The sequence below is a fragment of the Emydura macquarii genome, unplaced genomic scaffold (genome assembly GCF_026122565.2).
Source record: "Emydura macquarii macquarii isolate MOO-44397 ecotype Brisbane River unplaced genomic scaffold, CSIRO-AGI_Emac_v2 contig_1790, whole genome shotgun sequence".
Taxonomy (NCBI): Eukaryota; Metazoa; Chordata; order Testudines; family Chelidae; genus Emydura; species Emydura macquarii.
Genome location: NW_027131927.1, coordinates 1704221 through 1771288, shown reverse-complemented (window position 1 = coordinate 1771288; position 67068 = coordinate 1704221). Strand labels below are relative to the sequence as shown.

The 67068-nt window shown below is 60.2% G+C and overlaps 6 protein-coding genes across 9 annotated transcripts; all 6 read left to right on the top strand.

Annotated features, from left to right (window-relative positions):
• The first annotated feature begins 9658 nt into the window (after nt 1-9658).
• Nucleotides 9659-19136, top strand: CCDC9 (coiled-coil domain containing 9). 4 transcript variants are annotated; one of them, XM_067556565.1, is made up of 14 exons: nt 9659-9896; nt 10101-10205; nt 10961-11107; nt 11416-11691; nt 12844-12927; nt 13179-13313; nt 13634-13821; nt 14098-14150; nt 14438-14549; nt 15060-15138; nt 15376-15802; nt 16061-16270; nt 16622-16686; nt 18252-19136. In XM_067556565.1, exons 1-14 carry the CDS (start codon nt 9894-9896, stop codon nt 18267-18269), a joined length of 1902 nt encoding a protein of 633 aa, XP_067412666.1. In that variant the 5' UTR covers nt 9659-9893; the 3' UTR covers nt 18270-19136. The 4 variants fall into 4 exon arrangements, with proteins under 4 accessions (XP_067412666.1, XP_067412665.1, XP_067412663.1 ...); XM_067556564.1 differs by having other exon boundaries at nt 9661-9896; nt 13179-13355; nt 16622-16696; XM_067556562.1 differs by having other exon boundaries at nt 9663-9896; nt 13179-13355.
• Nucleotides 19137-24133: 4997 nt separating this feature from the next.
• On the top strand, nt 24134-26500 carry LOC137158725 (C5a anaphylatoxin chemotactic receptor 1-like). The gene has a single exon (XM_067556566.1). The coding sequence runs from the start codon at nt 24148-24150 to the stop codon at nt 25216-25218; it is 1071 nt and encodes a 356-aa protein (XP_067412667.1). The 5' UTR covers nt 24134-24147; the 3' UTR covers nt 25219-26500.
• A 1675-nt stretch (nt 26501-28175) lies between these two features.
• On the top strand, nt 28176-28688 carry INAFM1 (InaF motif containing 1). The gene has a single exon (XM_067557242.1). It carries the CDS (start codon nt 28176-28178, stop codon nt 28686-28688), a length of 513 nt encoding a protein of 170 aa, XP_067413343.1.
• A 6513-nt stretch (nt 28689-35201) lies between these two features.
• C5AR1 (complement C5a receptor 1) lies at nt 35202-36936 on the top strand. Its single transcript, XM_067556567.1, has one exon. It carries the CDS (start codon nt 35202-35204, stop codon nt 36261-36263), a length of 1062 nt encoding a protein of 353 aa, XP_067412668.1. The 3' UTR covers nt 36264-36936.
• A 5001-nt stretch (nt 36937-41937) lies between these two features.
• LOC137158727 (C5a anaphylatoxin chemotactic receptor 1-like) lies at nt 41938-43519 on the top strand. The gene has a single exon (XM_067556569.1). The coding sequence runs from the start codon at nt 42013-42015 to the stop codon at nt 43063-43065; it is 1053 nt and encodes a 350-aa protein (XP_067412670.1). The 5' UTR covers nt 41938-42012; the 3' UTR covers nt 43066-43519.
• A 1026-nt stretch (nt 43520-44545) lies between these two features.
• Nucleotides 44546-54438, top strand: DHX34 (DExH-box helicase 34). The gene is given in 17 exon segments (XM_067556561.1): nt 44546-45714; nt 45914-46225; nt 46687-46947; nt 47244-47255; nt 47257-47347; nt 47512-47729; nt 49033-49207; nt 49541-49734; nt 49973-50074; nt 50214-50444; nt 51047-51214; nt 51505-51619; nt 51896-52002; nt 52303-52560; nt 53095-53271; nt 53429-53558; nt 53740-54438. Coding segments are annotated over 17 exon segments (3420 nt in total). The 5' UTR covers nt 44546-44979; the 3' UTR covers nt 53874-54438.
• Nucleotides 54439-67068: the final 12630 nt, after the last annotated feature.

Genomic DNA, 67068 nt, shown 5'->3' with positions numbered 1-67068 from the left:
GACATATGCACCAATGCACAGACACGCAGACAGGTGTGCACATGAACACACCAGTGCTCACACACATGTACACATGCACACTAATGCACATACAGAGAGGCGTGCACATGAACACACACACATTAATGCACATACAGGCATACAGGTGAACACACTAGTGGTCACACATGCGCACACAGGCAGTTGTACACGTGAACACACACTAGTGCTCACACATACTAATGCACACACAGACAGGTGTACACATGAACATGTGAACACATAGACTAATGCGCACATACAGGCATATGGGTGAACACATGCTAGTGCTCACACATGCACACAAGCATATACGCCAACACACACACACACTAGTGCTCACACACACACACACACACACACACACACACACAGGCTCTCCCAAGGCAAGGCAAACGTGGCCCAGCCGGGTCCCAGACTCCCAGCACCCCCTGGCAGCGCGTGAGCTGTCACCCGCATGGTGCACACATGACACCCACCCCCTGGCTCCGGCACAGCCACTCACAGGCTCTGGAACAGAGGAGGATTGTCAGGGCCTGAATCCCTCACCCAGCTGGGCTCCCTGAGCTGCCCCCCTCCCTCCCGGCATGGAGCTGCCTCCAGGAGCCGCCTTGATCTGCCCATGAGGCCCTGGCTTGGCCCAGCTCACATGCCCCGGCACAGTTTCCCTCCTCCCCGCCGCAGTCCTGGGCTCCCTCAGTTCTGCCAGGGCCTGTCAGTCCTGACCCGCAGCCCCCTGCTATCCCTGCCCTGGGCTTTCCCTCCCTTCCCAGCTCTGCCCTGCCCCTCAGTCCCGACTTTGTCCAGGGCTGCAGCCTGGAGAATGTCTGGGGCTGGGGATTTCCCACCCTGGGGCTAATGGAGGGGAATTCCCGATTTGGGGGAGGAGGGGCTGCCTCGCAGCTGCCAGAGGCCAAATCCCTTCGCCATGTGCCTAGAAAAGGGTCTGAGGCAGGGAGCGCTCCCCGGTGTGCCCCCCTGCTCTGCAGGACCCTGCTGAACGGGTTTGCTTTGGCTCCATCCGCGGCCCGTTCACTCCGTGGCCCCAGGTCTGCAGCTGTGACAAAGGGGCGGGTTGGTATCGTTGGGAACTGAGACCCAGCCAACTCATGGCACGTTCACTGCTTTGCATGCTCATTGCGCTGCACACGCCCGGCATTCACTTGCTGCAGTGCGCACACGTGTTCCCGTCAGGCAGCGTGACCAGCTGTCCCCTGCAGGGCAGGGAGGGGTAGGCGCTTCCAATCCTCTGCCTGATGCCCCTAGGGCAGCCTGCTGGTTGCATCAGCTCTGGGGCCTGTGGGGAGGGCCCCTGCGTGGGGCTCCTCTGGAGAGTTCGCTTGTTGCACATGGGGGCAGGACATGTGGGATGGGGACGCCCCTGGAAATGCAGCTGAACTCCCCCATCCCAGGTCATCTGAGGTTGCCTTGCTCGGTCCTTTGCACCACAGGAGGGGAACCCCAGATGGACCCGCTTGTGGCCGGCGCCTCCCCTAGGAGCTAGTGCTGTGAATGGCCCGGCTTGTCCCGGAGCAAAACAGCCGCTGGCGCCCCAGGCACAGTTCTGCCAGCGCCCCTCAGTCGTGCCCCGCACCTGCACCTGTGCCCCCACGTCCCCGGTATTTTCGTGGCTAATCAGCCCAGCGAGGGGAAGCCACGAATCTGCTGAGCCCCAGCCGAATCACTCTGACCGTGACCTAGATACGGGGTGTGAACTCCGGCTGGCGGGCGGGCGGGAGAGGTCACCATGCTCTCCTAGCCCCGGCGGGGGGCAGGGGTGGGTGTGATTAATTGCTCTCCTTATGCGACCTGAGAGGCGGGACACGGAGCCGAGCCGGGGTTTGCATGGTGTTGCCCGGACCAGCTGGCCCGAACCTGCACCCCCGGGGGGCAGTGGGATCCCGCGCCGCAGAGGGGAGGCCCCGGCACCAGCGCCCGAGCCAACGGGAGGCCAGTTGCGAAGCTCAAGCGGGCAGGACGCCCCCCGTGCGCCTGGCCTGGCCAATTACAGCCTCCCGTGCGGCGTGTGCCAGCCGGGCCCCCGGGGAGCCGGCGTTTGTCACTCGCTCGAACGAGGATGCTGACATCATGGCCTGTTTCTGCCTCCCCATGAGCCGGTTCCCCGGTGGTTGCACATGCGCCAGGCACCCCCCCCCCAATGAGTCATGCGTGCGGCTGCCAAGGTGAGTTTACCCAGCGACAGCACCGGCCATTCAGCAACTTGCCGGCTCGCATGATGCAATGCAGACAGGCAGACAGGCCCGCACGTTCATTCAGACAGGGGCTGGGCACGGATGCGCCGGGGAGGGGAGAGGGGTCAGGGTGAGCTGGAGGGAGGGGCACTGGTGTTCCCAGACGGACTGGCTATTTGGATGGACACGGTGCCCACTGGGCTGAACCAGAACAGTTTTGGGGGGGGGGGGGAGGAAGAGGGGACGTAACCCAGCTGCAGGAGCTTGAGTTCCTTTCTGCAGATGAAGCTTCCCCCAAGCAGCAAGGATGGGGGGGGGGGGGAGATCTCAAATACTGGGGCCTGGTTTGCCCCCATCACTGTCTCCTAAATGCTGCCCCTGCCTCTCCCTACCTGCTGGCACAGATGCTGCCAGGATTGGGCCCTCCCCCAGCCTTTCCTCCCCCCTCAAATCATCCCGGATGGCTTCTTCCCCTATGAAGGGACATTTTAAAATGCACGTGGCTCCGGCTGGTGTCAGGGTAGTGGGGACCCCCGGGTGGGTCTGACTCGTACTTTCAGCGCTTTACAGCAGCAGACATTGTGGCCCCGGGCCTGATTCGACACTGCCCTGCACCTCGTGTTGCCGTCGGAGTGGGAGCGTTTTACAGGTTGTGCTGGGTGCAGGGTAAACCCCAGACCCGGGCAGAGTGGGTATGAAATACTCTGGGCCAGCAGAGAATGCTGCTCTGGCAGCACTTAGCACAGGGGTCAGTGACACACGAAGGGCCAGGCAGAGAGGAGCCAGAGTCGGGGAGCTTGTGAGAAGGAACATTTCCCAGCTCCACCTGGGAGCCTCCAACAAAGACCAGGGCCCTGTTGTGCCGGATGCTGCCCAGACCCTGACTGAGACCAGGGCCCCGTTGGGCCAGGTGCTGCCCAGACACAGAGCAAGAGACAGTTCCCATCCCAAAGAACTTTCAGTCTAAAGAGAAAAAGGGTGGGAGGGGAAACTGAGGCACAGAGCAGTGATGTGACTTGCACAAGGTCACCCAGCTGGTCAGGGGCAGAATCCCAGCCCCCTGCCCTATCCACTACACCACCTTCTCGGCTCACTGCTCTGGATCCTGTAACCGTCCCCTTGGCTGGGTCCTTTAGCACCAGCCTGGCGGCGTTCACCCCCGCTGCAGAGCGGGGGCCATGATGTCATCGCGGTAGAAGTGAGCCCTCCCCTTCAATCGCTGTCACCTGAACCGCCCACAGCCCTTCAAAAAGTCCCTGAAAATGAGATCATTGGGTGCGTGAGATCATCACACCGGAAACCACCAGCTGATTCAACTTCCACCCAGGTGGCCGCCGTGGAAGGGGGGAGGAGGGCAGGCGCTGGCTTGCGAGGGGAGGACGCCCCGTTTGCAGGGCGTGTCTGAAAGCAGAACGTAGCAACGACCTTGTGTGAACGTGTCTGGCATCGGACCCGGGGTTTGGGGGCACCAGCCCCCTGGGGCAGAGCCCCTGGTGGGGAGGGAACAGGAGATGCAGTTTATAGCTGGGACAGCCTGAAATCTACAGAGGGGCCCCTAGCCCCAGCCCTGAAGAGAGTCCAAGGGCCTTGCACCCTGCTCCCACAATGACAGCGGGACCCCTTATCTACCCACTAGCTCCCACTCCCGTCCCAGAGCTGTGGATAGAACCCAGGAGTCCTGGCTCCTTGCCCCCTACTCTAACCACTCCCATCCCAGAGCTGGGGATAGAACCCAGGAGTCCTGGCTCCTGAGCTGGGGATAGAACCCAGGAGTCCTGGCTCCTTGCCCCCTACTCTAACCACTCAACCCCACTCCCCTCCCAGAGCTGGGGATAGAACCCAGGAGTCCTGGCTCCAGGCCCCCTGCTCTCACCACTCTTCCCTCCTTTCATACCCACTTTGCACTAGTGCAAACAGCTGCACGATGGGCAAGGCGGCTGGGAATCAAGCCACGGTAGCCAGGAGAGGCCAGGGATGCCATGCATCCCGATGACGGTGAGCTGGAGAGAAGGGTCAGGGGAGGTGCTGGGGGGCCAGGGCTGCAGAGGAGAAGGGCCTCACACCAAGGGCTGGCAGCAGCGAGTGGGATACTGGACTGGACGGTCCCCTTGATCTGATCCAGGGCGGGGGGCAGTGCAGATACTGGGCCAGATAGGCCTGTTGCTCCCGGCCCTGGCCCATCCCTCCTGCAGAGTGTCTCAGAGTCTGGGCTTGAGGATTCACTCTGGGACCTTTGGCTGCCGTCTCCTCTCCCCACATCCCTTGGCCCCAGCCCCCCGCCGCACCCCGAGCCCCTGCTCGGACTCCCCCCAGCCCCTATCCTGCAGGGCACCCTGGCTCCATCTCCCTCGCTGACCCCACACTGACCCCTGTCCCCAGCTCTCCTCTCCCAGCTCTATCCCCATCCCTGCGACCCTGCTCTGATGTTAACCCTTTCTGCTCCCCTGACCCTCTCCCCCTCCCCCACTCTGACCTCTGACCCTGCTCTGACCCTCTACCCCCTCCCCTGCCGCTCTCTGATTAAGGCTGCTGGTTCCACTTGGCTGCGCCCCCCCCCACCAGCTGGAGCCTGCTCCCCCCCTCCCCATCAGACAGGCTCTCATTGGTGCAAGCTGGGCCTGGTGCAGCCAATCAGCTGGCAGCAGGGAGCCTGTAACCAAAGGAACAAGGGCCACGTGCGACCATGGGACCAAGGCATCCCCTACCCTTTGCACCCGCTGCCCTACTGCCCCCCATTGCATCCCCAGTGTCCCCCACTCCATGCATCCCTGGGGAGCTGCATTTCACCCGCTGCCCTACTGCCCCCCATTGCATCCCCCCTGCCCTCCACTCCATGCATCCCTAGAGGGGGGCTGCATCTCACCCTCCTGTCCCCCACTGTCCCCCATTGCACCCCCACCCCATGCATCCTCTGAGCAAGAGGGGCAGGGAAGGGGGCTGCCTATCGCCCCCCAATACCCTGCCCCATCTGTCTCCCATACATACACCAGCTCTCCTGACTGTCCCCCCACCCCTGCCTCCCACATGCTGGCTCCCCTCCAGGACACCCCCACCCCATCCACCCTTAGATGGATAAGGGCAGGGAGTGGCTGCGTCTCATGCCCAGCATACACACTGCTCCCCATGGTCCCCCCCCCAGCCCTGTCACACTCCCCCCAAGCTGCCCCCCATTACTCTCCAACACATCCACACCCATCTGCCCCAGCCTTAGCGCAACAGGACTTAAAGAGCAGCAGCAGCTCACCCCACAACACGCACTGCCCCCTCTGTCCACCCTTTCACTGCCCCCCCTTTGACCTCCCCATCAGTCCTGGGGATTCTTAGCCCTGAAGCAGGAGTTCCCCGAAATCCCCAGCCCCTTCACTCACCCCATTCAGTGGAGGAGGCTGCCCCAGAGACCAACTGAGCTAGGAAGATTAGGGAGCCAGGACTCGGGGTGGGGGTGAGGACTAGTGGTTAGAGCAGAGGGGTTGCAAGCCAGGACTCCTGGTTCTATCCCAATCTCGGGGAAAGGAGTGGTGTCTAGTGGGTTGGAGCAGGGGGGCCTGGGAGCCAGGACACTGGAGTTCTATCCCTGGCTCTGGGAGGGGACTGGGGTCTAGTGGTTTGGAACAGTGGAGGCTGAGAGCCAGGACTCCTGGGTTCTATCCCCAACTCTGCCTCCTACTTCCTGTGTGACCTGGGGGACAAGCCCCCCTTTTCCTCTGTACAATGGGACTGCAGAGCCTGATGCCCCTCATGAAGTGGGTCATCTTTGTCAAGCACTCTTGGCCCCTCCGGGGGCAGAGGGCAGTTTTGAACAGTAGCCCATGCTGGGTGGGTGGGGAAAATCTGGACTGGCCTCAGGGGCTCCCAGGGCCACAGCTGGCTTCTGGCTCCACTGTCTGGTGTAGAAGGGGGCTGGACCGGTGCCCAGCCCTGGCATGGGCAGGGCTGGAGAGGTGGGAAGGACTGGATCAGGCCGGAATAATCCTGGTATCCCAGGTTATCCCCTTCTCCTTCCAGACCCAGGTCCAGCTGGGGCAGCAACTGTTTGTCCCACACATCTGGTTGCCCTGGTGTCCGGGAGCCGATCCCATCTGGTGTCAGGACAAGCCTGGTTCATGGGTGGCTCTGGCTCATCCCCTGGCTGCATCACACCTGGCTGGGGCAGGAGTGGGGGAGTTAGGTTATCAGGAAAGGCCCCTGCTCCTTTCTGTCCCATCTCTCACCCACTGCTGAGATGCAGCCACCTCTGGAGTAGGGTGTAGGGGGCTGTTTATACAGGGATACCTCACCTGGTGCTGAGATGCAGCCACCTCTGACCTTGTCCCGGCCCACTCCCCCCTCTGATTTCCCAGTTTGGAAGTCAGCCAAGTCCCCATCAACAGCTGCCAAAGGGGATGACATCTGGGTTCCCACAGAGCTGGCTGTGAACAGGTCACCTGGCAGAGATGGTAGCTGGGAGGCGGGGCTTGTGTTTGCAGGACACCTGGGTTCCGTTCCCGGTTCTGCCACTCGCCCTGTGAGCTCGTCGCACTGGGCCTCAGGCGCATGGGGCTGGTGAGCCTCCCCCATCAGTTCGGACTGTGAGCCTTTGGGGCAGGGACCGCTTCTCACGCTGGGTCAGTGCAGCACCTGGCGCCACTGGGGCAAGGAGAAAGCAGCAGATGGAAAGGAGAGGAAAGGCAGCTCCTGGTGCCTGGGGTGAGCCAAGGTCTCCGAGATACCTTGGCCTGGATGTGCCGCGCAGCCCCACGCTCTTTGCCGGGTGTGGGGGGGGGGGAGGCTCAGATAGGACGTGACAGGAGTGGGGGGTTCAAGCCGGACACTGGCCCCCTCTCTGCCCAGGCGACTCCTGTGCTCGCTGCAATGGGGCCGAGGGGGAAGGGGGTGTGGGTGCCTGGGACAGGATGCAGAGGCACAGGTGCTGCTGGCCTTGATGCCTCTTCCCCAGCTCCCCATTCCAGCCTCCGAATCTGGGCGATGGCTCCGGGGCCACTGGGAGGGTGGGGGGGCTCTCCTTCTTGGGTGGGGTGCACCCCGTCCTCCCTTTGGAGGCCTGCTGCAGTGGGGAACCTGGCTCCACTCGCCCTCCATGGGGGACCCTGCTGCCCCCCAACAGGGGGACGCTCATCTGGGACCACGTTTCTGCCCCTCCACGCTGGCTGTCTCCCCCCTATAAATAAGTGACTACTCCCGCCGCCCCGCGCTGCTCCAGCCCCGTCCCGAAGCGGTCCAGTCCTCGCCTCCATCTGTGCCGCTCGGGCGCGGCGGCGGCCAATCAGCGCCTGCGAGCCCAGCAGGAAGAGCAGCTGCCATGGAAACAAGGGATGAATAATTCGGGCGAAGCCAGCGGGACCCAGCGGCAGCGGGACCCAGGGGGTGGCTGGGTGGGTGGAAGCATCTCGCAGGGCAGCCGCTGGCCTCTGCACGACTGGAAGAGATGGAAAGGTCCCCAATAAACAGGGGGGACCCGAGCCCCTCACACAGGGATCCATAGGCCGAGGGACTCCGTGGAAGGGCTGCAGGGGAGCTGCGGGTCAGGAGTGAGGGGCACCGATGGGGGGAGGGAAGGGGGGGCGCTGCGGCTTCTCCCCTGGGGCAGAAATTGCAGCGAGGGCAGTTTAGGTTGAAGCTTTGGGCAAAACTTCCTCACTGCCAGGGTGGTGAAGCCCTGGAATAAGTTGCCTCCGGGGAGGTGGTGGGAGCGCCGTCCTTGGAGGCTTTTTCAGAACAGGTCAGACAAACACCTGTCCGGGATGGTGTAGAGAATATTTAGGGATTGCAGGGGGCTGTGGGTCGGGATTAAGGGGCACTGGAAGAGCTGGGGAGAAGCCCAGGCTTGGGATAGGCAGGGCTGTGGGTCAGGAGTAAGGGGCACCGTCAGAGCTGGGGGGAACCCTGGGCTGTGAGAGGAGGGGGCTGTGAGTTGGGATTAAGGGGCATGGGCAGAAACGTGGGGGGAGTGCAGGGCTGGGATAGCAGGGGGCTGTGGGTCGGGAGTGAGGGGTACCGGCAGAGCTGGGGGGAGCGCAGGGCTCTGGGATAGCAGGGGTCGGGATTGAGGGGCACTGGAAGAGCTGCTGGTGGGGGGTAAAGCCCAACACTTGTTCCTTCTGGGGGCCCCTTTCAATATTTAAGCCTAGATGCCCCAACTTGGGTAAAACAGGCAGCACCCAGGCTGCCACCCCAAGCACCGAACAGGGCTGCCACTCCCAGGGGATGCTGCTCAGGGGTCCCCCCAGCTCAAACCCACGCCCAGCTGGAGCCTTCCACATGGCTGATCCCACCCAGGTGCCTCCCTCTCTGCTCCCTGTCCAGCGCCCAGCTGCAAAGCGTCCCCTGCTGCTCTCTGGCACCGGGGCGGGCAGCCGCAGCTCGCTCTCAGCGCCGGCCCAAGGGCTCCATCTAGTGGGGCTCAGCAGGGCAGTTCTGGGGTGTCCGGGCAGGAGTGTTGTAAGCAAGACACCAGAAGTGATTCTGCTCTACCCTGCGCCGCTCCGCCCGCAGCTGGCGTCTGGTGGCCAGCTCCGGGCGCCGCATTTCAGGAAAGATGGGACAAAGTGGAGAGAGTCCAGAGGAGAGCAACAAAAATGAGGAAAGGGCTAGAAAACGGGCCCTGCGGCGAGGGAAGACGGAGGGTCAGTTTAGTCTGGAGAAGGGAAGGCTGAGGAGGGGCCCTGAGAACAGTTTCCAAGTACATCGAAGGTTGTTAGAAGGAGGGAGAAAAATGGTTCGTCTTCACCTCTGAGGCCAGGACAAGATGCAAGGCCGGGGCTGAAATTGCAGCATGGGTGGTTTAGGTTGGACCTTAGGAGAAACTTCCCCACTGCCAGGGCAGTCCCAGAAGCTCTGGAGTGCATTGCCTGGGGCGATGGTGGGGTCTCTCTCCTTAGAGACTTTGAAGAGCTGGGGAGACAAACACCTGCCAGGGCTGGTCTAGGTCATATGGCGCCATCCTGCTTGGGGACCAGATGAGACGACCTCGCAGGGTCCCTTCCGGTCCTATGGTTCTATGGAGGGACAGACAGGTGGATGGACGCACGGCTGGCTGGAGAGGGACGGACAGACGGGTGAAAGGATGGGTGGACGGCGGGCGGCCGGACGGATGGACAGCTGGATGGAGGGACAGAGGCGGACGGATGGATGGACAGATGGAGGGATGGACAGAGAGACCCGTCTCTGGCTGGGGGTGCTGGTACACCCCCGGCTGGTGCTGCCCTGGGTTGTCCCTAGTGACCCCTCAGGGGCAAGCCCAGCCCCCTGAGCCCAGCGGGAGGGGGTGTCACCCCTCAGCATCACCCCTGGGACGTGCGACCCCACCCTGGTTGGGGGCGTGATTCCAGGGGGGCCGGGGCTCAGACCTGCCAATCGTGCGGGCCCCACAGACTGACGGGCTGTGTGTGTGCGTGTGACCTGGCCCTTTTAAGCCGCCCCCCCTCTCCCCCGGCCAAGGAAGCGGATGTGGGGCCCACGTGGTGAGCTGGGAGGAGCGCGGCGGGGGAGCAGCAGGGACAGGTGGCGGGGGTGTAGGTGCAGTGGGGCGGGGGAGGGAGTTTCCCCCCCGTCGGTCTCTGTTTTCGCAGCTCTTCGCCTGCCAGGGGGCAGACCCCCAGCGCTGTGCCGTGGGGCGCCCGGCCTGGCCCCGCCCCACACGGGAGGCCCCGGGACTGACCCCTGTTGTCCGGCCCGGCCGAGGAGATGGTGAGTCTGCCCCGTGGGGCGGGGCGGCGGGCGCCATTCGCAGCTCGGGTCCAGCCGGGCCCTGCCCCCCTCGGGTTGGCGCGCCCTTGGCGAAGGGGGGTGGGGGGAGAGTCCCGTCTTGGGGGCTCGGGTCCTGCTGGCAGGACCAGGGGTTCCCCGCCATGGGTCTGTGCCCCCCAACTGCTCTGCCCGCTCTCTTCCTAGTCGGCCACGCTGGACCTGAAGTCGAAGGAGGAGAAGGACGCGGAGCTGGACAAGCGCATCGAGGCGCTGCGCAAGAAGAACGAGGCCCTCATCAAGCGATACCAGGTGGGAGCGGCCTGCCCCCGGCCTGCGGGGTGTGCCCCGGGCTGCCGTCGCAGAAAGGGCTGGGCAGCGGCCTTGGATCTGGGAAAGCCCGGGGGGGATCCCAGACCGCCCGCCCCCCACCACTGCCACGCCCTCCCCTGGGGTCAGCTCTGGCTCTGGGGCTCCGTGGTGACCGGCTGTCCCCTAAGGCGCTTAGGAGCGCTGTAATCCGGCTGGCGGGATGCTAAGGCCGGGCTGCAGCTTAGTGCTGGGGATGGTTTCTGTGATGTGAGGCTGGGGGCTGGCTCTAGAGTCCCTGGGGAGGCGGGGTGGGGGGGGGTGGGATTCCCCGGGGGGGGATGAAGGGAATCCCTCTCCTCCCCATTACGCTTCTCCCAGCCCCCAACCGAGGCAGCCTCTTAGAGGCAGCGTTCCTCCTGCAGGGCGGGGAGCTGGCCGGCTTCCCTGGGGGTCCCTTGTGCCCCCTAGACAGGGACATGGTGGGGAGGGGAAGGGTTGGTTATTTTTTTGGAAGCGCTAGGCATTGGCCACTGTTGGAGGGGGGGGTCCGGCCCCCATTGATCATATGTGGGGCAGCAGGGCAGGGGGTCGTATATCAGTCCAGAGGGGTGCACGGGAGTGGGGGTGCCAGGCTCTGGGGCATGCAGTGAGGAGTCCTGGCTTTCTGCTCCGGGGGAGGCCCAGGTGGGGGCGGGTAGGCCGAGTGTCCCGAAGGGGACTGTCCGCCCCGTCACGGCCCTGCTGCTCCCCTGCAGGAGATTGAAGAGGATCGGAAGAAGGCAGAGCAGGAGGGCATCGCGGTAACGGGCTCGCGCCGGCTGCGCCACACCGAGGATGAGCCTGAGAGGAAGCGGGATGACAAAGATCTCTCCATCACTGTCCAGGTTGCGCTGTCCCCCGGGGTGAGTGCTGGGGCTGGCAGGCGGGGGGGAAGGCGTGGGAGGGGGAGGGCGATGCATGGCCCCTGAGTGCATGGTGGGGCAAGGTAGGGTGGGGGGTGGAGGCATGGCTGCCGGGGGAGTGAGGGGTACAGTGATAAGCGTGTGGGGTGGGGCACAGCTGCTATGGAGTAGGCGAGGGGGCACTAAGTTGGGGTGCTACAGGTGAGGAGGGTGGGGAAGCGAGGCCATGAGGAGCAGCTGTGGTCTAGCCCTGGCATTGTGCACCCTGCCCGGGCGTCTCACCCTCTCCTCCTCTCCCCTGCCCGCAGGAGAAGCGTGTGGTCAGTGACAGGAAGACTGCCAGCGTGCCCAAGGCCGGCCGCAGCCCAACTCCCCGGGGTGTAGGGCGAGTAGGCCCATACCCCTCCAGCCGGTCGCCGCGGGCGGAGCAGCCTGACCTACCTGTCTGGGAAGGGACAGGCGGTGGTGGAGGAGATGGCATTTCTCCGGGCGAGCGGGGTGGACGAGGGCGCAGGCCACGAGGCCGAGGAGGGGCTAGCGCAGCTGCGGCAGCAGGAGATGGAGGCCCCGACAGGAAGTCCAAGGTGCAGTGTGTCTTGCGGGCGCTTTGCCAGGCTGGGACTAGTTTATCAATAGTGCATCGCACGCGCGTTCACACTCGCTGCCCTAGTGCTGGTATTGTGTAGTGCTTTCTGGGGCAAGAGGCAGGTGCCACAGAGCAGAGAGGGACTCTTCCTGGGGTGGGATATGGGGCCTTTCTCCTGTAGGAGACACCAGCTATGATGGGGGCTGGCTGGCTCGAGGGGTGGGGAGTGGGACATAGAATTATAGAAATGTCGGGCTAGAAGGGACCTCAAGAGGTCATCTAGTCCAGCCCCCTGTGTGCAGGCAGGGCCAAGGTAACCTAGACCATCCCTGACGGGTGTTTGTCCAACCCATTTGTAAAACCCTCCAGTGAGGGGATTCCATCACTGCCTTGGGACACCTGTTCCAGCGAGTTAGAAAGTCTACTCTGAGAGTTAGAAAGATTTCCTGATACCCAGTTATTCCCCATTTTGTAGCTGGGCACTTGATTTCACCCATCCCCTCCCAGATAAGTGCAAAGTACTTCACTTTGCTGAATTTCATCTGGTTGAATTCAGTCCAGTTCTCCAATGTGTCAAGGTCATTTTGAATTGTAATCCTGGCCTCCAAAGTGCTTGTAACTTCTCCCAGCTTGATACACACACTTTGCAGAAGCGTACTCTCTGTTATCTGCATCACTAACAAAAATATCCTCTAATACAAAACCCAGGACTGACTCCCTGTGGGAACCCACTAGATACATCCTCCCAGTCTGACAGCGAATCATTGATAACTCTCCTCTGAGTGTGGTCTTTCAACCAGTCATGCACCCATCTTATAGTAATTTTATCTAGGCCACATTTCCCTAGTTGGCTTATGAGACTGCCACGTGGGACTGTCAGAAACCTTAATAAAACCAAGATCTAGTGCGTCTATTGCTTCCCCCCTCATCTGCGAGGTCCGTAACCCCCTGCCAAAGAGGGAAATCAGGTTGGCTTGGCTTGATCTGTGCTTGACTGATCCATGCTAACTATTTCTTATAATCCGGGAGCCTTTCCGATCTGGCCCCAGGGCAGGGGACTGGCTGGCTTAGGGGGGCTGGGGAATGGGATGTGGGGCAGTGCTGGTGTCCCTTGGGACCTTGCGGTGCTCTCACTGTCTTTTCCCCCCAGGAATGGGAGGAGCGAAGGCGGCAGAACATCGAGAAGATGAACGAGGAGATGGAGAAAATTGCGGAGTATGAGCGGAACCAGCGGGTAATTGGGGACGGGGAGGGGTGACCAGCTTGGGAAGCAACCCCACCAGGTTGCTGCAGTCACTGAGGGGTACAAGTGGATGGTGGAACCAACCCCCCCTGCCCCCTCAAGGTCCACCTGTGCTGAGCTGTCTGCACCCCAGCACCCTCCTTACAGTGGGGCTGGATGAGAGCCGTGACTGGAGTGCATGCGGATCCTCCATGACTCTGGGCTGACACCCCCCCCCCGGCCCCCCTTTCGCCTCTCTGCAGGACGGGCTGCACGAGAAGAACCCGGTGCGGAACTTCCTGGACGACCCACGGCGCAGCGGCTCCTTCCAGGAGGTCGACCGCAAAGAGGGGAGCCGGCGGCACGTCCGCAACTGGGGCGGGGCTGACTTCGACAAGGTCAAGACGGGCATGGAGCGGGAGAAGGAGTGGCATACCCCAGTATGTACCCGGGGGGTGGGGAAGGGTGTGTTTAAGGGGGTCTTGTTTGTTTGGGGGCGGGGCACTAGGGTTTGTTGTTGGCTGAGTGATGCTGACAGGAGGCCTCTGTGTATCCCTGCCTGTCGCCCCCCCCAGCCAGCCAGAGGGAATGGGCCAAGGGGCTGGAGCCCCTTGGGGCAGGGGCTGTGTTGGACCAGGGTGGGAGCACGTGGGGCGGGGGTCCTGCCCCATGGCCCTGTGAGACGCTTTGAGCCGTGTCTTTCCCTCCCGTCCCGCAGGGCCGCCGGCCGAGCCCCAAGAGCGGGGGGGCACTGGACATGACGCTGTCCATGACGGGCCGGGAACGGGCCGAGTACGTGCGCTGGAAGAAGGAACGGGAGCAGATTGACCAGGAGCGGCTGGCGCGGCACCGCAAGCCCACGGGGCAGTGGCGGCGGGAGTGGGACGCCGAGAAGACGGACACCATGTAGGAGGGCGGCTGAGCTGGATTCCTGGGGCGGGAGGAGGAGCGGGGGGTGCATGGGCCCGAGCCTGGGGGGGAAGGCCCTGTGGGTGTGCTGGTTCTTGGGGCCTGAGGTGAGTCACTAGAGAGTGGGGAGGGGAGTTGGTCTGGGTGAGGGGGGGGTTTCTCTGGGCTCAGACCCGGGTGGGTGGGTGGTGCGGGGGCAGGTGTGTGTGTGTGAGGGGGGGAGGGGCGGGGGGGTTTGTCTGTGGCTGTGCTAACCTGGCGTGCGTCTTCCAGGTTCAAGGAGGGCTGCGGCACGGCGCCGGGACCAGACACGGGTACCAGGCGTGGTGAGTGTCTCCTGGCAACGCCCCAGCCTGGTGGAGATGGGGTGGGGGGGGGGGGGGCTTCCCCTGCCATTCTCCCTCCCCATGGGAATGGGGTGGGGGAATAATGATGGGAATGGGGGAGGGTACCAGGGGAGGGTGTCTGGGGGGAAGTTGGTCCCCCATGGGGCAGCCCTAGCCCCAGGTGCAGGGAGGCTGGGGGTCCCCTGCTGGACAGCATGGGGATAGTAGGGGGTGGATGCGGGGAGCCGTTTCCCAGCCCTTTAACCCCTGCTGCTCTCTCCTCACAGATGAGAACAAGCGCCCGCCCAAGCCGCCCACCTTTGGGGAGTTCTTGTCCGAGCACCGGGCCGAGCGCAGGAGGAAGGGCCGGGGCCGGCCAACGCCCACCAAGCCCTACAGGTGAGCCTGCTCTTGCCCTGCTGTGTGAAGGACTGGGGCCAGGCCCCTGCGTCCAATCCCCAGCTCTGGGTGGGGAGTGGGGTCTAGTGGTTAGAGTAGGAGGCTGGGAGCCAGGACTCCTGGGTTCTGTCCTTATTAAAGCCACTAACTCCCTGTGTGACCGGACGGGGGGCCGGTCTCACTGCACCTCACTGCCAGTGTGGACCCTCCTGGGGCTAGTTGGCCCCATTCGCAGTTGGTGTGCCTCCCCCAACTTGGGAACACCTGCTGGGCCTGCGGGCTGGGCTCGCTCTCAGGGCCGGGGGTGGGTTGCTGATGAGGCTGGGGGAGCGCGTGGGCTGCACCGGGTCATTTTAAGCTTGGCAGGTGGGCAGGCGAAGTTGGTGGAGTGGCAGGGCTGGCCTCTGTCTGGGGGTGGGGTGGGGCTCCGTGTTGCTGGGGGAGGGGCAGGTGCTGACTGGGGCCTGGCCTGGGTTTGGCCCTCCTGACGCCTGTCTGCCCCCTGCCCAGCATGCACGACGACCGGTGGGAAGAGAAGGACGAGGGGCCGGTGTCCAAGGAGCCTGAGCCCCGCCATGAGGAGCCGCAGGTAAGGAGGCGGGGTCCAGTTGCAGACATTCGGGGAGACACCGCTCCCCGCCCCCTCCCCACACCCTCTCCACAGGCGGCTCGACCTGCAGCTCTTCCCACATCTCCCCACTCCCCCTACAACTCTGCAGCCTCCAGCACCTTCCCCCAATCCCATCACTGGGACCCACCCTCCCTGTCCTGCTGCCCCTCGCCCCCACCCCTGCTGTGTCTACGTCCCTGCCCTGCCTTGTGTCAGCAGGCGGAGGAGCCGGCCGTGGCCGCCCAGTCGCCCCTTGAGCCCCGGCAACCCCCCGATGAGGACGAGGACCAGTGGGAGGACCTCAGTGAGGAGGAGGAAGAGGAGGAGGAGGATGAAGGCCCCCTCAGCTCATCGGGCGAGGAGGAGGAGGAGGCGCCCCCCGTGGGTTCCCCTAAAGCCCAGCGGGCCCCGAAGGCCGGGCGAGGCACAGCTCCCAAGCTGGACATGCCCCCGCCGGGAGCTCACTCCAGCCCGGGCAAGCCCCTTAGCCCCTTCTCCCCAGCCGAGGGCTACCGGCCTGTCTCTGACTGGGGCGAGGAGATGGAGCTGAACTCGCCCCGGGGCGGCGTGGGGGACAGCCCCCTGCAGGGCCCTGGCACCAACCCCCCGGCTCAGGGGGCAGGGACCCCGGGAAGCAGTGCAGGTAAAGGGTCCCGGTGGGCAGGGGAGGCAATCTATTGGAGTCTGTGTGCCCGGAGGGTGTGTGGGGGGGCACATGTATCAGGCTGGCCTGGGTTGGGGCTGGTGATGCAGGGGGTGTGGCCCTGGCATGGGACATGGGTGCCGGTAGGATGAGTGGGGGGCAGACGGTGGGGGAGGGGTCATGGTGTGGGGGCAGGGACGCATCACCCCAGGAAACAATGCTGGGGTGGAGCTGATGAGCTGTCTGATGTCCCCGCAGGGCCGAGCCTGCCAGCCGTGGAGCCGGGTGAGCGCCCGGGCAGGCAGGGCCCGTCGGAGGCCGCGGGGTGGGAGGAGCCGGCCCAGGCGGGAGAATTGATGGCGCTAGCGGCCCCTGGTGACACGGAGAGGCGGGAGCTGGTCACCCCCCCGGCTGGGAGCCCAGACGAGCCAGGGGTCCCGGAGACTGTCATGACACTTGAGACACAAGGTGCTGGGGGTGGGCAGGGTCGGGGCTGGAGGGGGTGAACTTGCTTGGAACTCCTGGGGGGAGGGGAGGCTTACCATTACCCTCTGCCCCCCCTCTCCCGCACACACCCCGCTTTGGGGAGCCAGGGCTACTCTGGTGCTGGTGGGGGGGGGGGGGGGAGGTCTGGCTGCGCTGCCTGCTGGGCTCGGCCCCCAGGGGGCTCTCTTCCCCAGCCGGGAGGTACCCATGCACCCCCGGGCAGGGTGGGGAACTTCTCTCCCACAGCCCCTTTCCCGCCGGAGCGGATAACTCTTCCCGTGGGGTGGTGGGGTCAGTTCTCCTGCTTGATGCTCTCTTTCCTCCCTTCCCCAGGAGCCGTGGTATCCCCCAGCGCAGAGCCAGCGCTGGGCACAGTGGAAATCACAGGCTTCGAGCGGGTGTGTTTCCGTAAGAGCTCGACCGCTGGCCCCTAGCCAGGCTCGGGGTGTGTGTGTCCGTGTCCTGTCCCCACCCCATCTTGGTCCCTCAGCTGCTTCTTCGCAGCCCCTGCTGGCAAGAGCACGCATGGCGCTGACTAACCCGTCTGCCGTGCTCACTCCGGACGGCAGGGAACGCCTGGCTGTGGCGCCTCATCATGACTTGTTCTGCAGGGAGGACGGAAGGATCCCTGGTGGTGAAATCGGCCACGGGTTGGGTGGAGGCTGCTGGGTGATCCTGTCTCTAGGGGCAGGGTGTGTTCGCAGGCTGCACTCAGGCCTGGTGTGGGGCTCTGCTGCTGGGCTCAGTTAGGGGGCTGCTGATCCTGTAGGTCCAAGGGAGGGGGGGTGTGAGAGCCGGTGTGCCCTCAGGCAGCAGATAGGGCAGGATAGCTCGTAACTTTGCAGGATTCCCTCTCTGGCGAGCAGGGCCATTCCAGGCATCATCCCCTTAGAAATGGGGGAGGTGGGAAATCTGGGGGCCGGGCAGTGTCTGTATGTCTCTCTGGATCGTGCATTAAAGTCGCTCACCCCATGGAACGGCCCAGGGACTGGTCTCTCCCTGTAGTTTGTAGAAAAATGTTGGCGTGGGGCCCGAGTGCTGGATGAGGCCTGGGTTGTCTCTGGCTGGAGGCGGTGCCTGCAGTCCGGTGCTGCCCCTGGGAAGCATTGGGTGGGGGTGAATGTTGCTGGTCCCAACCCCAAGGGGTTGATCCCGCAGCCTGGTCAGGAAGCTGCTGCTCACCTTGTCTGTGCCCTTGGCTGCACTCTAAACGCTCCACGCCTGGGCTGCCCAGGCCGCTGGGGATGGGAACTGGAGCCGGTTCAGGGTCCACCGTGCCCGGGGGAGACGTTGGGCTTGTCCGCGCTGGTGGTGTCTGGGAGGGGCCGGATCGCTGCAGGGTCCTTGGCGCAGGCAGCCCCAGCCAAGACCATCTCCCCTGCTTGGGGGGGCGGGGGCCCGACATCTCCCTTCTCCAATTCCCTGCCCTGGCGTGAGGCTTGCACCCTGATACAGGGAGATGAGCAAACCCAGTGGGAAGCTGCCCTCTGCATCTGGGATGACGAGACGATCCAGGGTTAATCTTAATGACTGCCCTCCTTGGGGACCCCCTCCGGGCCAGATCCCCGTCTCCTCATGCAGTGGCTGGCGCCAAGGCAGCGTTGTGCACCCACTCGGTGCTGGCGTCCGTGGCCATACCTGATGCTGGCGGGTCAGGCCCCTTCATGAATCCAAGGGGGCAGCTGTGGGTCTTGTGTCCTAGCCCTGGGCCTGACCTCGCTCATGGTGGGCTGGGGGTGGGGAATGAGTTAGGGGGAGAGGGATCGGGTGGGGGGGGGGGACATGGTGAAGCAGCAGCTGCCATGCTGGCACCAGTCACCAAGCGGTGGCCGGTTGAGTGGCTTTAACTGCTGGGCCCCCCAGCCGGGGGCTCTGTTTGCTGCTTGTGTTGGGACTTGCGGGGGGCTCCGGCTGTGGCCAAGATTCAGGCTCACTGCACGTTCTCTCTCTCTCTGTTTGACAGGATGACAGAGAGCCCTGACGCCCCAGAGATGCTGCCCCGGCGAAGGCCAGGCTGCTCCCTCAGTGACTTCCACAGAGCTGGGGAGACTTTCCAGAGCCGTGGAGGCTTCCCCCCCTGTGCTGACAGGACGTGCTTTGAGGCTCGGCCGTCTGGATGTTGGCCGGGTTAACCTCTCCTGGGGGTGCCCGGGCTCAGGGTGGGGACGGCCTGGAGGGTTTATTGTGGAGTCTAGCGGGAATTGCATGAAGCTGAGCAGCTGGGGTGAGGAGCTTGTTCCCGGAACTGGAGCGAAATGTCTGGGATCCGCCGTGCATCTGTCCCCCAGTGCGAGGGGGGTTCAGTGAACCTCCTCTGCTGGCGTCTGGGAAGGGCCATGGTTAGGGGATGCGTGCATGTGTGCATGCGCAGAACTTTAATGGGATTAGGGAGTGACCCATATCCCGTGGAAAGGCCGGGCCCCTCGCTCTTGCTGGGGGCTGAGGCACTTGGCAAACACTGCCCAAACACTATGTCAGCTTGGGGCCCCCCACCAGCCAGCAAGCTGCCCTTTGCCCCTTCCCACCTGTCACCCTCTCAAGGGGCTGTCCTGGAGCCCCAGTTCTCAAGCCTTTCTGCTGGGCTGAGCTCCCAGCCCCGCTGCGGGGGGCCGGTTCCACCCATGTGCACGGTGTTAACCCTTTCCCTTGGGGGTAGAACCCCTCCCCCCACACCCTGATTGCTGGAGACAGGAACCTTGGCTGAGAGATTTTCACTCCCCGGTGCTGCCCTGGGAAGCTCTCGGCTCCTGTCGAATTCTCCTGCGCTCCTGCCCGGCCGCTTTCGATCATGTAAAAGCAATGCAAATGTATCTGACTTTCTTATAATAAAACCTTTCCAAAGCCGCCGGGCCTGGGTGCATTTGGCATTGGGTTTTTCCGGCACTGGGGGCGGGTGGGGTGGGCAGGGCTGCTGGGAGTGGCGCTCAGGATCTGTGTGCTTAGCAAAGAGAATGCGGTTTAAGGGGTGTGTGGGGTGAGGAATATGACTTGATAAATCTCTAACAGGAGTAGCCTGTGCTGCGGGACTGGAGTGGGGACGGGTGACGTTAGAGGAGACCCTTCACGTGGATATGCTCTCACTTTGGGATCCATCGGGCCAGCCCGCAGTCCCACCTCTGAGACCGAAATCTGCAGCCCTGATCACCTGTGCACGTGGTGCTTTCTGGCCCTGTTAAACCCAGTGTCCTGGCCAGAGGGCAGTCTGTCCTAACCCACCCTCCCGCCAGAAAGTTTAAAGTGGCTGGGGCTCTGTCATAAGCGGTAGTGCAGCATTGCTGTAGGCCGTTACAGCTGCCACCCTTGAGATGGCTGTAGGAGGCCTCTGCCCGCAGCTTGTATCTGACTTTACATGTGTTACGCCCAGTGTGATGCCATGGGTGAATGGTGCTGGATAAACATAATGAGACTGGTGGAACCAGCAGGAGCAGGCCGCTAACAGGGGTGGGTGGATCTGCTCCACCTTGTTGCCAAACTTCGTTTCAAATTTAGTAGGTTTAATTTCTTGCACATCAGCACCCCCAGTTGGGGCCAGAAGATCTCAGCAGGCCGGGTGCAACACCTGTCCTTGTTCCCTTCTAATGAATCCAATCCTCTCACCCTCTTCTCAGTGGGGTTCGGGTCTTGGGGTTGAGAGCTCACGGGTGCTGAGAGGCATTGCGGCTGCCTGGGGCTGACTCCCTGCCCTCAGCACAGCTGGCTTGTGGGCTGGATGCTCTGGGCAAGTGGCTCCTGGGAGACAAGTGAGTGGGGGAGCAGCCGCTCTTCTTCCAAGTGGCAGGACTGGGCTTCTTGGGAACAGTGATGGCTCTGCGGCAGCCCCTGGCCTGCTATGGTGAAGGACAGGCCCCTCTAACCCTGGTGAGAGCAAACCTGCAGTGAGCCCTTGGCCTGCTGCACAGACATAGCACTGCTCTCAGAGGCTAAGGCCATCCCGGCCTCTGCTGCTGGCACCAGCTAGCCCCACCATGCCCCCATTAATCTGTGGTGTCTTAGCTGTCGTGGGGATGGGGAGGTGTCAGAGATCCAAAGCAGAAACCATTAGCCAGGGGGAGGAAAGCTGGCTGTGTTAAGGCTGTTCAGTGTCACCACGGAGAGGAAAATGAGCCAGGCTCCCTCGATCCCACCAGCTTTCCCGTGCTGGGCCATGCATGCTGGGACTCCGAGCTGCACAGATCTGGGGGGAGGGGGGGGCCTTGGGGTTATTCGACGTGCAGCACGGCACGAGCTCAGGGGCATGAGAGCACTTGCCCACCCTGGTGCTGCGGCAGGAAGCAGGTTGAGATGAGGTTTTTGCAAAGGGAGACTCTCTGGCTCCAGACAGGCCTTAGCTGCCCACGCAGTCTGCAGCGACAAGGCTGCAGGCAGCAGACGGGTGTCCCGCCATGCATCAGGGGCTCTGAGCTGCTGGGGAGGAAGGCTTGTGTGAGCTGAAACCTCGCCCACTTGGCTGTTCATCTTCCCAAGGGTGCAATTCTGCTCCCAAGAGACCCTTCTGAGCTCTCCTGAGCCTGACTCGTCTGTCTGCGCGGGGCCTCTCTGCAATCACCGCCTCCGTTGTGAATAGATCTGTGTTTGCACTGGTCTGGAGATGGCTCTGTTACATGGGGAGCTGAGGCTGCACCGTGCACCATCATTTACCCCACTGCAGAGCGTAGTTCTTCTGACTGGGTGGGCGTTTCACTTGTGTAAACAGCAGGGCCCCACGGCCCAGAGCGATTTAGGTGACACCCAAAATTCCATCGTGTAGCTGCACTGGGGGGGTCAAACCCAGATCTCCTGCCCAGCTTTCCTCTCCGAAGGAATGGGGGTGGAAGCCACCACCCTACCCCAGTTCCTTTATGGGCTGTTACCCATCTCTGACCTCACTCCTTGCTCCTAAGCGCGGAATACGCAATTTGTCTGCGGAGTTCCTTGTGCTTCCTGTTCTCCATGGTATAAAAGGTCTGCCTTCTTCGCAACCCGTCAGTGCTTGCGAAAATCGCCTGCAGTGCAGCCCGGGAATCTGTCCACACGGAGTGAGTACGTGCTTTGCTCTCTTCTTGGGGGAGTGGGGAACAGCTGGTCCTATAGGGCAAATGCTGGTGTCTTCCTTCCTGCGCTTTGCAGGTGAATCCTCCAGTCTCTTTCTCCCCGTCTGAGATAACCAGCCAAATTGCCATGAATGTTAGATGGTTTAGGCCTTGAAGTTTATTAAGCTGCTCTCGGTGTTGCTTAAAGGGGTCTGATCACGGGGGTGGGGTGTCTATCAGAATCTGGGAACAGCGACTTGAGTAAGACCATGCTCAGTGTCTCCCTTCAGCCTCCCACTTTCAGTGCTGGCTTGGGGCTGTCACCCCTAGATCATTTGCTTTTCCCCCCAGTTCTCTGAGCTTGCTCTGCTAGTCTGCCCACAGATTGCCCGTACCCCACAAATCGACCCCACCCCGACAGTGCCTGCTCCCAGACCAGCCGCATCCCAGAGAAGGATTTGCCCTGGCCGTGGTGTCTGTATTTGGGTCATGGGCGCTGGACCACTGAAGTGCTTTAGCTATGCTGTGGTTCAGGATAGGGGTTGTTGGAACAGAGTCTGTGGGTTTGTTTGTGGTGTGGCCAGTCTGTTCTGTTTGATGCTGATGGTTTCTGGCATCCTCGCTCTCTCTTCTCTAATGGGCAACTATTATTCTTCACTACAACAGAAAAGCCTTAACCTGCCTCTGCACCGGAATGCTTTTTCCTACAACTTAAGGTGTGAATTTAAAGCGATGTGGTTACACTGGGGTAACCCCTGTGTAGACAAACTTGTTGTATATCAGAGCAGCCCCTTTTCAGTTTAGTTGAGGTTGCAATGGAAGGAATTCAAAGTTACCGGAAAAAGCCCCTCCTACCTATATACCTCCCCCTCCCCCTCCGTGGCTTACCCCAGTATAACTAAATTGCTAGAACTGGTCAAACTTGCCTTTGTGGACCAGGCTTTAGATTTGTCCCTGGATCCGGGATTTTTTCCGGTTCCGCTCTCTATTTCAATTAAAATATTTTGGGTCACCCTTTTTGGCAGCTAGAGACCCCGTCTCTCTTTGGGCCATGTTTCACCCAGCCTCGTTTGCTGCCGGTCCTGCTGGAATGCCATCGGTGTGCACCCACACTCCTCGACCAGCTAGTTCTGAAAGCCCAGCCACTGGCAGTAAACACATAAGTCACCCCCCACCCCCATCCCCTGGTAGTTATGACTACCCAGCCTGCTTTGAGCTCTGGCACGAGTGATCGCTGTGTTTACGAAACTCTTCCTTTCGGAAATTGGATTGCTCTGTGGCTAGAGAACCTGCAGCGTTGGTGCTTCCATCTGCCTTGGGCTAAAGAGCCTTATTTCTGCACGTTTCGCTCTGTTAGCAACTTTAGGGGCTGATGCATAGTTGCCTGCTCCGGCCACTAAACACCACTGCCCTGTCAGTCAGACTGTTATTGTCACCAACCTAAAGCAGGGGGAGATGTCGAACTCAGGCACTTCTTGCTACCCACATGGGGCCCTTCTCTGGGCTGCAGCGCAGCAAACAGCACCAGTCAGAGAGGGGTTTAACGTTCTCTTTGCAACAAGGACCCGAACCTGTCGGCATTGCAGCACCCCACCCCGCCTGGGCCAGGGCCCTCGCCTGGATAGAGTGCTTTATAAATAGCGGTTGCTTTTTCCTTCCTGCCCCAATTACACAGGCTTTGTTGTTTCATCATGAAAAGGAAGCAAAGTTGGGCAACTGGCTCCAACCTGCAGAGCTGTCCTGCGTTGGGCAGGTCGGAAACAGAACCCAGAGCCGCTCGTGCCCAGGTCATTAGCCTCCCATGGGCATTCAGTGACCTGTGCAAAAAGCGCTGGGGGGCTCAGTCCAGTGGCCCGTGCCCTGCTTGGTACCATATGGGCTCCTGTGGGTAGGTCCAGCAGAGGCGAAGGACTGAGCTCTTGTCTGCTCTGGGAGTTCCAGCTACCCCAGTGCAAACTCAAAGCTGTGATTTGCTTTCCAAGCTGGACCGGTGCAAATGACGGCGTAGCTGTTTTAGGCTATGGACTATGGACCCCGGCCCAGCCAGCAGGGGGCCCAGCCAGCAGGGTCTCTGGATGGTGTGGGGGTGGGGGAAGTTGTCCTGGTGGCACCTAAGCAGTGAATTTCCTTTTTCCAGCCCCAAATTCACACATGCGATTTCTTGCAGATTAAAGTTAAAAACAAACCAGTGAATGATTCCAGCGGCTCCGAGCCCTGTCTCCATCCGCATCCCTGCAGTTCGGGCCCTGAGCCTGACACACACCAAAGGACTGCTAGTTTGGGGAAGGAGGGTGGTTCAAGACCAGGAACATTCTCAAGGGCAGGTTCATTTGGGAGTGGGGATAGGGAGGGGAAAATGAACCCTAATACTTCATGATCTGTAAGGCAAGGTCTGGGTGAGACTGATAGGAAAGGTAGTTCTTCCCTCCCAATTTGGATTACGCCAGGAGCCCTTCCTGCATGGCATCCCATCTGCGACAGCGGCCGGCACGATCTAACTCAGAGAAAGGTGTACAAATCCTGGTAGCTCTAGAACAACTTGTCCCCACAGAAAAGCCCCCCTCCCCGGCCCCCATCAGTTAGTTTAGATCCCTGCCACGCTTCCTGAGTCCTTCTCAATGCAACACCAGATGGTCCCGTGCCCGGGCATACAAACGTTCAATCCTTTTTAAAAAAATCGTACTCAGCTCCTGGCCTTACTGAAATCTTGTGTCTGTGAGTTCCACAGGCCAAAGTGGATTTGTGTTTTAATAAAGCAGTGCCGTGGTGGTGCCATTCCTGCAGGGCGGCAAGAAGTGACCGGAATTTCTATTTTATTGCTTGTTTATAGGATATAGAGCCTGGTGGAGAATGAACGTCACCGACGACTACGATCCTGATTCATATTCTAACTTCTTTGCGCCCGACTTCGACACGATGGATTTGCTGCCTTCCCAGCTGACCCCAGTCCTGTGGGCGTCTCTGGTTCTCTACTCCTTCATCTTCCTGCTGGGGGTGCCGGGGAACGCGGCTGTCATCTGGGTGACGGGCTTTGGGATGAAGCGCACGGTGAACACCGTCTGGTTCCTCAACCTCTCCGTGGCAGACCTGCTGTGTTGCCTGGCGTTACCATTTCTGGCCGTGCCCGTGGCCCGCAACCACCAGTGGCAGCTGGGTGACTTCGCCTGCAAGCTCTTCCCATCCCTCACCATCCTGAACATGTTTGCCAGCGTCCTGCTCCTCACGGCCATCAGCGTGGACCGCTGCGCCCTGGTGACCCGGCCCATCTGGTGCCAGAACTACCGCACGACCCGACTGGCCTGGGGCCTGTGCGGGGCAGCCTGGCTCCTGGCTCTGCTCATGACCCTCCCGACCTTCATCTTCCGTCGGACTCGCTCCGACCCATCCTCCAGCAAAGTGACGTGCGGCGTGGACTATGCTCGAGTGACCAATTACCCGCTCGTGGTCGAGGTCTTTGTCGCCGCCTTCCGCTTCGTCGCCGGCTTCCTGATCCCCTTTGTGGTGATCGCCACCTGCTATGGCCTGGTCCTGGCCCGGGTCCACAGGAGCCGCTTCACCCGCTCGCGCAAGACCGTTCAGGTGGTTCTGGTGGTGATCGTCGGCTTCTTTGTCTGTTGGCTGCCCTATCACGTGGTGGGGATGATCCTGGCCATCGAGAAGCCCAGCACGAGCCTGTTCAAAGGTGCAAATGAGTCCGATCCCCTGATCGTGGGGCTGGCCTACGTCAACAGCTGCATCAACCCCATCATCTACGTCATCATGGGCCAGGATTTCCAGGACAAGTTCCAGCGCTCGCTGAAGACCATCCTCCGCAACGTGCTGAGCGAGGACTCGCTACTCTCCAGGGGCGAGAGCAAGGCGAACACCAGATCCACGCTGGAGACCAAGTCCTTGGCAGAGGAGAGAAGCATCGGCGTGTGATCTGGGGAACCGCTCCCGCGGAGGGGTCTCTTCCCTGCCCCCGGAGCAGGCTGGGCTTGTGACCTGTCAGGAAACTGTGGCCTCCCCTTCTCTCGCGGTAGTTACCCTGGGAGAGGGGTGCAGGGTACACGGAGAGACCAGGCAGCCACCGCCCCTCGCCCAGGCTGTGGGTTGGAGAAGATGGTGATTTAATGCCCATAATGCCACATCTAAATTTGCATAATGAATATTCATTTTCCTATTTCCCTAACATCAAAGCTTTTGGTGCCTCATTCTCCTCTCCATCCGCCTCCTCCCCTTCGGCTCCTGCCTTGATTCCCCCCCAGTCTCCAGTTACCTACATCCCTCTGCCCTCAATTCCCTCTCTATCTCCTTCCGCCCAACAACCCCCCTGCCATAGAGATGTGACTAGAGCGACACCCCATACCATATGGCCCAGAATCGCTCTACAACCACATCTCCATGGCTCCAGGCCACACTCTGGGTGGGTCTCCTCTCTAGCTAGGGTCCTCTCTATGGCTGGAGATCTCCATGCAGCAGCCTCTATTCTATGGTTGGGGTCCTCTACGAGAAAACCCGCCTCCAGGAGGCTAACTAGAGAGATGGCTCACCTGAGCAGGAGCCCTGCAGAGGGTACCCTGGCTGATCCAGACCGGAGATAGTGGCACCCAGCACTGAAAGCCTGGGCCCCAGTCTCCCAAGCTATGGGGGTAACTCCTCTGCTGAGCAGCAGTAGTAGCCTGTTAGCCTCTTACACAAATCTACCACTAGAGGGCGACAGAGACCTGACTCTCCCTGCCCCTCATGCAGTTACAGACACCAGTGCAGGGTGTGGTGTATGGCTGGGAATGGAGTGGCGTTTAGGCCCACCCTTTGCGTGGGTATGGCAGAGCAGCTCAGAGCCAGGTGCCCATGTGCGTCCATGCAAGCGGCCCCCGTGCAACCTGCTGCAAGCGGCAGCCACCGGGGGGAAGATTACAGCAGGGTTTCTGTCCTCCCGCCCCCGTTACCAAATGCTCTGAATTTTCTGTTACTCCTCCCCCCACCCCACCTCCTCGGGGCTGGAATTTTCGCTCCCTGGAGGAGATTCATTTTTGGAGCAAACCAACCCCCCAGCTGTTCGTGAGCCATAAACATGACTAGTGCCCTGCACGGTCCCAATCCTGGCAGTGCTGGTGTTTTGTTTTTTGTGCTGAGGTGTCTGGGGCGAGGGCAATGGGCAGGAACTGAACCCAGCTACGGGCCACGAGCCAGCCACTGACTGGCAGGGCCAGGGAGAGATTTCCCAGGGGGCAAGCTGTTGAGGTTACAGATCTTACTGCACCTCTGAGTACACCTTCTGCCACTCCCAGACCAGGCCCGGGGTCCAGCACCCTGCTGACCCAGAAGGTCCAAGTGAGTTCTGGCACCGAGAGTTCTTCCCTTCGGCAGTGTGTGCTCAGAAAGCCGGCTTTACCCAAAGTCTTGTTTATTTTATCAATAGGAACAAAACATTTAGAGAGGGGAAAAAGGGATTTTAAAGCCACAGTCTACACGCATTTCTAGCTTACCTAAAACCCTACCGTCCTGCGACGGGGAGGTAGGCAGGGAAAACGTTTTCAGACACGCCAGTGGATCCTACATGCTAGTCTGGTCCCCCCCAAACAGCTCCCCCACTTTACAAACTCCTCTCTGGTATGCACAGGCCTTTTGCTCTCCTGACATTATCTCCTACCAACACTCAAGCACTTTCTGAGAAGTGGCTTATCTTGAGCCGTTCTGCTGCATCCTCCTGCTTGCTTCTGCTGACAGACGCGTGTTAAACTGAACCAACAGCTTGATCTTGCAATGTCCCAGGGACAGTGACCCTCCGTTATTAGGGTGCAGCTCCAGCTCCATCACCCAGAGACTCCCATCCCTGCCCACCTTCCTTGGGAGCAGCTGGGACTGGCTGGTCAGAGATGGGAGACTGAGGCAGAGCGAGTCCTGCTCTACTGTTACAAAAGTAAATCCATTCAACAGTGGGGTTTTCTGTTTCAGTACATGTGCTGGTGTTACTTTAAAACCAATCTTCAAAATGTGCTCAGCAATGCTGCCGGTTTCTCAACCAGGATCTTTGGTAACTTTACAAACAGGATCATCCATGACCCGAGGGTGGTTTCAAAAAGAAAACAAGGTTATCACTAGCTAGTGGATTTCTGTCACACAAGCTGGGAGGCCTGGTTAAAATGCAGCGCCTCAGAAACGCTGCTCTAGGGGTTTGTTATAAATCAAAAAGGGTAGAAATATTTTAACATCCTTAATAACAAAATTAAGCTACAATGCTGGGGGCGGGGTTGGGCACTGATCAGTCCGGGCTGGGCGTGGGAACAAGGGTCCTCAGGCGCCCCAGAGCTGGGAATGGCAGTGGGGAGCTCTCTGTTCCCCAGAGGAGGGAAGACACCTGCGCCAGGAGGGGGATAGGGCAAAGGCTGGCCCAGGGAGTGCTGGCTAATGGTGGAGGCTGCACAGGGCTCTCCCCCCTTCTTTTCCCTGCAGCGGGGCAGTGAGGTAGATTCCTTGGAGGCTGAGGGCTGAGAATAGGACATGACCCCCCCACATTCACTGGTGGGCTGGGAGCCAGGTTCAGGCTCTGTTGTCCAAGCCCTGCCATACCCCCAGCCTCACAGCATTCATGGGGGGCGGGGGAGGGCTCTATCTCCAGGGGCCTGATGGGGTTGGACTGGGCCCCTGCAGGAGTGGGGTGGGGGTAGCTGTGGGGCAGGCCGGCCAGGGCCCTAGCCTGGAGGGCTGGCCCAGCGGGTGGCCGTGTCTGGCACGCTGCGTGGGGGGGCCGAGCCTAGCGCGGGACGCAGGGGGGCGGGGAGGAGGATGCGCGCCCAGACCGGGCAGGGCTCGGAGGGGGCCGGCAGGACAAGCGGCTCCCGAGCGGCCCCGGGCCGTGCCAACGTCCCCAGCCTGTCCCGGGAGCAGCCGGTATGAAGCAGCGGGACGGAGACGGGCCGAGGCAGCCGGTGCCCCCCAGCTACGCCGGGGATCGGCCGCGGGGGGGCGGGAAGCTGCTGCTGGGGGGCGGCCGGGCCCCCCCGCGCTGGCTCCGCGTCGCCACCGTCTGCGCCTATTTCCTTTGCGTCTCGCTGGCCGCCTTGCTCCTGGTCATTTACTACGGGCTGGTCTGGGCGCCCCGGGGCCCCGCGGCCGAGAACGGCACCGAGCCCCGCCCGGGGGGACCCGGCCCGCAGGCCCTGCCCGCCCCGCGGCTCTGCAACCACAGCGGGCCCGGGCAGCGGGCGCTGGAGGCGGCGGAGCCCGGAGCCCGGGCAGGCGGCTGGGCCAGGCGCAAGAGGGGGTCGCAGCCCGCGCCGGAGGAGCGGGGCCCCACCTCCGCCACGCCCCGCGGCCCAGGAGAGCGGGGGCCCCCAGCCGCACCCCTGGAGCAGGGCCCCGGAGGGCGCACGGGCTGGAGAGGCGGCGAGGGGCCCTTAAACTGAGGAGCCGAGGCCCGGGGGATGGAGCGGGTCCCCCCCGCGTGGGATGGATCCGGGCCGGGAGGCCGCCGCCGCCGTCGGGAGAAGAGCGGAACGGAGCCGGGGCGGGACCCTGCCTGGCTCCCTGCGCCCGCTGCTGATGCGTAAAGAGCTCCCCATCGGCCGGGGCGGCTCCAGCGGGGACCCAGGAGTCGGGCAGTTAAAGCCCCAAACCCCAGAGCGGGCGGGGTGGGGCAGGTTCCCCTCTCCGCTCCCGGGGGAGGCGCCCAGAAAAGCCAAAACAACCTCAGGACGCGGCCAAGGGCAGCGGAGTCCAGGACGGAACCGGGGGTTTTCCAGGCCCGAGGGTCCCACCATCGTCCTCTGCAGGTCTGCGGGGCCGGGGCAGCTGGAGGAGCAACATGTGGACGGGCTCAGCCGGGAGGAGAAGAACCTGGAAGACCCAGATGTGTGTGTGTGTGTGGGGGGGGGGGCTGGCTGCTGCCCCCCCTTGCCAGGGCAGGAGAGCACCAGGTTAGCTAGCAGCCAAGGCTCCTGTAACCTCACCCCCTGCCCCTCAAGGCCCCGTGTGTGTGTTTGTGTGTTCAAGGCAATAATCCACTCAAGGCTCCCACTTCTCCCTAGGGCTGGGAGGCTGGGTCATGGGCTCAGCAGATACTGTATCTTTGTCTGTCCTTGTCTGTCTGTCTGTCTGTCTGTCTGTCTATCTATCTATCTAATAAACCAGTCCTGTGTCCGGGATCACCCGCCATTCAAACTTACCCATTGCTACAGGAGGGAGTGGGAGTTGCAGGGGGAAGGTGGGGGTGGGGGTGCGTGTGGGAGCAGGGGGGTGGAGTGGAGGTTGCAGGGGGAAGGTGGGGGTGCGTGTGGGAGCAGGGGGGGTGGAGTGGGGGGTGCAGGGACTAGGGGTGAGGGGTTGACCATGTCATTTTAGCCCGTTTCCCATCCCTGCATGGAGACTGGCTGTCAGAAGATACCCTCCAGTTTTGTGTTTCTCAACCTTGCCTGCCCTGGGACCCTCCCCCCACCTTGCTGGATCTCCGCTCCTCTTTAGGCCATGGGGGGAGGACAGGGTGGGTCAGCATGACACCTCTTGCCACTCTGGGGGGTCACAGCGCCTGGGCTGCAGCAGGAAGCAGTTTGTGGGGCTGGAGCCTGGGTGGGTTTCTCTGGCCTGTGCTGTGCAGGAGGCCAGACTGGATGATCAAAGACCACAGACTATATGGGGAGGGCGGGGAAGGGACTTTGTAAAGTGTCCTGTGGGGCAGTGATAGGGTGAGATCCCCCCGCCCTACAGGGGCAGGGAATGGCTTTGGGTCCCTGCTGTTCAGTGTCACCACAGAGAAGAAAATGAGCTAGGCTCCCTCCATCCCACCAGCTTTCCTGTGCTGGGCCATGTATGCTGGGACTCACAGCTGCACAGCTCGGTGGTGGGGGAGGGCATGGGGCTATTCGACCTGCAGCACGGCATGAGCTCAGGGGCATGTTCCCTGAAACTGGACAGTGGCAAATGTATAAACTGATTTTAAAAAATAAAAAAAGGAATCTTTCCCCACCCCACGCAGAGGGTCATGTGCCTGCAGAACTCACGGCCACAAGAGACCACTGAGACCAAGCACGTAGGAGGGTTCAAAAGAGGTTTGGAAATAGCCTGGTCAGAGTTACAAGACTAAAAACCAACACAAACAGGAAACAAACTCCAGGAGCATTGGCAGGGAAAGAGACCTGCTGCTTCAGGAGTTTAGCCCATCACTGGACAGCTTTGTGCACCCACCTTCCTCTGGACCTGGATGAAGCCTGTTCTGACAGTCCTGGCCGTTCCTACACTACGGGCCCCATTCCCTGGCAGAGAGAGCGGCAGAAGCTGCCATTTATTTGCACTGTCCCCAAAGCCTCTTTGTGTCTGTCTCTGCTGAGGTCCGGAACCTCAGGAGCTCCTTGCTGGGGTCGTGTCTGGCAGGATTTGGGCCGGCCGAGGTGCCAGGCGGGGAGCTAGGGATGTTTGACGTCAGCAGGGGAGCCTGCAGCCCCCTTGAACAAATGATCCCCTGGGACGGTCCCTACCTTGGATGCACAAGGGAGAGGGATTCTCAAAGGGTGAAATTCACTCCAGGCATGGTGCCCAGGTCCCACCTTCCCTTTCCCCACTTTCCAGCCTTGGCACTGCATAAAATCCTCTCCTTGCCTGCCATCTAGGCCCAGGCGCCACATAGCCCCCCCTGCTGCTCTGTCTTTGGTCTCTCTGTGCTGCAGCAATGGCGGATGCTGTTTCCCGTGCCGGAGCCGGGCTGTGCCCCCCTTCAGCCTTTCCCAGAGCTGCTGTGCTGAGCCGGAGAGTGGCACGGACAGCCGGGGGTGCAGCCAGCGTGAGAAACGGGGCCAAACCAGGGTGCCGAGCCGCAGGGAACAGGACCCGGGAGCCCTGTTGCTCTGTCCACTAGACCCTAATTGAAATCATTAGCTCCTCTGCTTAGAGCTGGGGATAGAACCCAGGAGTCCTGGCTCCTGATGGGGGAGGGGGAGGTGGGCCCCCAGGTGACTAATGAAGATCAGGAGTGAGGCTGGCCCCAGGTGCCTATTTTCACTCACACAGGTGCACACGTGGAGTTTCTCAGGTAGGAAAGCACAGGCAGTGATGGCAGAATCAGACCTGAAGTGCCCCCCTCCCCATCCCCCTTGGCTAGCAAAGGCAGCTATCCTGAGTTCCCACCGCCTCTCTGAGTAGGGTGTTGTTGTCCGAGGTCCCTCTTCTTTCTCTCCTGTGGAAGAAGCTGGGGCTGGGCACCCACCCACCCCTATCTGTGCCCCCTTGCTGCAGCCTCCGCAGAAGAGAAGGTCTGAAATGGGCCCCGGGATGGCATTCCCTCCCCCTGGGCAGGGCTGAGGTGCGGCAGTGGGGTTTGGCTTCTGTAGGTATAGCCCATTGCGAGGCACTCGCAGCCTGACGGGGCACAGGGCAGGCTGAGATGAGGTTTTTGCAAAGGGAGACTCTCTCTAGCCCCAGACAGGCCTCAGCTGCCCACGCAGTCTGCAGCGACAAGGCTGCAGGCAGCAGACGTGTCCCGCCATGCATCAGGGGCTCTGAGCTGCTGGGGAGGAAGGCTTGTGTGAGCTGAAACCTCGCCCACTTGGCTGTTCATCTCCCCAAGGGTGCAATTCTGCTCCCAAGAGACCCTTCTGAGCTCTCCTGAGCCTGACTTGTCTGTCTGCGCGGGGCCTCTCTGCAATCACCGCCTCCGTTGTGAATAGATCTGTGTTTGCACTGGTCTGGAGATGGCTCTGTTACATGGGGAGCTGAGGATGCACCGTGCACCATCATTTACCCCACTGCAGAGCGTAGTTCTTCTGACTGGGTGGGCGTTTCACTTGTGTAAACACCAGGGCCCCACGGCCCAGAGCGATTTAGGTGACACCCAAAATCCCGTCATGTGTAGCTGCACTGGGGGGGTCAAACCCAGATCTCCTGCCCAGCCTTCCTCTCCAAAGGAAAGGGGGTGGAAGCTGCCACCCCGTCCCAGTTCCTTTATGGGCTGTTGCCCATCTCTGACCTCTCTGCCTGGTCCAAAGGGCTGAACTAGGCAATTTCTCTGTGGAGTTCCTTGTGCTTCCTCTTCCCCACGGTATAAAACATCTGCCTCTTCGCAACCCTTCAGTGCTTGCAAAAATCGCCTGCAGTGCAGCCCGGGGGTCTGTCTACACGGAGTGAGTATTTGCTTTGCTCTCTTCTTGGGGGAGGGGGGAACGACTGGTCCTATAGGGCAAATGCTGGTGTCTTCCTTCCTGCGCTTTGCAGGCGACTCCTCCAGTCTCTTTGGCTGGTTATCTCAGACAGGCACAAATTGCCGTGAATGTTGGATGGTTTAAGCCTTGAAGATAGTTATTAAGCTGCTCTGGGTGTTGCTTAAAGGCGTCTGATCACGGGGGTGGGGGGAGGTGTCTATCAGAATCTGGGAACAGCGGCTTGAGTGAGACCGTGCTCAGAGTGTCTCCCTTCAGCCTCCCACTTTCAGTGCTGGCTCGGGGCTGTCATCCTAGATCATCTGCTTTTCCCCCCAGTTCTCTGGGCTTGCTCTGCTAGTCTACCCCCACCTCGGCAGTGCCTGCTCTCAGACCAGCCGCATCCCAGAGAAGGATTTGCCCCGGCCGTGGTGTCTGTATTTGGGTCATGGGCGCTGGACCACTGAAGTGCTTTAGCTAGGCTGTGGTTCAGGATAGGGGTTGTTGGAACAGAGTCTGTGGGTTTGTTTGTGGTGTGGCCAGTCTGTTCTGTTTGATGCTGACGGTTTCTGGCATCCTCTCTCTCTCTTCTCTAATGGGCAACTATTATTCTTCACTACAACAGAAAAGCCTTAACCTGCCTCTGCACCGGAATGCTTTTTCCTACAACTTAAGGTGTGAATTTAAAGCGATGTGGTTACACTGGGGTAACCCCTGTGTAGACAAACTTGTTGTATATCAGAGCAGCCCCTTTTCAGTTTAGTTGAGGTTGCAATGGAAGGAATTCAAAGTAACCGGAAAAAGCCACTCCTACCTATATACCTCCCCCTCCCCCTCGGTGGCTTACCCCAGTATAACTAAATTGCTAGAACTGGTCAAACTTGCCTTTGTGGACCAGGCTTTAGATTTGTCCCTGGATCCAGGATTTTTTCTGGTTCCACTCTCTATTTCAGTTAAAATATTTTGGGTCACCCTTTTTGGCAGCTAGAGATCCCGTCTCTCTTTGGGCCATGTTTCACCCAGCCTCGTTTGCTGCCAGTCCTGCTGGAATGCCATCGGTGTGCACCCACACTCCTCGACCAGCTAGTTCTGAAAGCCCAGCCACTGGCAGTAGACACATAAGTCACCCCCCACCCCCATCCCCTGGTAGTTATGACTACCCAGCCTGCTTTGAGCTCTGGCACGAGTGATCGCCGTGTTTACGAAACTCTTCCTTTCGGAAATCGGATTGCTCTGTGGCTAGAGAACCTGCAGCGTTGGTGCTTCCATCTGCTTGGGCTAAAGAGCCTTATTTCTGCATGTTTCGCTCTGTTAGCAACTTTAGGGGCTGACGCATAGTTGCCTGCTCCGGCTACTAAACTCCACTGCCCTGTCAGTCAGACTGTTATTGTCACCAACCTAAAGCAGGGGGAGATGTCGAACTCAGGCACTTATTGCTATCCACATGTGGCCCTTCTCTGGGCTGCAGCGCAGCAAACAGCACCAGTCAGAGAGGGGTTTAAAGTTCTCTTTGCACCAAGGACCCGATCCTGTCGGCATTGCAGCCTGGGCCAGGGTGGATAGAGTGCTTTATAAATAGCGGTTGCTTTTTCCTTCCTGCCCCAATTACACAGGCTTTGTTGTTTCATCATGAAAAGGAAGCAAAGTTGGGCAACTGGCTCCAACCTGCAGAGCTGTCCTGCAGCTGGGCAGGTCGGGAACAGAACCCAGAGCCGCTCGTGCCCAGGTCATTAGCCTCCCGTGGGCATTCAGTGATCTGTGCAAAAGGCACTGAGGGGCCTCAGTCCAGTGGCCCGTGCACTGCTTGGTACCATATGGGCTCCTGTGGGTAGGTCCAGCAGAGGCCAAGGACTGAGCTCTTGTCTGCTCTGGGAGTTCCAGCTACCCCAGTGCAAACTCCACTCAACGCTGTGATTTGCTCTCCAAGCTGGACCAGTGCAAATGAGGGCGTAGCTGTTTTAGGCTAGGACAGACTATGGACCCCGGCCCAGACAGAAGGGTCTCTGGATGGTGTGGGGGTGGGGGAAGTTGTCCTGGTGGCACCTACACAATGAATTTCCTTTTTCCAGCCCCAAATTCACACATGCGATTTCTTGCAGATTAAAGTTAAAAACAAACCAGTGAATGATTCCAGCGGCTCCGAGCCCTGTCTCCATCCGCATCCCTGCAGTTCAGACCCTGAGCCTGACACAAACCAGGGGGCTGCTAGTTTGGTGAAGGAGGGTGGTTCAAGACCAGGATCATTCTCAAGGGCAGGTTCATTTGGGGGTGGGGAGTGGGGGGTAGGGATAGGGAGGGGAAAATGAACCCTAATACTTCATGATCTGTAAGGCAAGGTCTGGGTGAGACTGATAGGAAAAGTAGTTCTTCCCTCCCAATTTGGATTAGGCCAGGAGCCCTTCCTGCATGGCAACCCATCTGCGACAGCGGCCAGCTCGATCTACCTCAGAGAGAGGTGTACAAATCCTGGTAGCTCTAGAACAACCTGTCCCCACAGAAAGGCCCCCCTCCCCGGTCTCTGTCAGTTACTTTAGATCCCTGCCATGCTTCCTGAGTCCTTCTCAATGCAACACCAGATGGTCCCATGCCCGGGCATACAAACGTTCAATCGTTTAAAAAAAAATCGTACTCAGCTCCTGGCCTTACTGAAATCATGTGTCTGTGAGTTCCACAGGCCAAAGTGGATTTGTGTTTTAATAAAGCAGTGCCGTGATGGTGCCATTCCTGCAGGGTGGCAGGAAGTGAATGGAATTTCTATTTTATTGCTTGTTTATAGGATACAGAGCCTGGTGGAGAATGAACGTCACCGATGTGTACGACTATTCTAACTTCAGTGCGCCTGACTTCGACACGATGGATTTGCTGCCTTCCCAGCTGACCCCAGTCCTGTGGGCGTCTCTGGTTCTCTACGCCCTCGTCTTCCTGCTTGGGGTGCCGGGGAACGCGGCTGTCATCTGGGTGACGGGCTTTGGGATGAAGCGCACGGTGAACACCGTCTGGTTCCTCAACCTCTCTGTGGCAGACCTGCTGTGTTGCCTGGCGTTACCATTTCTGGCCGTGCCCGTGGCCCACAACCACCAGTGGCAGCTGGGTGACTTCGCCTGCAAGCTCTTCCCATCCCTCACCATCCTGAACATGTTTGCCAGCGTCCTGCTCCTCATGGCCATCAGCGTGGACCGCTGCGCCCTGGTGACTCGGCCCATCTGGTGCCAGAACCACCGCACGACCCGACTGGCCTGGGGCCTGTGCGGGGCAGCCTGGCTCCTGGCTCTGCTCATGACCCTCCCGACCTTCATCTTCCGTTGGACTCGCTCCGACCCATCCTCCGGCAAAGTGACGTGCGGCGTGGACTATGCTCGAGTGACCGATCACCCGCTCGTGGTCGAGGTCTTTGTCGCCGCCTTCCGCTTCGTCGCCGGCTTCCTGATCCCCTTCGTGGTGATCGCCACCTGCTACGGCCTGGTCCTGGCCCGGGTCCACAGGAGCCGCTTCACCCGCTCGCGCAAGACCGTTCAGGTGGTTCTGGTGGTGATCGTCGGCTTCTTTGTCTGTTGGCTGCCCTATCACGTGGTGGGGATGATCCTGGCCATCGAGAAGCCCAGCACGAGCCTGTTCAAAGGCGCAAATGATTCCGATCCCCTGATCGTGGGGCTGGCCTACGTCAACAGCTGCATCAACCCCGTCATCTACGTCATCATGGGCCAGGATTTCCAGGACAAGTTCCAGCGCTCGCTGAAGACCATCCTCCGCAATGTGCTGAGCGAGGACTCGCTCCTCTCCAGGGGCGAGAGCAAGGCGAAGACCAAATCCACGCTGGAGACCAAGTCCTCAGCAGAGGAGAGGAGCATCGGCGTGTGAGCTGGGGAACCGCTCCCATGGAGGCGTCTCTTCCCTGCCCCTGGAGCAGGCTGGGCTTGTGACCTGTCAGGAAACCGTGGCCTCCCCTTCTCTCGCGGTAGTTACCCTGGGAGAGGGGTGCAGGGTACACGGAGAGACCAGGCTGTGGGTTGGAGAAGATGGTGATTTAATGCCCATAATGCCACATCTAAATTTGCATAATGAATATTCATTTTCCTATTTCCCGAACATCAAAGCCTTTGGCACCTCACTCCCCTCTCCATCCTCCTCCCCGGCTTCTGCCTTGATTCCCCCCATTTTCAAGTTCCCCATATCCACCTGCCCCCAATTCCCTTTCCATCCCCTCCTGCCCAACAACCCTCCTGCCATAGAGACATGATTAGAGCAACACCAGACACCGTATGGCCGGAATTGCTTTACAACCACATCTCCATAGCTCCAGGCCACACTCTGGGTGGATCTCCTCTCTGGCTAGGGTCCTCTTTGTGGCTGGAGATTTCCATGCAGCTGGGTCTATTCTATGGTTGGGGTTCTCCACGAGGGAACCTGACTCCAGTGAGCTAACTAGAGAGATGGGATATACAGCGGCTCACGTGGGCGGGAGCCCTGCCGAGGATGCCCTGGCTGATCCAGACCAGAGCTGGGGGACCCCAGCACTGAAAGCCTGGGTCCCTCTCCCCCAAGCTATGGGGGTAACTCCTCTGCTGGGCAGCAGTAGTAGCCTGTTAGCCTCTTACACAAATCAACCACTAGAGGGTGACAGAGACCTGACTCTCTGCCCCTCATGCAGTTACAGGCACCAGTGCAGGGTGTGGCATATAGCTGGGAATGGAGTGGCGTTTGGGCCCACCCTTTGCATGGGTGTGGCAGAGCAGCTCAGAGCCAGGTGCCCATGTGCGTCCATGCAAGCGGCCCCCGTGCAACCTGCTGCAAGCGGCAGCCACCGGGGGAAGATTACAGCAGGATTTCTGTCCTCCCGTCCACATTGCCAGATGCTCTGAATTTTCTGTAACTTTCCCCCTTTACAAGCTGTAATTTTCACTTCCCGGAGGAGATTCATTTTTGGAGCAAACCAACCCCCCAGCTGTTCGTGAGCCATAAACATGATCAGTGCCCCCCAGGGTCCCTATCCTGACTGTGCTGGTGTTTTGGTTTTTGTGCTGAGGTGTCTGGGGCGAGGGCGACGGGCAGGAACTGAACCCAGCTACGGGCCACGATCCAGCCACTGACTGGCAGGGCCAGGGAGAGATTTCCCAGGGGGCAAGTTGTTGAGGTTACAGATCTAACTGCACCTCTGAGTGCACCTTCTGCCACTCCCAGACCGGGCCTGGGGCCCAGCACCCTGCTGACCCAGAAGGTCCAAGTGAGTTCTGGCACCAAGAGTTCTTCCCTTGGGGAGTGTGTGCCCAGAAAGCCGGCTTTACCCAAAGTCTTGTTTATTTTATCAATAGGAACAAAACATTTAGAGAGGGAAAAAGGGATTTTAAAGCCACAGTCTACATGCATTTCTAGCTTACCTAAAAACCTACCATCCTGCGACGGGGAGGTAGGCAGGGACAATGTTTTCAGATGCGCCAATGGATCCTGCATGCCAGTCTGGTCCCCCCAAACAGCTCCGCCACTTTACAAACTCCTCTCTGGTATGCACAGGCCTTTTGCTCTCCTGACATTATCTCCTACCAACACTCAAGCACTTTCTGAGAAGTGGCTTATCTTGAGCCGTTCTGCTGCATCCTCCTGCTTGCTTCTGCTGACAGACGCCTGTTAAACTGAACCAACAACTTGATCCTGCAACGTCCCAGGGACAGTGGCCCTCTGTTATTAGGGTGCAGCTCCAGCTCCATCACCCAGAGACTCCCATCCCTGCACACCTTCCTCGGGAGCAGCTGGGACTGGCCGGTCAGAGATGGGAGACTGAGGCAGAGTGAGTCCTGCTTTAAGCCATGGTCCAAACCCTCCAGGAGTTCTTAATTTCATCTTAAATTAGCCCCTGCCACCCTCCCTCCAGTCCTGTCCAGGGCTGCAGCCCCATTCCCAGCCACTCAGTTGCCTCGTGTGGCTACCCTTTGCCCCTGTGCCGAGGTCCCCATGCCCCGGCAGATAAACAAGTGCCTCCGTGGACTGATCTTGGCTCTGCACTGTCCCCCATTGGACTGTACAGGGCTCTGCCACCATTAGCCCCTTTGCGAGGTGGCTCTGTGGCTTGCTGGCCCAGTGCCAGCTGCTTACTGTGGGTTTTTCCAGGCTTGCAATAAACACAGACATGGCCACGGCCGGGTCTCTGCATGACACTTGCTGTGACGATAAGTGTGGGGAGAGGGGGACGCTGGAGGGGTACGATGGATGCTTTACTGAGAGCAGTGTTATTTATAGCTCGGGCTTCCGGTTTGGGAAATTTATTATTTTCATTTTTCAGGTTTTTTTTTTTTAGCATTTTTGTGGTTTATGTAGCAGTCCCAAAGGCTGGGTTTGGGGAGGGGGGGGGCCTTTCCTTCTGTGTACGCTCTCTTTGTCCCGCTCCTACCCTAGGCGGACCCATTAGTACACAACACATTGGGGTTCTTTTGAAATCCCACCTGACTAGTGTGCAGGGCCATGCCCGGGAGACACAAGTTACCACTTCCCATTTCCACTGAATAAATGCCAGTGTGTCATTTTACTTGACTTTGTGTCGGGGATGGTTGGTTGGTGTTTACGGGTTAAAACAGAAAGCCAGAAGCCCTGTTTACAGCTCGAACTCCGCAGCGCTGGTGTCTTTCCTGGGTGGCTAGTAGCTAGGGATCACTGCGTCTGGTGTCCATGAAACAGCTTGTATGAAAGGAGCCATAGACTGTAGGTGCTGGGTGCCCTGGAGAGTCAGGGATCTAAGGAGCAGGGGGATTCCCTCTGACTCAAGGACCTAAAGCTCAAACTGGTGGATGTGACACCTTGACGATTTATTTTCACACAGGGTGATCAGACAGCAAGTGTGAAAAATCAGGACGGGCGGGAGTGGGGGGTGGTAATAGGTAGCTATAGAAGAAAAAACTCCGAATCTCGGGACTCTGCCTATACAATCAGGACATCCCAGTGTCTCAAACCATGCCAGGTGCTTCCCAGAAGACACAGAGCGTGATGCCGGTCCTGCGATCGGACCTGTGACAGTGCAGGGGTCATGACCCATGGGGCGCTGGGGGGAGGGCCCTGCTTTTTGATGTGCCATCCATGCAGGTATCAGGGAGCAGAAGGGGCTGTTGCAGCACAGAGATTTCGCTGTTACTCGGAGGCGGCACACGCCCACGGGGAGGTTGCAAGCAGAAGTTTATTTATTTTTTTTTAAAAACACAACCTCAGTGACTGTGTGTGTTATGGTCGCATCTAAAGGTCCTGATCCTAGACCGGGGCCCTCTTGTGTGAGGGGCTGTATGTGACACAAAGGACAGTCTCTGCCCTGCCCACATTCCCACGGCATGAGGTAGAAACCTCTAACAATTCCAGACCTCAGCTGAAAGATGGCTGGTTTTGTGTACTGACCGTGGGGCGGAGGCTCTTTTGGGGTGGCTGGGGAAGCTTCTGTCCTCCCCAAGTCAGAAACAGAACTGACCCCAGTTCCCTTTTTGGAGGTTGGTTCTCAACGGGGCCAGCTGTAAGGACTTTTCTCGCTGCCCTAAGCAAAACTGTCAGCTGCTGTTGACACAATCGGTCCCCAGACCTCATCCCAGGAAGGCAGCTGTCCTTTCTGAGAGTTGGTGGTGGGCCAAGGGTGGGGGGAAACTGCAGGAATTAGAAATGCAGAAGTCCTGGGGCTTGTGCAAGAGGTTCTGGGTGACGGTCTTCACATGCTAGCCTCTGGCCATTTCCAATCGGTCTGTAGGGCTAGCAACCCCCCTGCTTTCAGGGTTGGAGCTGACACTGAACTGGGAGGGAAGAGGGGGGAATTGAAGGGCACTTTCTCTGGGGGCAGGTTATCCTGTCACTGCAGAGTTCTTGCACCTTCTCTGGGGCAGCTGGGGATAGCCTCCATTGAAGAGTGGGCTAGGGGGAGCCCAGGGCTGGTCCAGTCTGGCCACACCCATGATCTCGGGTGTTGTGAATTTGTCAGGTCTCTGAGCACCGCTAAGGCCCACCCCCATCTCTGGGGGACAGAGGCTCTTGGTTTGGTGGATCAGACTCTGCTTCCTGAGCATGAGTGGGAGTCACTCTGGATGCCCTGTGGGATTCTGGAAAGATCCTGCTTCAACCCTGGTTGTGATGTTGCAGAGCAGCAAGGAGCTGAGTGGGTTAATAAAGAATTCACCGCTGGAGTGCGACCGGCAGCTCCTAACTGTCTAAGGCACCTTCTGCGGCCTCTGTCCGTGACACGTAGTATTCACAGATGGAACATCTAATAACCATCTATAAACAGGACCTTGACACGGCCTGTGCTCATGTCTTCCCTGCCCTGGCTGGGCTGGGGCACTGACTATGGGATGGAAGAGACCAGAGCCCAGAGTTTTCCTGCCCCTGGGATTTCCCGTCACCCCACCCTCAAACCCCAGTCTGGCTGGAGACCCCTGCAGCCTCTCCTGGCCACGCCTCCTGCCAGGTTTGCTGCTGGGGCAGAACTCCCAGCTTCCCCATCTTGTTTCCTTCTCCTGGAACCGGGCCACCCCATTGCCCAACGCTCACATGTCCAGTGTGATGTAATGCAACTGCAGCTCCAGAGTCAGCTGGGCCTCGATCTTTTCAGGGAGGGGTGGGGGATCCTGTTAACCCTTTGGTGCCCTGGGCTGAGTTTTTCCATTGTGCGCTAGGGAAGTAGAGAAGGCTCCCATCCGTGGGAGTGCAACAGCATCCAGCCCACGCCTTGGTGGGGACAGCTTTGAGCCAAAGCACCAACAGTGGAGGGTGAGCCAGCGGCGAAGGCACTGGGTCGGGACTCAGGAGATCTGGTTCAAGTCCCAGCTCTGCCACAGACGTCCGGTGTGACCTGGGGTGAGTCATTCCATCTCTCTGGGCCGCAGTCTCCCGCTACGATGTGGGGAGAATTTGCATGGCCAGTTCTTTGGGGCAGAGGCTGTCTCTCACTGTATGTCTGGGCAGACCCTGGCACAACAGGGCTCTGATCTCAGCTGGGAGCATTAGGTGTTACTGTGTCTGTCATGGGTGAAGCGGGGAGATATCAGTCCCCTGAAGCTGCAGTCCAGGGTGACATCAGACCAGGACCATGTCCCATGCCCAGGTAGCTCCCATGGAGATCATGGCAGCAGGAATTAGCTCTTGGAAAGAGGGGGGCCCATTACTGCACCCACTGGGCTGTGGGCAAAGACTCCTCCAGCAGGGTCCCCATGCCTGGGCCATGGCCGTGGCAAGCACATGAGGGGTGTGTGTGTGTTATCCAGCAGGCAGAAGGAGTCCTGATTGCAGCTGTGTGTGTCTAACCCACAGAGAAATCGTGGGGCTGGGAACTACTGACCCGAGGGCTGGCTGGTGAAATCATGCACTTGGCCTTGTTGGGATCTCATGGCACCTCCTTGTGCGGGGACCAACCTCTCGCTCAGCTGCCGGGAGTGGGAGATAGACACCAGCCTGGGAAGGGGCAAGGGTGACTAGAAGGGACCTGCCCTCCCTTCCCCCCCCCAGCCAGGATTGCCCAACGATACATGCAGGCCGGGGCTGGATCCTGCAGCGAGCACCCGGCCTCTGGGGGAAGATGTCATTGCAGTGCAGAAAGGGGAAAGAATTTTACTCAAACAGGATTTGGTTTTTAGGGTGCGGACCCTGGCAGAGAATGGACGTCACCGATGTGTACTACTATGATACTTATGCATATTCTAACTTCACTGCGCCCGACTTCGACACGATGGATTCACCGCCTTCCCAGCTGACCCCAGTCCTGTGGGCCTCTCTGGTTCTCTATTCCCTCATCTTCCTGCTGGGGGTGCCGGGGAACGCGGCTGTCATCTGGGTGACGGGCTTTGGGATGAAGCGTATGGTGAACACCGTCTGGTTCCTCAACCTCTCTGTGGCAGACCTGTTGTGCTGCCTGGCGTTACCATTCCTGGCTGTGCCCGTGGCCCGCGACCACCAGTGGCAGCTGGGTGACTTCGCCTGCAAGCTCTTCCCGTCCCTCACCATCCTGAACATGTTTGCCAGCGTCCTGCTCCTCACGGCCATCAGCGTGGACCGCTGCGCCCTGGTGACCCGGCCCATCTGGTGCCAGGACTACCGCACGACCCGACTGGCCTGGGGCCTGTGCGGGGCAGCCTGGCTCCTGGCTCTGCTCATGACCCTCCCGACCTTCATCTTCCGTCGGACTCGCTCCGACCCATCCTCCAGCAAAGTGACGTGCGGCGTGGACTATGCTCGAGTGACAGATCACCCGCTTGTGGTCGAGGTCTTCGTCGCCGCCTTCCGCTTCGTCGCCGGCTTCCTGATCCCCTTCGTGGTGATTGCCACTTGCTACGGCCTGGTCCTGGCCCGGGTCCACAGGAGCCGCTTCACCCGCTCGCGCAAGACCGTTCAGGTGGTTCTGGTGGTGATCGTCGGCTTCTTTGTCTGCTGGCTGCCCTATCACGTGGTGGGGATGATCCTGGCCACCCAGAAGCCCAGCACGAGCCTGTTCAAAGGTGCCTCTGATTTCAGCCCCCTGATCGTGGGGCTGGCCTACGTCAACAGCTGCATCAACCCCGTCATCTATGTGATGATGGGCCGGGGTTTCCAGGGCTTGGTGCGAAGCCGCCTGGCTGATGTCTTCCAGGAAGAGGGGGCAGTTTCAGGTGGCGAGGCCCAGACTCAGCTCAAGTCCACGAGCAGCGGGCAGGCCACCGAGACAATAGTTTAGGTCCATTTGGACCCCCAGGTGGGGCGGGACCAGGACGTGCAGGGAACGAAATGCTTGCTGCCTGGCTGCTGTTCATTATGGGTAGCCAAGATGTGGCATCTTGTGGGTTCGTGAGCCTGGCCGGCTGCTGCTGGGAAATGTGGCTCGCCACGTCTCTGCAGCGCTAGCCGGAGGGAGCAATAAAATGTGCTGGAGCCCCTCAGCTCTGAGGCTAGTTCTTTATTAGCCTTGAGTCGCTCAGGCTGGAAGCTCTTTGTGGGCAGGGACCCTCTCGCCCGTTCTGCGTCCCTAGGACGCCACCGCCATACAGACCCTCCATGAATCACCAGCCAGTGGTTACCCCTCTCCTGCCCCCTTCCTCGGCGGCCCTGTCTGAGCCCAGCGGCCCCGATCCCGGCCCTGCTAGGGCATGGATGTCCCGCAAACTTGGGGGGGGTGGCGAGGCTGGTTGGAAGCTGGCAGCAAAGCCGGGGTTTCTGCAGCAGGGCAGAGAAAAGGTGCCTCTGCCCCAGACCCAGCAGCCCCCCGGGGCAGTGGGGTCCCCCCGCCGAGACCTCTGCAGCCCCCTCCTCCCAGCTCTGTGTCTGGCAGCCCGGACTGCACCGTCCCCTGCAGAGAGGGGCTCCCCCAGTGACCCCCGGCAGGGGAGCCCCCGGCCCCCAGCGCATCGGCCCCGGCCCCCAATGCAGCGAGGGTCCCGGCCCCCAGAGCAGGGGGGGAGCGTGCATCGGCCCCCACTGTGGCGGCGGGGTGAGCGGGCGCCGCGCCGGGCTCGGGCGGCCTCCGGCGGCCGCTGCGGGAAGGACCCGGGGCCGGGCGGGAGCAGGAGGAGGCGGCGCTTCCCAGCGGCGGCCGCGGCCTGCGAGGCCCGGGCGGGCCCTGACGGTGAGAGCGGGGCCGTGGGGGCCTCTGGGGGCACGTGTGTGGAGGGACCCGAGGGGATGGGAGGCTGGGGGCAGAGATTCTGGGGGGCAGAGACAACGGGGGTACGGGGGGCGTGTAGAGGGGAGTGGTGGGAGGTTCTGGGGGGCAGAGACAGCGGGGGTGGAGTGGGGGCAGGGAGGGATGGTTGGGGTGGGGGACTGGGCTGGGGGGGGCAGGGATAGCAGAGGGTGGATGTGGGGGCCTGGAGGTATATGGGGGTGTAGCGGGGCCATGGGGGCCACTGGGGGGGCACTGGGATAGCAGAGGTGGACTGAAGCACAAAGTAGAGGGGACTGGGGCCACAGGGATAAGGGGAGTGGAGGGGAGTCTGGGGGCACATGGGGATGTGGAGAGGGCCCATAGGGGATAGTGGGGGGCTCTGGAGGTACAGGATAGTGGGGGGGGGGGATGGAGAGGGGCTCTGGGGGCACAGGAGGAGAAGGGGATGCTGGAGGGGGCCCATGGAGGTGTGTAGGAGGTATGTGGGAGGGATAGCAGGGGTCACTGGGGCCGTGGGGTGGTGCTGTGTTGGGGTGTTAGCTCCCAGTGTGGGTCTCCTTTGGGGTGGGGAGCAGGAAGGTGCCCTCTGTTGGCAGGGGATGTATCCAGCTCTGGGTTTAATCCCCCCCTGCCTGGGCTGCCTGGCTGGGAGCTCATGCCCTCGCCCAGTGGAGCTGGGGCAATGCTCGTCCTTACACATCCCTTTCTTTCCCCCCACTCCCCAGGCAGGACAGAGATCAGCCGTGTGTGGGACCCCCATCCCATGCACCCACCGCAGGGTGGCCAGGCGGGGTGAGGCCTCCCCCCCCAAAGATTCAGCTGTTTCCTGTCTGCCACCCTATCCGGGTTTCCAACCTCCTCACCCCCATTGGCGCCGCAGAGCCAGATTCCCACGCCCCGAGTCAAAATCCAGGTGGGGGGGGGGGACCCTTCCCTCACTGCCCTGAGAAGGGGGGGCGTCGTCGTGTGGGGTGACCCTGGGGGGCAGAGATGCCATCGTCAGAGAAGGAGCACAGGGCCGAGAGGCGAAGCAGAGACGCCTCCCCATCACAGGGGCACCAGGACAGCCTCTGGGACTGGAGCTGCCCCGAGACACGGCGCCGGCTGGAGGAGCTGTATTTCCGGGAGCAGGATTACATCCGGGCAGGCTCCGAGGACAGCCGCCAGTTCTGGGCCTTCTTTGAGCGGCTCCAGCGTTTCCAGAGCCTGAAGGTTGAGCGGAAGCAGGCGGTGCCGGCTGCCCCTGCCCGGGCTCAGCCCTCTGCCACGCCTGGGCTGGCCGGTCTCCCACAGGAGTACGACCCGCGCTACCGGATCAACTTGTCGGTGCTGAGCGGGGATGTGGAGGGGCTGGTGCGGGGTAGGAGGGGCCCGCCCCGGCGGGGCCCGGGGGTGCCGGAAGAGCGGCTCTCCCAATTCCGCACCGCCCTGCTGCATTACTTGGACTTTACCCAGAAACAGAGCTTTGCCAAGTTGGTCAAGCTGCAGCGAGAGCGGGCAGCCCTGCCCATTGCCCAGTACCGTGACCGACTGCTGCAGGCTGTGGCTCAGAACCAGGTGGTGGTGGTAGCCGGGGACACGGGCTGCGGCAAGTCCACGCAGGTCCCCCAGTACCTGCTGGCGGCTGGGTACAGTCACGTGGCCTGCACCCAGCCACGCCGCATCGCCTGTATCTCGCTGGCCAAGCGCGTGGGCTTTGAGAGCCTGCACCAGTATGGGGCTGAGGTGAGTGGGGCGAGCGGAGGGCTGGGGCTGAGACGGGGGGGGGCGGCCCAGGACTCGGGCAGTGTCTGCACCGGGCTTGGGGAACGAGCAGCCTCTGCTGTGGGTCCCCGGGTGAATCGACCCCAGGAGGCGACTCGGGGCAGTGGAGGGATTGCAGAGGGCTCTCCCTCCGCTGACCGCCCGCCCCGCTCCTCCCCAGGTGGGATACCAGATCCGCTTCGAGAGCACCCGCTCCCCGGCCACCAAGATCGTCTTCCTGACGGAGGGGCTGCTGCTGCGGCAGGCGCAGCGCGAGCCGGCGCTGCCCGGGTACCAGGTGCTGATCGCCGATGAGGTGCACGAGCGCCATCTGCATAGCGACTTCCTGCTGGGCGTGCTGCGCCGCCTGCTGCCCACCCGCCCCCAACTCAAGCTGGTGCTCATGTCGGCCACCATCAACATCCGCCTCTTTGCAGGATACTTCGGGGGTGCCCCGGTGGTGCAGGTGCCCGGGCGGCTGTTCCCCATCACGGTGAGAACTCGTGGGGTGGGTGTGGGCAGGAACTTGGGGGGCCTCCCTCACTGTATCCCTGGTGCAGCCTTGGAGATCCCTCGCCTGGTGCTGAGATGCAGCTGCCTCTGGGGTGGGGCATGGGGGCTGTTTGTACAGGGACCTTGCCTGGTGCTGAGATGCAGATGTGTCTGCACACTGGGAGAATCAGAACCCAGGCATCCTGGCTCCCAGCCCTCCACTCTAACCCACTAGACCCCACTCCCCTCCCAGAGCTAAGATAGAACCCAGGAGTCCTGGCTCCTGGCCCCCCGCTCTAACCCACTAGACGCCCCCACATCTCCCCATAGAGGGGGTAGAACCCACTCTCCTCCCTCTCCCTGCACCGCAAGCCTGTTGGGGAGGCGAAGGGGGTGTCCCTGTGGGGCTGGCTCCCGGGGGCCTTTCTCTGATCTTTGGACGTGGCGCCTCTGCTTCCACAGGTCGTCTACCAGCCCATCCCCCAGGAGGAGGCGGCAGCGAGCAGGAAGCCGGAGCGGCTGGATCCCCGGCCCTACCTGCGGGTGCTGCAGGCCATCGACCACAAATACCCGCCCGAAGAGCGGGGTGACCTGCTCATCTTCCTGAGCGGGGTGGCGGAGATCGGCTCCGTGCTGGAGGCGGCCCAGACCTACGCCACCCACACCCAGCGCTGGGTGGTGCTGCCCCTGCACAGCACCCTCTCCATTGCCGAGCAGGACAAGGTGGGTCTGGGCGCTGGGCAGGGTCCGGTGCCTCCGTGGGGAAACTGGCATCAGAGGGGCTAGGAGGGGAACAGGGCAGCAGCAGAGGCGCTAGCGGGGGTGGGGTGGTGGCTGTGCTGGTGGGACTAGAACGGGGTGGCTAGGGGGAGTGGTGCCGTGGGGGGGCGGAGGGGACTAGGAGGGGAGTGACTGTGTGTATGGGGCAGGAGGCATGTGTCGGGGGAGGGGGTGGAGAGGGGACAAGGAGGGGTGCAGGGCTGCGTCGGGGGCGATGACCCCATCTCTGCCCTCCCCAGGTGTTCGACATGCCCCCCCCCCGGAGTCCGGAAATGCATCGTCTCCACCAACATCGCCGAAACCTCGGTCACGATCGACGGGGTGCGCTTCGTGCTGGACTCTGGTGAGACAAGGGCTGGGAAGCGTGGGCCGGCACCAGCTGGTGGGGTGGGGGCTCCGATATCAGGGCCGGCCTGGGATCTCCCTTTGGCTACGTGGCCCGGGCGGGTGGGTGCCAGGGGAGGCCGGTGATGGCTGTCCCTGTAGCGTCTGCTTCCTGCCCCCCAGGGAAGGTGAAGGAGCTCAGCTATGACCCTCAAGCCAAACTGCAGCGACTACAGGAGTTCTGGATCAGCCGGGCCAGCGCCGAGCAGCGGAAGGGGCGCGCGGGCCGGACGGGCCCCGGTGTCTGCTACCGGCTGTATGCTGAATCTGACTATGATGCCTTTGCCCCCTACCCGGTGCCGGAGATCCAGCGTGTGGCGCTCGACGCCCTGGTGCTGCAGGTAGGCCGAGCCGGGGGTGTCTCCCTCCATTCCTGGGTGAGTCTTTGCACCGCTGCGGGGAGCTGTCCTGCTAAGAGGGGAACCTGGGGAGCTGTCCCCAGGAACCAACATGCTGCAGCCCTCCAGCCTCCATGTGATGCTTCCTGGGGCCACCCAGGGCACCTTAGCTTGAAGAAGCCTTGTCTGTACCTGCCGGGGGTCAGCTCTCTGATTCCACCGGGTACAGGCCATACGAGCCCTCCCCTCGGTCTGCAGACCTGCTGTCCTGCAGGGAAACTCCATCCTCCGAGTCCTCCAGCTGTCCCCTCCAATGTCAGCCCTGTTCCGCTGGACACCCAGAATTCCCAGGTCCGCTGCTCTCAAAGGAACGGCACAGCCCGGCTTAGCGGTTCTGCTCTAGCGCACGGCTCTGAGTCACACACAGCTTGTGGATTTGCTAAGCGTGAACACAAGAAGTGTATTTAACACAGAGCAGAGGCTGGAGAAGAAGCAATGGACAAGGTCACCCGTAAAATAAAATCACGACACGCTTTGTGGAGCCCGAACGTAACGAAAAGCCGTTCTTTGTCTCCCCAAGGGTCGCTCCCCCAAAGTTTCTCTTCCAGCATCGACCAGCCAGACCGGCTGTGATCCTCTGTTCGTAAGACGAGCCAGCTGGCTGCTTGCCCCCTGGGTGCAGGATCCTGGGTGTGTCTCTGGACCCCCAGTCACACCCTCGAAAGTTCATGGCCTCTGCTCAGAAACAAGCTCACTTTGCCGTTTCTGGGTTTCCTTGCTGCACAGGCAATCTGTCGATCAGCCTTTTGCCCCAGCTTTAAGTGGGTGCGTTTTGGGAACCCCACGATACTCAATGTGCACGTGACTGGCCAGGGTGAGATAAGCATCTCTTCTCTGCTGCCTGGCGGGAGCACGTGACTCGCCTTCCGGTGACTTGCCTTGTCTCACACGCCTTGAGGGCCTGTTTTTCAGCTTCTCGCGCGTTACCTGCCCGGCTGTTGTACGATGATGACCCTGGCCAGCGTGACCCCCGGCTCTCACCTGGACGCTCGTTGGCGAGCTAGGTTGTAGATACCAAACCCCGGGGATCCCGGTAGCCTTTAGGCCCTCCCGTGACCTCTGCCATTTGGCATCAAGCGGTACCTGGGTCGCACCGTGCCAGTTCCAGTGCCCGAGACTGGAGGCAGGACACACAGCAAGCGTCAGGCGCTGACTCCTGGTCTCCGTCCCTTCTGTCACGTAGCTGGGTGCTGGCGGGGAGAACCCAGCGGGCAAAGGGTTAATCTTCCTTCCTTCCCGCCCCCAGATGAAGAGCATGGGTCTGGGCAACCCCCGGACCTTCCCCTTCCTGGAGCCGCCACCCGTGTCCAGCCTGGAGACGGCCGTGTGCTACCTGAGGGAGCAGGGGGCTCTGGACACCGCCGAGAGCCTGACACCCATCGGGAGCCTGCTGGCCCAGCTGCCCGTGGACGTGGTGATCGGTGAGGTGCGGTGGGGGGTGGGAGATCGTGGGGGGCTGGCGCCAGGGGCGCAGAGGGCGCCGAGAGGGACTCGAACCCTTGGGATGGGGGGCAGGCGGTGGGGCGGGGACGGAGTGCAGGGGGGTGCTGGCGGTGGGGTGGTTGACTGAGTTGATTTGGTGATTGGGGGATGGTGGTTGGGAGGCGGGTGGGGGCCAGAGGTGAGTAAGGGTGGGTGAGGGGTGCTAGAGGCGAGTTGGGGGATGGACTGGGTGTGGGGGGGAGGTGCTGGAGGTGGGTGGATGCTCTCCCCCCTGCCCCGAGTAATATTCTCGTCCCCCATCCCCCTTGCAGGGAAGATACTGGTTCTGGGCTCGCTCTTCGGGCTGGCCGGGCCGGTGCTCACCCTGGCGGCAGCACTGAGCGTGCAGTCCCCGTTCCTGCGCCCCATGCGCCCCGACCCTGACTGCGCCACGGCCCGCCGGCCCCTCGAGAGCCCCCACGGGGACCCCCTGACGCTGCTCAACACCTTCAACGAGTGGGTGCAGGTGGGACTGGCTGACTGTCTGCCCTTGGGTGGAGTGTGACATACCCCATGGGCGGCGGGGGGCTCCATGGGAGGTGATTTCCCCATGGCAGGGCTGCAAGGGGGATCTGGGGGAGGAGGTCCCCATGGCGGGAGCAGTCTAGGGGAGGTGATCCCATAGGGCAGGAGCTTGTGGGGTGCAGCAGGATGGCCCCCTGGTCCCCACCCCCAATAACCCGAGGCTTCGGTGTCGCCGGCAGGTGAAGTCGGAGCGGGCTGGCGGCTCCCGGAAGTGGTGCCGGCGCCGGGGGCTGGAGGAGCACCGGCTGTACGAGGCAGCCAACCTGCGGCGTCAGTTCCAGGTGGGTGCGCGGCAGGCGAGGGGGCTCCGGGTGCCGAGATGCGGGGAGAAATCCCAGAGCAGCCCCAGGCAGGGTGCAGAGAATTCCTCCCATCCTCCAGAACCCAGCACTGCCCCCCTAACCCTCCCCTCTCCCGCAGGAGCTGCTCCAGGACCACGGCCTGCTGGCGGCCGTGCCTGCCGGGCACAGGGACAGCTACGCCCGTCAGAGCCGGCACCGGGAGCGCCGGGAGCTGCATCAGCTGCAGCGGCGGCATGAGGAGACGGCCGGGCGGAAGCGCAAGGTGCTGAAGCTGCAGGAAGGGGAGGCCGGCTCCTCCAGCGACGAGGAGGGCGCCAGCGGGGACAGGTCTCGTGGCATCGATATCCAGGTGCGGTGGGGGGACCGGGCAGTGATCTCAGTGGGGAGAGTGTGGGGCAGAGGGCGCCGCCCTGCTGGCCCCCCCCACATCCCACCATTCACTGGGACCAGAGCCAGCACCAAGAGCTTTCTCTGCTCAGCACCGTGTCTCCCGCTGGCTTTCTGCCATGTCCTCCCCGCGTCGGCTGGCGGGAGCCAGGACTCCTGGGTTCCATCCTTGGCTCTGAGTGGGGAGTGGGGTGTAGGGGATAGAGCAGGGGATGAGGGCTGGGAGCCAGGACTCCTGGGTTCCATCCCTGGCTCTGTCTCTGTGACGTTGGGTACGGCCCTTCCCCTCTCTGCACATCTGCTTCCCTGTGTGTAAGCTGGGAGCCGTGCTCCTGCGTGGCAGAGGGGCTGTGGGCACCGAACCTGGCAGGTGAAGGGAGGCCAGGATCTTTGGAAGCCTAGGAGTGTCCGCCCGCAGGGTTTGCCGGGACGGGGCCAATGCAAGACTCTGCCTGCAGAAGTGTGAGCTGGGCCGTCCCTTTGCAGTGGGGTGCTCCCGGAGGGCCCATTAGTCCCCGCTCGGTGCTGCCCCCCTTGTGTACCCATCACCCCATCCCTCTGCAGGACGTCAAGTTCAAGCTACGGCACAACGTGGACGAGCTGCAGGCTGCGGCCGGCGCGGCCCTCTCCTCCCACCAGCTCGCCCTGCTCAAGCTGGTGCTGTGCAGGGGTCTCTACCCCCAGCTGGCCGTGCCCGACCAGTACAACAGCTGCCGCAAGGACTCCGACCAGGTGCGCCTCCCTCTGACCTGCACACTCCAGCTCCTGGGTCTATCCCCAGCTCTGGGAGGGGAGTGGGGTCTAGTGGTTAGAGCTGGGGGGGCTGGGAGCCAGGACTCCTGGGTTCCATCCCCTGGCTCTGGGAGGGGTCTGGTGGTTGAGGGTTTTGGGAATCTGCGAAGGAAGAAGCCCGGTAGATCCTGGCAGGGCTGTGCCCCAGGCTGCGGTCTCCGCGTTGGCTGCAGTCGCCCCTCATGGGCCCATGGCCCCGGCCCTAACGCTGCCTCTGGTTCTCCTTGTAGATTTTTCACACCAAGAACAAGCAGGGGATCGTCCTGCACCCGACCTGCATCTTTGCCAGCAGCCCCGAGCTGCTGCAGGTCACAGAGGAGGGGGCAGAGCACGGGAGGAAGAGAGGTAGGGAGAGGGGGGGTGGCCTGACCCCAGCCCCCTCGGCGCCCAGACACAGCAGGGCATCTGGCGGAGCCGGGGCGAGAACCCAGGTCCCCTGAAGCCCAGCCCAGCCCCCAGCCTGCTCTGCCCCTCCATGTGTGTTCTGCCGGCCCCGCTCATCCTGGCTGGGCGAGGGGGGCTGAGGGGCCCTGCTCCTGCCGTGGGCTCCCCAGCCCCGGGGTCCTGCGGGGGGAAAACGGGGGCTGGGCTGAGCCGAGCTGCCCTCTTGTGCCTTCGCAGATTCCCAGGAGGGGCTGAGCAGCCGCCACCAGCTCCTGGCCTTCGTCTCGCTGCTGGAGACCAACAAGCCCTACCTGGTGAACTGCCTGCGGGTGCCGGCCCTGCAGGTGGGTGCCTGGACCTGCCCCCCCCAGTGCACTGGCTCTCTCTGCCCCCCACTCCTTCACTGGCTACCCTCCCTGCCCCCCACACTGGCTTCTCTCCCTGTCCCCCCCACACCCTGCATTTGCTTGCCTCCCTGACTCCCCACTTCCTGCTGTCACCCCTGTACTGGCAATCCCCCCCCGGCTCTCTACCCCCCACGCTTACCCTCTGTGCCTCAGCCTCCCTGCCTTGCAAGCGCCCATGGCCGACCATTGCTCTGCCCCCCAGGCTGCCCCATAGCTGACCCTCGCTCTCTCCCCCAGGCTCTGCTGCTGTTCTCCCGCTCCCTGGACACCAGCGCTGACTGCACGCGGCTGGTGGCAGACTCCTGGCTGGAGCTGTGCATGCCCGACAGCGAGGCCGCCCTGCGCCTGCTCTCCTCGGCCCTGCAGCTCCGCGCCGCCTGGGAGGGGCTCCTGAACCGGCAGCTGGAGGGGAGGCGCGGGGAGCCAGAGTGCGGGTCGGAGCCCCGGGAGGTGGCGACGCTGAGGAAGGGGCTGCTGGAATTTCTGAAGCACGAGGTACCCCTGGCTCCGCTGGTGGCGCTGGGCCTGCCCTCAGGGGAGCCCCAGGGAGGCCTTTCCACTGAGCTTTGCCCCTCTCTGCTCGGCAGGCCACTGGGGAACATCTTTCCCATCTTGTGGAAGGGGAAACTGAGGCACGGGGAAGGGCTAGGGCCTGGGCAGGCTCATGCCACGGGTGGGGGCAGGGCAGGGCTGCCAGCTCATTGTGCAGAGCCCCTGCCCCTGCCGGGCGTGTGCTGTCTGTGACTGCTCTGACCGAGGCGTCGGTAGGAGGGACCGGGGGGGCAGCCGGCCGTGACCCGCCCCCATCCGCACACTCTGTTTGCAGGATCTGAGCCTTGCGGAGCCCCTCCCCCACTGGGGGTGGTGGTGCAGGTGGTTGGGTGCCCCCATGGCAGCTCCGCCTTGTGCTGGCGGGGGTGCTGCCCTGTGCGTTGCGCTGCCTGCACGCCCGGAGGCAGGGAGGGAGCAGGGCAGTGTGCTCCCTTGTCCCCCGGGCGCCCCCCCTCACGCCGGGCGGTGCCCCTGCAGGTGCGGTACAGCCTGCGCCGGCTGACAGCGCTGGAGAAGCAGAACCTGTACGTGGGGCCCCAGACGGTGGCGGCCGCGCCGGGGCTCCCTGGTCTGTTCCAGGGAGCGGAGATGACGCCCAACGAGGAGAAGGGCGGCTACTGGGTGACTGACTTCCTGACCTACAACTGCCTCGTGGTAAGTGCCGGGAGCCCGGGGCTCCCGCCTGCATGGGAACTACAGCCGCTGAGGCACGGGCTCCTTTGTCCCCCCCACCTCCTGGATCGGGACCAGCAGCACCCAAAGCAAAAGCTCCGTGTCCCACCCTGCTCCCCTCCGCCTTTGTCTCGTGCAGGGCGATGCCGACCTGTACAGCGACTGCCTGCGCAGCTTCTGGACCTGCCCGCACTGCGACCTTTACATGCCCTTCACCCCCCTGGAGCGCATGAGCCACGAGAACAGCTGTCGGCCCCAGCCCCAGGAGGGTGAGTCTCTGCCATGTCCTGGGTCCCTGAGCTGGCGTCCCCTGTCCGCTCACTGCGCGGGGCTAGCGGGGGCTGCAGACAGAGCCTGCTGGCTCCTGGGGCAGGGCTGGTGCATTCCAGCCAGTCACCCTGGGTGAGTTTCCAGCTGCCTCCGGTAACGGTGCTTTCTCTGCCCCTGCAGCTCCCCCGGAAGAGGCAGCTGGGAGTTCAGCCAAAGCCAGCGCTCTGCAGCGGCCTTACCACTGCGATACCTGCCGGCAGGACTTCCTTTTCACCTCCACGGAGATTCTGCGGCACAGAAAGCAGCATCAGTGATGCCCAGGGCTGTGTGTCTGGGCCTAGCCCTTGCAGTGGGGTCCTAGTGGTCAGAGCAGGGCACTGGGGGCCAGGACTCCTGGGTTCTATCCCTGGCTGTAGGAGGGGAGTGGGTCTAGTGGTCAGAGCAGGGCACTGTGGGCCAGGACTCCTGGGTTCTATCCCCAGCTGTGAGAGGGGAGTGGGGTCTAGTGGTTAAAGTGGGGAGGCTGGGAGCCAGGACTCCTGGGTTCTATCCCCGGCTCTGTCGGGGTCCATGGTCCTGACCCCCTACAAAGCACGTGGCAGCAGATCCTGTCTGCACTGGACGGACTCACGGCGCGGGGTCGGGTGAGTGCTGAGCCCTGCAGCGTTGCTACCTCACGGACTCCCAGGTTAGCTCATTACGAATCAGGGTGACAGGTTCACTCAGGGGCACGCAGAGCTTCCCAGCCCGCGGCTCTGTCTGCTCCTCGCTCAGCTGCCGGCTGGACTGTGTGGTGGGGCCAGGGGCCCGGCTCCCCCCGGCGGGGACACAGGTCGGGTGTTTGTATGTGTGTGAATAAATATCCCTTCGCTGAGGAGCAAAGCCCCCGAGGTGTGTCAGAATGGGGGGGACTGTGCTGTTCGGGGGGGCCGATCTCTAATACGCAGGTGTCTGGGGGGGGCCCCTTCTGGCCCCAGCATCTCTGGCTCTGACGTTCCCAGGTGGGGAAAGTTGCTGGTGCTAACAGCCGCTTTGCCCTCTCTGTGGCGGGGGCTGGCGCTGGGAGCCCCACGTAGACGACAGGGCAGCCTGGACCTGAGCTCTGGCTGGCTGCAGCTCGGGGCCGCGGACACACCCGTCGTGCGCCTGCTCCAGGGGATGAGGGTGCAAAATGGGTTGCTGCGGCAGCATCGGAAGAGAGCCGAGCAGGGTAAGCCTGCATGTGTCCCGGCCGGAGAAATCGGGAAGTGGCCGTCATCGAGGGCTGGAGCTGTGCGGAGGGATACGAAAGGACGTCTCATAGAGACGCTCGGCAGGAAGAATCAGCAAGACTGAGCCAGAGCCTGGCGTGGGCACCTGCAGAGAGAGAGGTCTGAGCCCGAGATGGTGCCCGGGTCACAGTCTGAGCGGCAGGTGTCTGCGATGTGAGCGCCCGTGAGTAGGTGGGGTAGGCGTGCCAGTTCATACAGGCCACTGCCTGCGCCCTGCCTGTCTGAGGTTGCGGCGTGGATGTGCCAGGAGCTGCAGCCCAGCCTGTCCCTAAAAAAGTGTTTCTTTAGGGTCTGGGTTTTCTGGGCCTTCCCAGCTCCGCCTGAGACGCTGCCTGGACTGTGCGTGGCCACGGGGTGGCAGCCTCGCTCTGCGTTTGCAGGATTTCCCGGTGCCTTCTCTGAGCCTGTCGGGGCAGGGTGGAGAGACGGAGACCTCCTGTGTTTGTCCGGATCCTCACTAGTCATGGCTCACCTGTTATTTATTAAGTAGAGGCTTTGACCAAGATCAGGGCCCCCTTGTGCTAGGAGCTGCCCAGACCCTGACCGAGTTCAGGGCCCCGTTGTGCCGGGCGCTGCACAGAGCCAGCGTGAGAGACAGACCCTCCTTTGAAGAGCCCACAGTGCCAACAGAGCTGCAGAATGTACCAGCCAGGCGGACGTGTGGTGCTCTGCGAATCCTGTCCTGTCGGCTCTGCAGGCCTGGGCTGGGGGACGCGGGGCCAGCCCTGCTCTCCTCTGACACCACTCCTGTACCTGCTGCTCAGTAGCGTCTTGGCTCAGGCTGCCCGGGGAGGCTCAGGGGGCGCAGGTCGGGTTCCTAGGAATGGGCGTCTCGGAGGCAGATCCCTCCCCCTCATCCCACCTGCAGCCCTGAAAACAACCCCACCAGTTGGTGGGACTGCCTGATGTGTAATCAACCCCCCTGCTCGCCCGCTCCCCCATTGTCCTGCCCTCCCCTCGGCCCCCTCTCGCCTGCCCCGTCCATTGCAAGCTGAGATGGTCAGCATTGCACAGCTGCTGGGGCAGAGAGCACAGAGAGTCCCAGGGCTGGGCCTGGCAGGGGAAAAGAGTGCAGTAAAGGGCACCTCAGGGCTAGGGCCACGTTTCACGCTGGGGCCATTCGGCTGGGGGCTGGGAGTCGAGACCACAGCCAGGCGACACGACCAGGGGCTGAGCAGGGGGCAGAGGCCATGACTGACTCGGAGCAGAGCTCAGGGCAGAGCGGGGCTGAGTGGCACTCCTTCCCCGCCTCCATGGGGGCTGGCCGGGGTCTGGCTGCGAACGTTCCTCTATGCGCTCCTAGGGGCGTGTGTCCCACAGTTTGGGGACCTCTGGTCTAGTGGGTGAGACCAGTGGGGGCTGGGAGCCAGGATTCCTGGTTCTAAATTCAGCTTGGGGAGGGGACTGGGGCCTGGTGGGGTCAGAGCAGGGACTGGACCAAGCCACCTGATTTACCCAAAGGTTAGCTGAATTAATTTGCCCCTTTGGTCCTGCAGATGGGCCTGTCACAGTCCCTCCCAGGCCTGATGCACTTCCTTGGCTGTATCTCGGCTGAAGGTATCTTCGCAGGCAGTAACCCCTGCTGTTCCCTTGGCTCAGGAATGCTGCTGGCAGGCTGGATGCTGGCTGTTCCCAAGAGCTTCAACACTGAACTTTTTCCCGCTCCATCGCTTTAGGGGTTTCAAATCCTCCTAATGAGGGATTAACAGGCAGATCTGTTGATTAAGTAAGGAGACACTGGACAATGGCTTATCAATTGTTAATAGCTTGATTAAGAACAAGGTGTCAGGGTGAGTCACGTAGATCCAAGGCCCCTGGAGCAGAGGCTTAATTACCTTGGTTCTGAGTATTTCAGGACGAAAGAGGCAGTGATCACAAATTCATAAGTGGCTGGAAGGGGGTTTGTACCAGAGCATGTGGCCAGGGGCTGGAATAATGGAATTAATTCGGATTGTTCCTTTGGACAAAATATCACTCAAGGCGGGAGGCTGGTGGGTGGAGGAGAGAGCGAGAGAAGGCTTTACACATGGGATGAGCTGATGAGCTTGGAAATCAGGACTCCTGGGTTCTCTCCCCAGCTCTGAGCAGGGAGTGGGGTCTGTGGATTAGAGTGGGGGTGGGAGGCCTAGGAGCCAGGATGCCTGGGTTCTCTCCCCAGCTCTGAGCAGGGAGTGGGGCCTGTGGGTTAGAGCGGGGAAGCTGGGAGCCAGGACGCCTGGGTTCTATCCCCAGCCCTGGGCAGGGAGTGGGGCCTGTGGGTTAAAGCAGGGGCTAGACCATGCTCCCAAGGCTGATGGGAATTAATGTGCCCCTTTCTGTAACCCGCACTAGCAGTGCTTTGTCTTTGTTCCTGTCCTAGTGGCTGGTTCACACTGGAGGTTTGTGTCCCTTTGATGGCTGGGGGTCACTGGGGTTAGTCCTTCAACTCACATGGGAGCGGCTCATGCTTTCAATGTTGGAAGTTCTGCGTTCAAGCTCAGTTAAGCTTACAGAGGAGGAAGTGCAGCCTGAGAGCTCGGTGCCTCTCAGGCACCCAGTGCCTGGCACAGCGCGGGGCCCTGCTCCGTGGCTGGGGCTGCCGGGGGCGACTGCAGTGTCCAGGATACATAATAGTTGGAAGATGATGGTCTAGGGAGCGAGACAGGCAGAGGGAGGAGAGAAAAACAGAGAAAGAGAAACAGCCCCTTCCCCGACAGGGAAGCTGATCTAAGGGGCGTGCTGGCGGGAATCCCTGGCAACCCTGCTCCGTAGCCAGATGTGAGCCATCTTTGTTGCTGTTTCCATCGCCGGCCCCCTCTCCCCCCGCATTTCCCAGGCTGTTGTGTGCCCCCCCCCCCCGCGTTATGAGACAACTGTGGGAGGTCTCAGCCCAGTTCTCTGGTCTCCCCATCATTGGGGCTTGTCACACTAGCCTCTTGTGGACAGTCTGAGCAGAAATGGCTGGGACTGGGTGTTGCATGGAGACTGAGCCTTATTCTCCCCACACAAAGAAGCGGGGCTGCTGTGTCTCTTCCCTTTAGAGGTCTCCGGGAGGTGCCTGCCAGGGGTGAGGTGCGCATGGGATCACAACGAGGAGAAGATCTCTCATACCCGCCGTCCGTCTTCCCTCCCCAGCGCCCAATTTAGTCCATTAGGCATTAAAGTGTTATTGAACAGCTGCAGCTATTCCAAACAGACGGCAAGAGACCCTACCGTAAACAATCACGTGAACAAGGCAACCCACGTAACAAGCACGTGCCACTTTCTACCCTTCAAGAAAAATGCCCCTCTTTATGTACAGATGATTCCCCCGAGTCAGAGCCGGATCCCAAATGCCTAGGAGCTGGTCTCTCCTCTTTCGAGCACAGCTCCCTCCGAGGAAGAGAGATCAAATGGATCCGGCGATCGATTGGTGATTGTGTCACATCCCGCCCTGTGCCGGGGAATGAATCTGACTGTCGAGGTTAATGGAATGTCAGTTAATTTCTTAGCACGGCTGCCGGAGCCGCCTGGTAAACGCTTATTGATTTCACTGTAATTAAAGATAAACGGAGCGCTGGGGCTGCTGGCGGGGCAGGTCCAGGTGGTGTCAACTCCACAACGACATGGGAGGAGGAATTAGAGTGGCAAATGCTGGTGTCTTTGCCCTTGAATGCGCAAGTGGCATCTACAGGGGATTTTTCAGAGTGGGGCGGACAGCGCGCGAGTCTCTGCCCCAGAGATCTCACCATCTAAATGACAAGACCGCACAGGTGCTGCCGCCTCTCCCCCCAGCTTGACATGGTTCCCATCATAGGCAGGGTTTACAGCTTGGGTTTACAGCACCCTCACTATCAAAATTGTTCCAGCCCCCCTGCAGGACAGGATCCTTTTCTCCATTTCACAGCTGAGGCCCAGAGGGCGCGTGGGAGCAGCTTTCTCAAACAAGCACACGTGTTTTCCACAGGCCTCAGCGCGTTGGATGCTGAAGTTTTTTGGAGAAGCCGGCCCAGGGTTAGGTGCTTGAGTGGGACAGGGGCGCTTTGGAAAAGCTGTCCCAAAACGACTGCTCAAGGTCACATGGCAGATTGGTTGCAGTGCTGGGATTTGAAGCCGAGGCGCTTGTACTCCCAGCCAGTGCTGTGACCATCCACCCGCCCACCCTTCCTCTGGCTGCATTATAAATACAGCGACAGCTTGATCAGAGAGATGCCCGGCTGCAAACCCAGGCTGTTAGATCCTGCTCACACGCTCTGGCATGGCAGTGCCCAGTTTGCCAAGTCAGCAGCTCCCCTGGGCCAGTTGGGTTAGTTTAGTCTCTTCAAACAGCCTCCCGGCTCCATGCATTAGGGCTGGGCTCCCCATAACAGGGGACTCTATATGTCCCCTTGGAGGAAACCTACGAATTAATGCTAGCGTCAGCTCCTCCTGCACAAAGGGGGTGATCCGACCAACAGGCCACACAGGCTGGCCTCAGACCGGTGTCAATCAGGAGTGACGCTAGAGGTGTGAGCAAAATCCGCCGCTGCCAGCTGCCCTAACCCACTGCCATCTTAATATTCACAGGGTGAAGGGAGGTTTTCTGTGCCGCTGGCCGGCCCACAAGGGGTCTGGCCAGGCAGCTGTGAAGGATTGTGTTGTTTTTCCGATAATCAGAGGGGGGGCGGTTCCCCCACGCAGTGGCTGAGATGCAATAAATCCTTTGCAGTTGTAAAACCAGCCAGCCTCTGTTATTTAACATGCTGGGTGCCGCCTTACCTCAAAACTCTGCCAGGATTTTCTTTGAAGGCTCGTGGCAATGGGGAGGTCCCTGAGGACTGGAAAAAAGCAAATATAGTGCCCATCTTCAAAAAAGGGAGGAAAGAGGATCCAGGGAACTACAGACCGGTCAGCCTCACCTCAATCCCTGGAAAAATCATGGAGCAGGTCCTTAAGGAATCCATTTTAAGGCACTTGGAAGAGAGGAAGGTGATCAGGAACAGTCAACACGGATTCACCAAGGGAAAGTCATGCCTGACCAACCTGATTGCTTTCTATGATGAGGTGACTGGCTCTGTGGATGTAGGGAAGGCGGTGGATGTGATATACCTTGACTTTAGCAAAGCTTTTGATACTGTCTCTCACAGTATTCTTATCAGCAAGTTAAAGAAGTATGGGTTGGATGAATGGACTATAAAATGGATAGAGAACTGGCTAGAGCATAGGGCTCAACGAGTAGTGATCAATGGCTCCATGTCTAGCTGGCAACTGGTCACAAGCAGAGTGCCCCAGGGGTCGGTCCTGGGGCCGGTTTTGTTCAACATCTTCATTAATGATCTGGAAGATGGGGTAGATTGCACCCTCAGCAAGTTTGCAGATGACACTAAGCTGGGGGGAGTGGTAGATACCCTGGAAGGTAGGGATAGGATACAGGAGAACCTAAACAAACTGGAGGATTGGTCCAAAAGAAATCTAATGAGGTTCAACAAATAAAAGTGCAGAGTCCTCCACTTAGGAAGGAAGAATCCCATGCACAGCTATAAACTGGGGACCGACGAGCTAGGCAGCAGTTCTGCAGAAAAGGACCTGGGGGTAACAGTGGATAAGAAGCTGGATATGAGTCAGCAGTGTGCCCTGGTTGTCAAGAAGGCTAATAGCATATTGGGCTGCATTAGGAGGAGCATTGACAGCAGATCACGGTAAGTGATTATTCCCCTCTATTCGGCATTGGTGAGGCCGCATTTGGAATATTGTGTCCAGTTTTGCACCCCCCACTACAAAAAGGATGTGGACAAGTTGGAGAGAGTCCAGCGGAGGGCAACAAAAATGATTAGGGGGCTGGAGCACAGGACTTATGAGGAAAGGCTAAGGAAACTGGGCTTGTTTAGTCTGCAAAAGAGAAGAATGGGGGGATTTAATAGCAGCCTTTAACTACCTGAAAGGGGGTTCCAGGGAGGATGGGGCTAGGCTGTTCTCGGTGGTGGCAGATGACAGAACAAGGAGCAATGATCTCAAGTTGCAGTTGGGGAGGTCTAGGTTGGACATTAGGAAAAAGTTTTTTACTAGGAGGGTGGTGAAGCACTGGAATGGGTTACCTAGGGAGGTGGTGGAATCTCCATCTTTAGAGGTTTTTAAGCTGAGGCTTGACAAAGCCCTGGCTGGGATGATATAGCTGAGGTTAGTCCTGCTTTGAGCAGGGGGTTGGACTAGATACCTCCTGAGGTCCCTTCCAACTCTATGATTCTATGATTTACAAGTGGAGAGCGTTCGGGAGCCAGGCACCCGGCAACTTTGGCTGGGCCGGTGAGAGCTGAGGGCAGCCACTGGGAGCTTTTTGGGAAATGCTCTTTAACAAGGGCTTTTTAATGATGATGTGACATTAAGAGTCCCCGAGGCGGGATTGGGGGGGTGGCGGATTGCCGTAGCGTGAGATTTACAAACCCTCTTGCGCTAAGTGTTTAAATGATGGCAGCTCTCTTCCCGCTAGGTAATTGGGGCATAAATTGTATTTATAACTCATAAACAGAAATGTCACTGGCTTCATGAACTGAGGATTGAGATAATAAAAGGATATTATATTTCATCAGCAGGGCGATGGAGGGAGATCCATCAGTGTCAGGGGCTCGTAAAGCCACGCCCGTGAGTGGCGTTCACCGCCTGGCGGATGACTCAGCCAGCGCGCCCGTGCAGGGCCTATAATGGCGATGGGTGGCATGATGGGGAGAAATCCATTGGCCACTGAGTCGGGTCCCTGTTGGTGCCCTTCGCCCCGAATTAGTTCATTGACTGGGCAGCTCAGCATGACGGAGATGCTCGGCCTGGTGGGGGTAAGAGGTACCTCGGCCATGTGCTGGCCCCTCTGAACGGGGTGAATTTTGCTCTTCAGCCCCTGTTCCCGCGTTCAAAGCAGTCTGGGAGAGGCCTGTATTCTTCACTCCCCGGAGTCTCCGCCGCTCAACTCAAGGCCCCGCATCCATCCATTCGCCACCGCAGAGCTCCCTCGGCATCCAGGCAGGCAGGGGGACACGTTTACATTAGGCAGCGGAGCCCGCCGCGCCCTGGAGGCGACGGAGCGGCACCCCTGTTATTGCAGAAGAAGAGTTATAGCTTCTCAGCGCACGGGCGAAGGACGTGGGTGGAATGCAAAGCTGCGGCTTGTGCCTGGGAGGCTGCTGGCCAGGCCTGACGGGAATGAATCACTCCTTAAACGGCAGCGGCTCATGCAGCGAGGACACCCAAACTGCTGCTGAATTCTCTCCCGGAGCAGGGCACCAAGGTGCCAAGATCCCGGCAGGTGCCGAAAGAGGATGTGTTTGGGGCGGGGAGCGTTATACCTGACCGGGCTGCCCCACCCCCCGTTTCATGGCCGTGCCCCTCTGCTGCAAGCGTGAACTGCTGCAGCTCCATTGACCCAAAAGCCTCCCTCCTTCCAAACCTACAACTGGCCCCCCTGGGACAGGGTCAGCCGGGGAGGGAGGAGGCTGGTTACCTGCGTCTCTGCAGCTGAGCTGGGAGCTCTATGGCCTGGGTAAGATAAGAGGGTAATCTAGCTGATCATGATGGTCCCTATCTATCCATCCATCCATCCTGTTTTTATTCCCAGGAATGGTACCATATGTGACTTTCACACGATGAACAATTGTTTCCCACTTTTTACAAGCCCAAGGCACTTGGTTGCCCCCCTCCTTCTCCTCCCACCCCCCTGGCCGGCCATGCAGTGGTCCTCGACAGGCTGTGTGCACTGGTGGGGCTGTTGTCAGGTTAAGCCACCCATAATATGGAAACAGAGCTGCAGAGTAACCCAAAGCACAGCTGCGGGGGTGGCTGCCTCTGACCCCTCCCCCCTGCTTCCCCCCACCCCCCGGTAGGGAGGCAGGGAGCTCACAAACTGAGTCACTGCATGGCCCTAGTTGCTGCTAAAGCAAAAGACTCATCAGGAAGCCGGGAGCTACTAAGTGAATAGTCCTGGGTAGGCCAAAAAAGATATGCTGCTCCCCCCACCCAAGGCAATAGGTATAAACTGTCAGAGGCTTGGTGTCTAGAACAGTGTGTGTTGGCACTCAGGGCTCCTGGGTTCTCTCCCTGGCTCAGGGAGGGCAGTGGAGTCTACTGGTTAGGGCGGAGGGGTGTTGGAGGGATGTCTGGGTGTCAGGACTCCTGGGTTCTATCTCCAGCTCTGAGGGGTGGGGGTAGGGAGCATGAGCAGGGAGATGGGCTGCTTCTCTTCCTGGCTCTGCCAACCACATGCAATGGGCAAGTCCCTTGCCCTCCTGCTGCTTCACTTCCCCCATGTGTGATAGATGTGTGAAATGACGCTGCGCCCGATCCACTCACAAACATGCAGTGGTTTAATTAAAGGCATGTTTGCCACCCAGGGGGCTGACGTGAGATGCAAGCAGTGCCTTGGCCTGCTGCGTGTGGGGTCTAAGCGGGGCTTAGGCCCGGTGGAGGGGGCAGGGGTTAGGTGTGATTAGAAAGCGCAGGGCAGGACGGCCACTTTCCACGCAACTGTGGTGGTGGTTGCCAAAAGAAACAGCCTTCCGCATCTAAGCCGAGAAAACCCTCCAGGGACTCATCTCATTACTTTGCTAGGGCCCAGAATCTCCAGACTGCTCAGCACCCGATAGCTGCCATGTGGCTCTGGGAGGATTCCTCCAGCAGGGCTCGGGGTGGCGGCAGAAAGGGTGGGGAGTGGAGCGGCAGAGGATGGTTTGCTCTTCAGCAAAGCCTAATCCTAGTTAGTGACAGGGGAAAGCCCTGAATGGAACGGGTGCCCTGTGCCCCTCGGGGCACCTGGAACGTGCAGGGGATGGAAAAAGCAGCCCAGGGAGCCCGAGCACAGACCAAATTTCTGCGTGCATGCAAAATGCAACAGTTCATGCATCACATAAATGTTCTGAAAACGAGTAACACGCGCAGCACGGGGGGACCAAACTCAGGAAACACACAGGCTACTATGGCTACCGTTCCCAAGGCTGACTCACAAACTGCTTTCTTGTCTGGCTGCTAGGTGAGGGTTAGAACCACAGTGTGTGAGCGTGGGTCACATACGTAGAACAGTACGTGTGTACACACACACAGTATGCGTTTGCAGAGAGTTTGCATAGGCTGTGCATGGTGAGTCACAATTTCTAATGCACCCCGGGCCAGCTTCTCATGGGTTCAGCCAGCACCCACAATCAGGCCCAGCTTTCCCCAAGGGGCTGGAAATCAAGCCACTTCTTTTGGTGCCTAATGGGAGCTGAGCTCGTTAGAAGATCTAGCCCAAACCACAAGCACATGCAGAACAGATGCACCGTTTTGCAGGCCGAGGTGTTGCCAGCGCTTGCGATTTTTTTTCACGAGGGACGTGATGTTGGCTGGCGGCTGCAGCCAGGCTGCCCGGGCTGTGGGAAGCTCCAGCTGGCCCTGGAGCGAATTCCAGCCCTCGGACTGGCTGTCTGCCTCCAGGGCCAGCTGCAGGCAGTACCTTCCCCTCAGCAACCCAAAGCTGTTCTCACAGCCCTGTTCGGATCAGCTCCTTTGTTCTCTTCCTTCTCCCCCTCCACAGCACCTGCCTGGGAAGGGATTGGCTTGGGTGGGGAGGAGCCTCTGGGGAGCCAGGGGACCTTTCTGCAGCCCCCCCGATCTCCCCAGGTTGGAAGAAGGGGGCTGAAGAACCCAGGAGAATCAGAGGTGAGTCTGAAGGGGTTGAACTGATGGGGGTGGAGGGGGAATTAATTGCTGGCCGGGGTAGGGCAGATGTGGGGTGAGAACTCCTGCAGCAGGGGACAGGATCCCCTTCCCAAGGAACTTGGGTGAGTGGGTCCCCTGAATTGTCACCTGCGCACAGGGGGGACGGGCATGGGGAGGTCAGTAATCCAAAAACAGCCCAAAAAGCGCAATACACTACTGTAGAACCTCAGAGCCCCGCACCCAAGAGTCATGGTCACCCACACGCCTCATCTGGACGGGACGTGCGCAATCAGGCAGCCGCAGAGACCAAAAAAACCCAAACCAAATCCAGCACAGTGCTGTGTTAAACATAAACCACTTACAAAATAAAGGAAAGGTTTTTGAAAAAACCAGATCGGACAAGGTAAGGAACCTGTGTCAGTGCTTGTTTCATTTAAATGAAGATGGTTGAAAGCAGCATTTTGATTCTGCACAGCCAAGTTTCCAAACTGTATTAAGGCACCGTTACGGTGTAAACTGCATTTCCCATCGGCGCGGCGCAGTGAAGACGCCGCGTAGAAGAGGAGTGACGAAGTTGACGGGAGTTTACGCAGGCTACTCTGTGTAGCTTGCGTAACTCCCGTTGACTGCCGCCGAATTTCCAGTGTAGACCAGGCTGAAGCTGCCCCTTTAAGCCTTCACTAGCTTATGCCTGGACCTACTGCACTCTCCAGGGTCAGGGAACCACTGCTGGGGGATTTAAAAAAACCCAGTGATCAGGAGCAAACTCACATGCAGGGTCACAAGTGGGGTTGTGCTGAACGGTTTAGCGAGCACCTCATCAGTGCCTGAGCAGCCAGCAGCGGTATCAAAGCACAGGCTGTCCTAGCCTGCAGCTGGGGAGGAAGCGAGGGGAAGTTACTTCATCGATTCCTAGATTCCAAGACCAGCAGGGACCGCTGTGACATCTCGTCTGATCCCCTGGATCACACACGCCAGAGAGCTGTCCCCAAAATAATTCCTAGAGCAGATCTCTTAAAAAAACACCCCATCTTGATTTTAAACGTGTCAGTGGCGGAGATCCCCCAATTCCAACGGCTAATTACTCTCACTGTTAAAAATGTAACCCTCATTTCCAGTCGGAATTTGTCTAGCTTCAACTTCCACCCATCAGATCATGTTAGACCTTCTTCTGCTAGACTGAAGAGCCCATTACTAAATATTTGTTCCCTACGTATCGATGGGGATCCAGTCACCCGTTAGCCTTCTCTTTGTTAAGCTAAAACATGGCGCACCTTGTGTCTCTCATGATACAGCAGGTTTTCTAGCCCTTTAATTGTTCTCATGGCTCTTCTGTGATCCTTCTCCAATTTATCAACTTCATTATTAACTTTATTAATTTCTTGAATTATGGGCACTAGAACTGCACACAGGATTCCAGCAGCGGTCGCACCCGGGCCAAATATAGAGGTAAAAATCGCCTCTCTGCTCCGACTTGTGATGCAAATGATATTTGGCTGCTATGAGTCTGTGTAAGGAATCAACACCACAAACAGCTGGGGCAGGGGCAAAACATCGTAATTTTGGCATGTCTAAATTAGCATCATTAAGGTGGTGACGGTGAATCATAGTGATTAGGTGAACGTAACAATGTGGTTGTTGTAGTCTAAAAAGGTTTTAATAAGTAATAAATAACCATCGCTTTAAGCAGTTGTGGCTAAAATGCAAAATGGCGGCCGCAGGCATTTTACCTGAGGAAATCAAAATGGTGGCCTTAGAATGATCTGGAAGGGTCTGGAAAACAGAGATCACTCCAAAATACCTGAAGGGAGGGGTCAGTCAGGTAAAAGAATCAGTTCTCAATCAGGTCTGGCATGACTGGTCATTAGCATATTAAGTGCTGATTGGCAGAACAGGTACGAGGCTTGAAATGACAACCAATCAGAAAGGGTCAGGGTTTGTATATAAGGAGGGGACCTGGCAGGCTGTGTGCAGTGAGCGGTGTGGTGGAGTGGAGGGAGTGTGGCAGAGAAGGTGGTACAGCTGAGCTGAGCTGAGCTGAGCTGAGCTGAGCTGAGCTGAGCTGAGCTGAGCTGAGCTGAGCTGAGCTGAGCTGAGCTGAGCTGAGCTGAGCTGAGCTGAGCTGAGCCAGTAGTGGCAGAGCAGAAGCACCGGCAGGAGAAGGCACAACAGAGCAGAGGCAGCCGCCCCAGCAGCAGCATCATGCTAAAAGAGCTGAAATTGCAAAACAGACAGATCAGAAGGACCTGTTGACTAATCAGAGGTAAGAGAAGAAGTTTGAAGAAGTAAGGTAAGCCTGCTTTTTATTAATGTAAGGAATGAATTAGCGTAATTGAGTTAATAAAGCTGGAGGCCTGGGTCTGTTTGAACGCAGTGTTAAGCTTTCAAGTAAAGAACCCGCTTCTCCCATACCCCGTATGACTGATCACCGCACGTGGAATGCCGCTCTCCAGGACTGCCACAGGTAGTGTATAGTGTTATTATATTACTTAGAGTGTTGTATTATTAGTTATTGTGTCACTGTATACATGATTATTCCACTGTATTTGTGTGTTATGTTACACTGTCACTATATGCCCTACATTGGGTTCCATGACTTATGTTGCTTTGACCTGTGTTCTGTGAC

What these genes read in the sequence shown, in the direction of transcription:
- INAFM1 (XM_067557242.1), top strand. Translation starts at nt 28,176, where the DNA reads ATGAAGCAGCGGGACGGAGACGGGCCGAGGCAGCCGGTGCCCCCCAGC.
- LOC137158727 (XM_067556569.1), top strand. Translation starts at nt 42,013, where the DNA reads ATGGACGTCACCGATGTGTACTACTATGATACTTATGCATATTCTAAC.
- LOC137158725 (XM_067556566.1), top strand. Translation starts at nt 24,148, where the DNA reads ATGAACGTCACCGACGACTACGATCCTGATTCATATTCTAACTTCTTT.
- CCDC9 (XM_067556562.1), top strand. An exon ending in CCCTCATCAAGCGATACCAG is followed by an intron (nt 10,206 to 10,960) that starts GTGGGAGCGGCC and finishes GCTCCCCTGCAG; the next exon opens with GAGATTGAAGAGGATCGGAA. An exon ending in AGAAGGAGTGGCATACCCCA is followed by an intron (nt 13,356 to 13,633) that starts GTATGTACCCGG and finishes CCCGTCCCGCAG; the next exon opens with GGCCGCCGGCCGAGCCCCAA.
- C5AR1 (XM_067556567.1), top strand. Translation starts at nt 35,202, where the DNA reads ATGAACGTCACCGATGTGTACGACTATTCTAACTTCAGTGCGCCTGAC.